Source organism: Pelophylax lessonae (assembly GCF_965119305.1).
Source record: "Pelophylax lessonae genome assembly, chromosome: 3".
Lineage (NCBI taxonomy): Eukaryota > Metazoa > Chordata > Amphibia > Anura > Ranidae > Pelophylax > Pelophylax lessonae.
In genome coordinates this window covers 440,735,116-440,807,204 of record NC_138770.1, presented here as the reverse complement: position 1 = coordinate 440,807,204, position 72,089 = coordinate 440,735,116, and the positions used below count along the sequence as shown (strand labels likewise).

The 72,089-nt window shown below is 41.9% G+C and overlaps 1 protein-coding gene across 1 annotated transcript; it reads right to left on the bottom strand.

The window, feature by feature from the left end:
• Positions 1–28,642: 28,642 nt before the first annotated feature.
• On the bottom strand, positions 28,643–42,742 carry SMIM28 (small integral membrane protein 28). The gene is made up of 2 exons (XM_082249726.1): positions 42,421–42,742; positions 28,643–29,663 (listed from the first exon to the last, which is right to left on the bottom strand). Exons 1-2 carry the CDS (start codon positions 42,529–42,531, stop codon positions 29,274–29,276), a joined length of 501 nt encoding a protein of 166 aa, XP_082105852.1. The 5' UTR covers positions 42,532–42,742; the 3' UTR covers positions 28,643–29,273.
• Positions 42,743–72,089: the final 29,347 nt, after the last annotated feature.

Here is a 72,089-nt window from a genome sequence, read left to right as displayed (position 1 = left end):
ACCAAGCAATATTTGAGGAGGGTGCACTACCCGACTCAATGGGTGAGGCACTCATTGTGCTGCTCCCCAAACCTGGGAAGGATCCGCTTCAGCCAGAGTACTACAGACCTATATCCCTTCTACAAACGGACGTAAAGATATTGGCCAAAATTCTTGCGTTACGCCTAAACAAAGTAATCCTTACACTTACACTCTGATCAGACGGGTTTCATGCCCACGAAAAACACGGCTTATAATACTAGAAGACTATTTATGAACCTGCAAGCCTCTCATGATCAGATTGGGTCCCGAGTAGTGGTTGCGCTTGATGCGGCGAAGGCCTTTGACTCTGTTGAGTGGAATTACTTGTGGCAATGCCTCCGCACCTTTGGCTTTGGCCCGCGTTTCATCAAGTGGCTGACTATCCTATATGATGTCCCTCGGGCACGAGTTCTGGCAAATGGCTGGACCTCGGATGTGTTCCCTCTTTTTCGAGGGACCCGTCAGGGAAGCCCTATTTCCCATCTCTTGTATGCCCTTGCGGTGGAGCCTTAAAATCCAGGTGGGAACCGTTACTGGGGGAAATTGTGGATGAAGATTGGGAAGATGTTTTGCTATGTGCTAAGTATGTTTCCCCCAAAATGTCAGATCGTTTCACCCAACTTTGCATCTTACATCGTGCATATCTCACTCCCGAGCGCATAGCCAAGTTTTGCCCTTCCCGTGCTCCCCAATGCCCTAAATGTTTGCTCTCGATTGGCACATTTGAACACCTGTTGTGGCATTGCCCACGCGTGTGGGGATTCTGGGCTCAGGTTGTTCAGTTTCTGCACGACCAGTTGGGTGCTCCCGTGTCACTCGACCCTAAACTGTGCTTATTGGGGCTCTTCCCTGATGTTGAATTGGATAAACACATGGTCAAATTCTTGCACGAAACTCTTTTTAGTGCCCGCAAACTCTAGAGAGTGGATCCAATCGTCCTCACCTTCTCTTGTGGCCTGGATCAATGAGATAAATGCTACTCTCCCTTATAAAAAAGTTGATCTATATTAATAGGGGGTGCCTTGGCAAACACAATAAGGTTTCGGACAGATGGTTGAATTCATTCTCCACCTGCATGTCCTAATACTTTGGATTGGAGTGTGCGACATCCCCTGGGGTCTCAGCTACATCAAAGACCTTATGACTTTTTCACATTTTGCATTTATTTTTGGTTGTGTATTTCCTTCTGGGTGATCGTGATGCAGATGTTTGGTTATGCTTCATTCATTTTGTAATTTAGCTTACTCAGATTTTTGTATTTCCAATGAACTTGATCATGACGTTGTTCTATGCTGTTATTTTTTTTTATGTTCTATACTATATGTGATTTCTATGTACACAATAAAGTTGTTTTGATTTAAAAATAAATAATAATAAACTCACATTTTTTACCTGCAAAGAGATGCGCTTTTTTATTATTTTTCTACAAATGTGAACTTATCCTTTAAGAACATTTTCAGCAGATTTTAGAGAATACCTGTTGATTTTGCAGAAATGTCATGTCCTCGTCACTTCTTCAAATGTAAGTTGTATGTTTCTTCTGTAAACTATTACTCTCCCCACCTCACATTTAATAAATGAACAGGACAGACATGTCTGAAGTTCAGCCTATGTGACAACCATGGCTTATACTATAAATACAGTGGAGGAGAGAGCATAGCCACCCAGGGACAGAAAGTTTGTTATTCAGTGGATGACCAAGTGAAAATAAAGGGAATAAGAAAAGTAATGTATCTAATATCTATACTGTATTTATATTAGGGATCGACCGATTATCGGCAAGGCCGATATATTGAGGGGCGATATTGACTTTTGCTGATATATCTGTATCGGCCCCGGAACTGGCCGATATTGCCAATATTCCAAATATTGCTCATGTAAGGGTAAAATGATGTCAAATAGCATAATTACATTTACAAATGTTATTGAATATACCACTCACATATGTACAAATTAAAGATATAAGCAATGAAGTGATGTCATGACCTCACTTCTGGGTACTGGTGCCAGAATTTAAAAAATGACAGCATTCAAAACAGCCAAACTTGGCGTTTTGAATGCTTTTAAGTGTAGAGGAGGGGTTTGGGGTCCCTCCACAAGAGTACCTGTCAAGTAAAAAAAAAAAAAAATGTTTTTTTCAAATGTATGAAAATATCGGCCAATATCAGCCGAAAACCGATATGCAATGGCCAGAATATCGGTATCGGCAATGGAAAACCGATATCGGTCGATCACTAATATATATATATATTTATTTTTTATTTTTTTTGGGGGGGGGGGGGGGGTAGAGCTATTTAAAGCAGAACTCAATGTTCCTTAGGATTGCTGCCCTTTATTTACTATTTACAATATCACTTATGTCGCTCATGCTTTCGACATATAGTACTTCCAGCGCTGCAACTATGAGAGCTGTTGCCCTTATACACGAAAGCTGTGCTGTCATTTATCCACCCCTTGTCCATTTACAGATGCCTTGTATTCTGTGAACCATTCACAAAATACAGCATTTTTATTTATGTGAGGTGAGAGTAAGTCCAACCGTTGGACTGCTATGGTATATCCACAGATGTGTAGTTGTAATTGCAGGTTGTACCAGAATTTACTATTTGACAATGGCTGGCAGAACAAGCTAGGTGAAAGGTTAATTTTTGGATGATAATACAACAAAAAGCCGAAGATTGCTGCTCCCAAGCAACACCCATAAAATAGTAAAATGGAGATCTTAGCGATGGCTTTTACAGCAATGCTATATATTGCAAGAATGGAATAAGTAAAATATGTTTTAACAGCCATTTGATTTTACCAGCAGGTTAATGGAGGTACAGTGGTTAAAAGAAGGTTTATTTGTGACTGATATAACCCTCCATTCAGAACTGCACATAGAAGTGTCTTCACTCATTGGCTCCCAAATTGCAATTGAGTGAAGGGATGGCTTCTTATTTATTCCCTGCATCTATCATGTGACCGGTGATGCCATTCCCTGAGCTCCACGGAATCAGCTGGAAAGAATTCCAAGCTGAGAGTAAATGAGAGAAGATACACTGCCTGGCCAAAAAAAAGTCACCACCAAAAAAAAAAAGGTCACATACTCTAATATTTTGTTGGCTTTGATTACGGCACACATTCCCTGTGGCATTGTTTCGATAAGCTTCTGCAATATCACAAGATTTATTTCCATTCAGTGTTGCATTCATTTTTCACCAAGATCTCCAGCACATCCCAAAGATTCTCAATGGGGTTAAGTTCTGGACTCTGTGGTGGCCAATCGATGTGTGAAAATGATGTCTCATTTACCCTGAACCACACTTTCACAATTTGAGATCGATGAATCCTGACATTGTCATCTTGGACTATGCCCTTGCCATCAGGGAAGAAAAATCCATTGATGGAATGACCTGGTCATTCAGTATATTCAGGTAGTCAGCTGACCTCATTCTTTGGGCAAATGCAGTAACTATCCAATAGGATAGTTACTGCATGCTTAGTTTAATTAGTTGCTTAGTTAATTACAGGTGGCAACTTTTTTTTTTGGCCAGGCAGTGAACTTCTGCACTGTTCCACCAACTGCTTACCCTTTATGATGCTCAATGAGGGGAGGTGGAAAAAGGCCTTGTCGGGACCCCTGGGATGAGAGGCGTTGGGTAGAAGGTCTCCTATTCTTTCAATCACATTGGGCCACCTTTGACCTGGACACTGTCCCACCATTGGTCCAAATGACTCATTTGCCAGTTCACAGAGACTTGTATATTGGCTTGCCTGCCTCCCCTACTTCTTACTGGTCAAAAACCTAGTGTCTGACTGCATTGGGCTGTTGATATAAGGGTGGGGAATCTCTTTTTTTTTGGTCTCTGCACCCAAATCACCTGCAGATTCTCAATTAAATTAAGGTTGCTATCCATATACTATATCAATTGTTCACAAAAAAATAAAAACAGCACTGTCCATAAACTGGGACAGAAAGAATGCAAAATGTTCTTCTATGGTAGTTTTTAAAAATTGTAAAAAGGTAGAACAGTCAAATCTAGTGGCACTGGGTGCCTCTGAACCTTTAACACCAGGGAAATACTTCTACCCCCCCCCTCCTTTGCCAGTGGGCAATTATTTGGATTATTTCCCACAAGGATCATCCCTCAGGACCCACATCATACCAGCAGGGATACTATACTGCCAGCCATCCCAGCTAAAAGGCCAGAATGATGGCAGAGCATCCCTACTGGACACTGATAAGAACAGATACTACATTTTTTCTTAGCCAAAAGGCCGAGAAGAGAACAGCTCACATTAGTGTGATGGTCACTGGCAAAAACTCTGGGAAGATAAAAATGGTTGTTAGTGGGAAATTATCTGTGAGGCAGAAATTGCTTATAGCTCAGAGAACCCCTAGCAACCTCTGGAAGGACCCTAGAGTCCCACGAAAACCTGATTGAGAAAGGCTCTACTAGAGAATATGAACCATTGCAATATCTGAAATGCAATGCTGGCTGTAACTTTGAATTTTTGGTGTGGTATCGTTATTTATTAAAAGCCTTTTTCAGATTTTGCATGTGGTATAAAGTGCAATCTCTGCTTAATGCTTGTTCTGAATGTTTTGTTCCTTTGCAAAGCTGCAAAACTGCATGATAACCCATAGTATGGTTTGAAAGTGTATGCCTATTTTTGCTCTTCTCAGTGAAAGCAGATGTGGATTGTACGCTTTCTTCTTTATCCTGCAGATTCATCTCTCCCTTAAGACGGATCATCTCCTCTCCAAACATTTGTTCAGTTTGCTCTTGCTTAAATAAGGAATCATTAAAAAGTGGTTGCTGAAATAAAGATCTGAGCATACTGCACATATGTCAGTATAGGAAGATACAGAGGCTATTTCTTAATGTAGTTTGTTCTTTGCTGCCTTTGTACAATAATCTATCTGCTTCACCAAAGGAGTGTACTGTAGAGTCATACCAACCAATGCTTTATTGTACAAAATAGCCTACTCTGAAATTTGGTTCTCTGTGTATTTATTATTTCTGGGCATTGAAAGCCAAACTTGATTTTTTTATTTTTTTTATTATTGAAACATTTTATGTTATAAAAAGCAAGTTTTGTTTCAAAAAGCAAGTTTATTGTGTAGAAAAACAAGCAAAGATAATCATACAGAAAGAAACGGTAGCAAGATACAGCGCTAGACACAGATTAAAAAAACACCAGTAACGTGAAACAATCAAAAAATAAAAATAACAGCACAACAACATGACCATGCATGACATATCATAAAAGTTATTTTTTAATGAAATGCATATTGACCTGTTTTCAATAAGTCAAAATCTGAGGTAAGTGGCCTGTTTGGAAGGTTGGAAGGTGGAAGAGGCACTTTTTGTGGTGGTGATCCCTTAGATTTTTCACTTGTGCATGTTTGGTGATGGACTTATACTGAGGTGGAAGAAGAGGTGGACTTTGTTATATATTTTTTTATTTTCAAATTTTGGGCATAGGAATCGATTACACACTAAATGATGGACTTTGCACTTTATGTATAGTGATGATAAATACTGAAATAATGTTCATTATTTTATTAGTTAAATGAATTTATTATATATGCATATGGTTTAGTTTTTTGATGTTACAAATTTATATTTGTTTGATTGCACAGGGTTTACTTTTTCATTATTTCACTATGCTTCACTTATAAATGGACACAGGAGGGATCAGTACTGATCACTCACTGTGTTTATTCAGAAAAGGAAGGGTACAGTAAATTACATATTTACCAGTCCCTTCCCCTACTCTCCTGAAACATCCCCTACAGCAGCTGATGGAAGAGGAGGGAAGCCGGGGGGACCAGGGGAGCACACAGGAGTGGCCAGGCACCAGCAAGAAGGGGAACCTGGACAGGAAGGGTGGCGGGGGGAGCATTTACTAGAACTGATCCCCCCCCCCCCCATTGTTCTTCTGAAGTAGCTGAATGCTGGCAGTAGGGAGAGGAGGAGAAGCTGGCACTGGTAAAGTGCTCACATGATCAGGAGACTGTCCCACCGGCTCACGATCATAAACCAGAGCTGTCTGTGAAAGCTCAGTCACTGTGTTGGGAGTGAGCAATGGTGTGTGCTCTTAGCAGAAACCTCAGCTGCCATGGATGCATATGTGCGCCATATGGGTGTTAAGCCAAACTGTCATGTACCTTGTCGAAGGCCAGGGTGCTAAGAGGGCTTCCCTTGCAGCTGAGTGCAGAGCAGCCCTGAAGGTGGTTACAGGGAACATTAGGCCTAAAGAAGCAGGGGTTACCAGCTGTGATAGGCTGAGGTACAGAAGTGATATACATCGGAATATGGCTAGACAAGCAGGATATGCTGCAGGGCAGGAGTCCCTCAGATGAGTCAAGTGATGCTTGACAGTGGGAAGAGCCGAGAGCCAGGTCAGAAGTCAAGCCAGTAGTCATGCACATTATATTAGCCAGGAACAGTGGCAGGAAGCAGAATCAGGAACAAGTGATACACTAGAAGTCAGGTAGAAGCAGAATCAGGAGGGTATACCGAGGTCATACATTGCTAAGCAAGCAGAAGCGTAGTCGATAGAACAAGCCAAGGATCAGGAGCCAGGACTGGAGACAAGACAAGGGCTAGCCAGGTTGGTAACATGGAATCCAAAAACAGAAGAGCAGAACACAGGAACACATGGGAAGCTGAAGATCATCCAGCGACTAGTGGATCAGGCTACTGCCTTTTAAATAGGGCACTACGTGATTGCACATTAACACGTTTGAACATTAATGCCGTGGCTGCGTGCGCATACACATTTGCATTGGCGAATGCCTAAATGCCCACTACCTGCGATTCTGTTGGGTGTTAGCAGATGTGCCAGTCCTTCTGCGAACTGTTCTCTGACACTCACCTTCCCTGCTACTACTCATAAGTGTTACATAGTTGGCAAGAGGTTAAGAAATCGTATCTACAAGTAAAGTGAGATTTGGTGAAATACCAGCATTTCCAACTAGGAAAAAAAACAGCAAACACACAAAACACAAATGAAAGGAAGGGCAAATACAAACCCAAATTTCAGAGGGATAGAACTGTGCAAGGAAAAGGAAAACACTGCTGCTTTCAGTGTGAGTGCCACTATACAGATATTACAGAAGGCTGACTACATGACAGATTCAGGTACTAATTCTAGTTGCATGTGAAAATAAATGTAATGATTTTAAAAGATTTCTACGAGTTTTACATTGTGGCTTTTTATAGCTCCTTGGAGTTCAGCTTTAACAATTTACCAATGTATGTCCAGGAATTACCCAAATTTACCCCTAAACCTGCCTCTTCCTCTCTTGGCCATGACTCACCCTTTTTTTTTTTTCATTGCTTCTATCTTATACCTGTAGTGAGAAACAACTTTTATTTCTCCCTGTGATGTCATCATCAGGTATATAACATTTTTACAGGGGAAGCTGCTGGGAGATCAGTTTTTTTATTGATGTAGGCTCATGAAGTTCTATAGGTCAGCAGGCAGGGTTGAAAGCCCATCACTGGATTTTTTTTATTTTGCCATGACATAACTCGTACAATTTAAAACAATTATTTGATGATTATGATTTTGATTTCAGAGACTGGATGGGATTTGGATGGTGTTGTTAGGGGCCAGGGCTGGGACAAGGGGTAGGCAGGAGGGGGTGGCTGCCCTGGGCCCCATACTACCATGTGAGGTGAGGGGACGCCACAAAGAAATTGGGGGAAGGGAATATTTCTTGGGGGGGCTGGCAGCAGAGCGTAAAAAATTTTCTAGAAGGGGACACTTAGGGTGGTTGTGCTAGGAGTGGTGTTTTAGGGGTATTTGTGTTCGAAGGGGGGATGGGGGAAGAGAATTTGTGTTAGGAGGGGGGATTTGGGGGGTTTGTGCCTGAGGAAGTAATAGAGCCCTGCATAGCAGCAAAAACCCAGTCGGAGTTCCTATCCTCTCTGACAATATCTAACTGTAGAAAGAGGTGTTTTTTGATACAATATTATCGATTGAACAGTGTAAACATCTTATCAGATACAGTCACTGTAAGGCAGTGCCACTGTTTTCAAAGAGCTGCAGGTGCAAAGGCTGCTGAATACAATAGCCAGCAGTGGAGATTCCTCCATCCACACAGTTTAGTGTAGATGGGGGAAGCGATTGATTTTTTTTTAAGCTATGTAGCAGAATGAAGACTGAGAATATGGTTTGGATTGCTTCAAATGGGATAGTAATATTTGTCAACAATATATCTCAAGGATCCATGTTCAAAGCCTAGATGCCTATTGCCAATAATAGTGCTTCACACAGTGAGACTTATATCAGATGCTAATATCATCAGATCAACCATCTGTCTTCCACACATTGTTGAATATGCTGATCTACTCACCTGTTATCTACTGTGGGTTCTGTGTTTACACTTATACTAATGTGTAATGTACTTCAGGAGCTTGGCTCAGTTTGATTGAATCACTGTTATCTATTAGTTGCTGGTAGGAAAGTGTTGCAGAGTGCGATCACTGGGTGCAGCGGAGTCCATTCAGATCAGACATTGTGGAGTAAACAGGAACTGGCTTCTTTATTGGAACATAACACAGAGAGCAAAATATATCACCTTCTCATCAAGACACAGACAGGAAGAGATAACCAACAAGTTCAGTACAGTGTACAGGAAACACACATCATAGAAAATGCACAGCATATCACTTAGCATTAGCGACATCTACTGTCCTATTTGTGAACTGCAGTTTATCTGTAATAAGCTATAAGCTGTTGTATCTCCAACAGAAAGTAGACTACTGTTTGTGTTGGTTGTGTTGTGTTGGTTGATTCTGTGAAACATTTAATTGTCCCTAGTCCCCTCTCAGGTCCCCTGGAAAATGATTTAACAATCCCCTTGCATGAGGAATTGTATAAAAGCCACCTGTGGCTGAATAAAAAGTTTTTTCTTGACTCCCTGGAGTGTGTGTCGTCCAGTTACTGGGGGGGATTTTGCCTTGGATATGTTAGTACTTCCTCAGCTTTAAGGATTATATAGCGGAGATACCTAAGCGAAGTGTATGACTAGGGTAAATCTAGATACTGAGATACTGATACTTGATATGATACTGAGAGATGTAAGTGTTTGTTGAAAGGTATCTTATTAGCATAAATTTGATTTCAGGATGTTGCACATGTTTCCATATTAAAGAGATTTATGCACGTTGGTCCCAAGCTATCCTCTCTGCACCAGAAATGGACTGTGGATATCCCTGGACGATGATGACTGGATGGAGATTTGGGATTTTCCCTTCTCTCATTTATTTTCAGCCAGAGACAAAATTATTAAATTTAAAATTTTACATACAGCCTATTACAACCCGCACAGACACCACAAGATGATTGCCTCACTTTCCCCAACATGTTGGCGCTGCCCGCACCAAGCGGGTGACTTTTTTCACATCTTTTGGACCTGTCTGGTTATAGTACAATATTGACTAGATATACTGGAAGTGATTTGTCGTATGACACGACCACCCTAATGTCTGCTTGGCTTAGTGGAACCCTTGGCTGGTTCCACTAAGCCAAGCAGACAAATCATTGTAATCCTATGTAGGGCACTGAATCAGCACCTGAGACTCTAATGTACATTATCCGCTACCATTGCGGCTGTGGCAATATCCTCCAGCCAGCAAGATCAAATTTACTGGAATTTACAGGGACACCCCGTAACAGGAGACTAACAAGAGTCCTCTTGGCCTCTTTAGTCTCCTGTTAGGGGGTGTCGCTGTAAACTCCAGTAAATTTGGTCTTGCTGGCTGGAGGATACCGCCACAGCCGCAATGGTAGCGGATGAAGTACATTAGAGTCTCAGGTGCTGATTCAGTGCCCTACATAGGATTACAATGATTTGTTACTCATGCTTTACTCCTCTACATGCTGTCCGAGCTTTATTATCCCTGTATTGCCCTCATATTCCTCGCTGGGGTTTTGTTTTTTGCTAATGTGTGTTTTTGTTGTTTTATTTTGGGCCCCTTTTCTGAGGCCCTGCTCCTGCATGGGCAAATTTGCACTATGTTTTGTGTACCTCTTAAAAATTCAATAAAAAGAATAAAAAAAAAAAAAGAGATTTAGGCTGTATTCACTCTTCTACATGGCAGTAATGTGCTGGTTTACTGCAAATTGCCACAACTAGTGTTTATACATGTGTACAGTATACCATATGTGCATTGCAGTGTGTTGTCATTCATTTTCAATGGCACTCCAAAGCAAATGTACGATGAAGAAAAATACACCTGTGATATTGCACACCACAACATACAAGTATAAACACCCACAAATCAGGATGCCTCTGATTCAGCACAGCCTCTGCAACAGGGGCAGTAGACTTGCAGTAGATTTGCAAAGTCCTGAGACAGATCTATCACTAAAGATCAGACATATTTTTACTATAAACAGACACATAAATAAGACGTGGTCAGGGTCAGGTTTCATTATGCTGCTTTCATTAAAAAATGATTCCACCTTTGGCAAAACATTATCAAATACACCCATGTTTATTAATTTATTAAACCAAAATTGTGCATGTATTATTTTTTTCCAAAGCGTTGCAAATTGCCATTAGTGGATTGTGGGTGCAAAACAAAACCTCCTGCGGACAATTTCTTCAGCCCCAGGTCCATACATAGGTTCAGGCCTTAGATATAGATAAAGTGTAGTAGCAGTGCATCCCTTTCTTGTGTAATGTAATAGCGCAGAAGAGAATTGGGGAATGTATTGGCTTTGTTTAGGTTGAATCCCAGTTCAGACACATTGAAGTGTTTGTAAACCTCAGTCATGAAATCTAGACACAGCACATACAGCATCTCTGTAGTGTTTACTTGTCTCTCTGCAAAGCAGACACATGTGATAAAATTTGTGTCAGGGGGGAGAGCTCAGCAGGCATCTTGTCTATTATCAACACAGTTCTGCTGTGTGTGAAGGGGTGTGTGTGCCTTTCCTTCAATCATCTCTCACACAGGGGGGTTGATTTACTAAAGGCAAATCCACTTTGCACTGCAAGTGCACTTGGAAGTGCAGTTGCTGTAGATCTGAGGGGAAGATCTGAAATGAGGGGAGGCTCTGCTGATTTCTATTATCCAATCGTGCAAGCAAAAATGCTGTTTTTTATTTTCCTTGCATGTCCCCCTCAGATCTACAGCGACTGTATTTCCAAGTGCATATGCAGTGCAAAGTGGATTTGCCTTTAGTAAATAAACCCCTGTGTCTCAGACCTCTAACTGCAGCTCTCCGCCCCCTCCTCTGTGATAATGAAAAATGCAGAAGGATTTAATCTAAAATCAGCACTTTGAAGCGATGTAAAAAAGAGAAGACTGCAGATAAACAAGTAAAATGTATGTAGGAGGATTGTGTAATGATTCTAAGGCCAGCTACTTTAATTCACTCATGTCTTGTCTATAAGGACACTTTCACACAGAGCAGGGTATGCTCCGATCAGCAGGGGATCTGTGAGCATGTTCCCTGCTGAATCAGAGCTGAATGGGAGGGGATGTCAGTTTTTTTACATCCGTGCCTGTTCGGCTTGTGTCCCGTGAACCAGGGCTAGTTCTTTGGTTGGCTGGATATAAATGGACTCCGGTGTCTTGATGTGTTGATACCTCAATTCCTCACATTAAGGACCTGGATCTGGATTGACTCGGAGGTAGGCAGGTGTAAACACTCACAAGTCCGTTTACATGAGCCTGCCCATAAAACTTCATGAAGCTTCCGATCAGGTCCACCTGAAAAACACACTTGATTGGAAAGCCCGTGTAAAAAGGCCCTAATATTTCCATCTAACAAATAGAAAATGGGGGTGCATCATGTGCAAACAGTATATGGAGACCACATGAAGTGACATAAGACCATTGGTACATTTTCATTATTTTCTGTAGGATATAACTTAAAAAATATCCTTGTTTGCCAAGATTATAATCAGGAAGCACTTACAACACAAGAGCTGTCTCAGCTGTAACATGGTCTTTATGCTTTCACTAACATTTCTCAGGTTTCCCTTTATGGCCCATTGCTTCACCAGCTCCAGTGCTTAGATTGGCAAATTGTAAATCTGCCAGCAATGTATTAGGCGGCAGCACAGTGTATTTTTTGTATACACAGCTCAGTGGAAATCAGATACCATAGCCAGAGTGTAATATGAGATCATAGACATGTTTAATAATTAAGTTCTGCTTTAGAGAAACAAATATTTTCATCAATCCAGCATTTTATACTGTCTTCCACCGTACTCATTTTTCACAGTTTTTATATTTCTTTGTATGGCTATAAAATGCTGTCTTCTAGAATCAATGTGAATACTGTACATATGTTTTTTTTTTTTTTTTTATCCAAATAGATTTATGGGTGATCTTAAAATTGTTCTTTATACAAATTTGTAAATTAAATAGTAAATGAATGAGTAACCAACCAAAAATGTTAGCTTTGGACAGGGAGGGTTATAAAATCTGTCAGGTTTTTAATAAGGTAACCATTAGTCCCCAATTCTTGGTAATACTTCTCATTTTAAGACACCTGTCCCCGGAAAGCAAGGTGTAGCCAGGGCCATGCCAGCTGCCTTGGACTTTCTGACCCACTCATCAGTGCCAAAAAGTGTCTTTAATGCAGAAGTGCAGTGTTCATCTTGTTGAAGACCAGGGGTGGACTGGAAGCTGCCTTGGGTTTGGCTGCTGCTGTGGTCCAACCATAGCTATTGCTGTCGGTGTCCCTACCAGCGAGATTTGCCTTTTAGTGAAATAACAGAAAGTGATTTAAAATTTCCCAAAGACTATAATTTATGAAGTTAAGTTTTTTCAAATTCCAAATACCAAATATCAAGAAGAAGAAGACAAAATAAAGTTTTAATGAAACCGCTTCCAATTTCTCCTGACCACTTTACAAGAAGGCAGATTAATTCCCTGAACCAATTACTACAACGATGAAATATAGCAAATATAGCTGGAAACCCCAATATAATGTATAGTAAGTAACAAAGGCTTTTAACTGACATTTAATTACCCCCTTCTTTAAAGCGTAAAAAACATTCCCCTCTGGGTGATCTCTGTACATTACAAGGATTTTAACAAATGTTGTTGCTTATTCCTACCTTTTGTTATTCTGAAGACATCCCTGTTTGTTTCTCTGTGCCGAGTGGGTCAAATGGGAGTGGTTTCATAATTATCAGCTGTGGCAGCTGCAGGGCTCTAATGAGGAAAGCTGCTGGGACTGCATTCCTTTAGACATGTTTCTATTGGGAGTATCTCACAAAAATTACATTTTTGCTGCAGGGGATGCCAGAAATCTGACTTGTATCTTAGGCAGACTTCTGGGAAAATTGGTGAGCCAATCACACAAGCAGGAAATGATGTTTCTGGGGGTGTGGTCAGTATTCATTCTGTGTACAGAACAGCTCCAGGTAGCCATATTGCATTGCATTTTCAGAAAAATACAATAGCTGCAGATTGAAAAGGAAAGGTAATTTTTAATAATAATCAATTACAATATGATTTATGTCACAATTGTATACGCTATATTGTTTTTTCTTTATTTGATATTTTTAGGAGGGGAGTTACCCTTTAGGAGAGAATTTAACCACTTTACTACCAGTCACGTAACCTCTACGTCATCAGACTTTGCGGGGTTATACCGGGATGATGCCTCTAGCTAGAGGCATCATCCCGGTACCGTTGTTTGAAGCCGACGGTCGGCTTTCCGTCGGTAACGATCGATGCGGCTCGGGAGCCGCTCGATCGTTACCCGGGGGGGCGGGAGGGGACGTCCCCCCCCTCCCGCCGCCTTCCGCGGCTTTGCTCGGGGCTACCGTCCCACCGGGAGCCCCGAGCACCCAGCCGGCACGTCCGCCGGCTGGATGGAGTCCCGATGAATGCCGGAAACGTCATCGATCGGGTCTCCGATGACGTAACCCGGAGGCGGCGTCCATGACGTCACGTCCGGGTTACTGTGCTGCAAAAGGCGGCAGATTTGAAAAACGGCTGTATGCAAAAATGCCGTTTTCGGCGTTTTGCATACAGGGAAGTGTAGTGGAGGGGTCTAGGGTCTTTTAGACCCTCGATCCCTCCATAAAGAGTACCTGTCACGACATATTGCTGTCACCAGGGATGTTTACATTGCTTGTGACAGCAATAAAAGTGATCAGATTTTTTTTTTTTTAAAAACCTGTAATAAAGTTTAAAAAAAAAGAAAAAATAAATAGGAAAAAAAAAAAAAAAAAAATTTAGCCGTCCCCGTCACCGTTAGCTCGCGCACAAAAAAAAACGTATACGCAAGTCGAGCCGCAAATGAAATCGCTGTTCAAACCACACATGTGAGGTATCGCCGCGATCGCCAGAGCGTGGGCAATAATTAAAAAAAAAGAGCTACACTCTAACTCTAAACTGGTAACCGTTAAATAAATTTAAAGCGTCGCAGATTGAGATCTCTATTGACCGTAGTTTGTCGCCATCCCACGGGGGGGCGCAATTTTAAACCGTAACATGTTTGGTATCTATTTACTCGGCGTGACATCATCTTTTACAATATACAAAAAAAATGGGCTAACTTTACTGTTTAGTATTTTTTAAATGCAGTGAAATGTGATTTTTCAAATTTTTTCCAAAAAAATGGTGTTTTAAAGACCGCTGCGCAAATACCGCGTGACAAAAAATTTTGCAATGACCGACATTTTATTCTCCAGAGTCTTTGCTAAAAAAATATATATAATGTTTGGGGGTTCTAAGTAGTTTTCTAGGAAAAAATACTGGTTTTAACTTGTGAACAAAAAGTGTCCGAAATAGGGCTGGGGCTAAAGTGGTTAAGCAACCCGGCAAAAGTAGCAAGAGAGTCCTTCTCTATGCTGGTGACAAAAAAAGTCTACGTGAATTTTCACTTGTCCCAGGCAGAAACATTTTGATACAGATAACCACTGGTGGCTTACAGTCACAGTGACTGGTTCACAGACAACTCAACATGCTGACAGTCTGAGCCTCTAATGATAGCTAAAGTGACACTTGACAGATACCTTCAAATGTCCACAATATTATATCAGTATAATAACACTAGTCACCAAGAGGTGAAAACCAAAAGAGGATGTACACCAAAGTAACATTTGATCAAAAGAAACAAAGGGGAAAATAAACAGATCCTACTATTTATAGACTAAGTGATGCAACACAGGGGCCCTAAAAATGTGAGAACACATTGGGTGCATTGCATGCGATAGTAGCCCCATTTGAAGCTAGACTCAAAAGTCAGGGGAGGTAGAAAGGTGCAGGAGATTCCAGCATCCAAACAGGTGTTAATAATGGAGGATAGTTCAAACCTCAACTCACAGGGGCATCTAGATGGCAGCAGGCATAGTAGTAACCCTGAAGCAGGCAGGAGGGCCACAAAATGCATATGAAGAGGCATTGCATTCTAATACATCTTGTAATGCCAGCACTACCTTCAGATATTATGCCCACAGTCTTCTCAATGTTATACAGTGCTCTTTCTCGTCCCATAGATTTTTCCTTGAAGTGCCAAAGTGTAAACATATATGTTGACAAAGATGGGGAAACCACATCCTGAATTGTACTTTAGGTCAATACCAAGAAAATCCAAGAAATTGAATGTTAGGCACCAGGACATAATGCAAAGAATAGTTATAATAAAATTGTATTTGAACTATTTCATGTGTTATGTCCTGGCACCTTAAAAATACATTTCTTTGGTATTGTCCTATATTTAATTTGAAATGGTCTTACCACTTATATTTGGTAAGTTGTGCTGAGAAGATGAAGAAACCTTTAACTTTACTACTGCATTTTATCTTTCCATTTCTGTTCACATCTATGAGATGTGGAAAAGGCATGTGCATAGAGAGCCTTTATATGTGTGTTTTACATACATTGCTTTTTACCATATGTTGTGGTATATAAATACTGTATATAAACTGATGCAGCACTATTAAAAAAAAATGTATTTATAGTTCTCGAAAACAGACCACCAGAGAAAGCCATATATAATTGTTGCCAACATCCCTTATTCAAGAAGAAACAAGGTTAGTAACCTCCAACTTGTTTCTAATTATAATTCTCCAACACTTGTATAGAAATACAATACGAGAACATAAATCAATTGCAAAATAATCAACAAGCTTAAAAAGTAAGAATTAGAATTGGACTAGACGGCTAATTTCCTATATAATCTTGCAGGCTAGAATTGCTATAGGGAGGTGACTGTGGTGCACATGGATTATGTCAAACATAAATTGAATTGGATTATGATTAACACAACAAATTCACATGTACTCTCGAGAACAACAACAAAAAATTTGACAAGACCTGGGACCCCCTGGAAATAATATATTTCTCCCGACTGATGAGACCTAGGAGGCACCCTCCTTACCTACCCTGACGATCTTACTTTCTCACTTCTTCTCTTTTCTCTCTCTCTCCCTCTCTTTCTATCTCTCTTATCACTTCTCACTCTAAGTTTCAATTGGTACAATATTAAAGAATTTTGGTGACTCAAGATAAGGGTGCCTTTTAAAGGATCAATCTACAATTCATTTTGTTTGTTGGTCGTGTTTGAGAACCAGTTTTTTCATTCCCTGCCATGCAGTAATCCCTACTCTCTGAAAGTAATCAGGCGAGCAGGATGGTAGTCCGCTCAGCCTTCTACTTTATCTCTTGGATCCGAACGGCCGGGAATTGCTAATATCTGTAATGAGCCTAATTATTGTACTGAGAGGGGAGGTTTATTAAATTTTCTTGTACTTCTTTTTAGAAGAACATTTGGTGTCGTAAGCTGATTATTTGGAGAACTCAATAAACAGATTGAAAGATAAAAAGTATGAATTAGAATATAGTGTGCATTAATAAGCATCCAAATGATCAGCTTTCTCATCCCATGTGAGCTGAAATGTGCAATCAAACAGAAAATCCAAAGTTCAAGGAGTGCAAAACAGTGACAATATGATTTATGTTCTTGTATTGTATTTTTACTCAAGTGCTGGGGAATTATCATTTGAATAGTTTATATATTTATTATATATACTAGTTTACAGTAAACCCCCGCTCCATCGCGGTTCAGATTTTGCGGTCCCGGTATATTGCGTTTTTTTTTGTAATGTTATTTTACTATATAAATCATTAAAAATGAAATATTTTTGTGTTTTCCATAGCTCTTGCTATGTCTCTCAGTATCTTTTATGTGTTTAAATGAGTTTCTATTGTTTTAACCACTTAAGCCCCGGAGGATTTTCCTGCTAAACGACCAGGGGGTATTTTGCGATTCGGCACTGCGTGACTTTAACGGACAATTGCGCGGTCGTGCGACGCTGTACCTAAACAAATTTGACGTCCTTTTTTTCCCACAAACAGAGCTTTCTTTTGGTGGTATTTGATCACCCGTGCGATTTTTACTTTTTGCGCTATAAACAAAAAAAGAGCGTACATTTTGCAAAAATAACAATATTTTTCACATTTTTTTATATGAAATTCCCCAAAAAAAAATGTAAAAATCAAAATTTTTTAACATTTTCGGCCAATTTGATTAATGCTACCTATGTTTGGTAAAAAAAATTGCAAAAAGCGTATTTTGATTGGTTTGCGCAAAAGTTATCGCGTTTACTAACAAAGGGAAAGATTTTTGTCATTTTTGTTGTGTTTTTTTTAACGTGTAATGGCGGCGATCTGCAATTTTTTTTGCGGTACTGCGACATTGCGGCGGACAGATCGGACCCTTGACTGACATTTTTGACACTTTTGGGGTTACCAGTGACATTTCTACAGTAATCAGTGCTATACATATGCACTGTTACTGTAAAAATACACTGGTAGTGAAGGGGTTAACTTTATTTGGGAGGGAGGGGCTGTGTGTATCCCTAGGGGCGTGCTTTCTACTGTGATTGGCTGTGGCTTGAGCTGTAAGGACACTGATCAACGGATCTACATACTAGATCCGTGTGATCAGTGTCTTTACAGCGAGGAGAATGACAGGTGGCTTGTTTACACAAGCTGCCTGACATTCTCCCTCTCCCCCGCCGATCGCCGAGTGACCGGCAGACATCGGGTCCGCTGGTCACACGCGCGGGGGGGTCCGTGACCGCGCGGGAGCGGGAGCGCGCCTCCGCGGGCGCGCGCTCGCTCCCCAGAGCCTCACAGGCGAGCGACGTAGACCTACGTCACTCTGCCTGTGAGGGTCTGACTGCCGCAGTAAATATACTGTGAGCAGTCGGCAAGCGGTTAAAAGTGTGTTTAAAGACTTTAATGCTTTTACACGTACAGTGACAGTAAAATAAACATGCCTACAATGCATTTTAATAGGGTTTTTCTATTTAGCGGATTTTCACTTTTCGCGGCTGGGTCCGGAACGTAACCCCCGCAATGGAGGGGGGTTTACTGTATATATTTATGCAAATTTGTTGTGGGTGTGAAACACTTATTTAGTGCCAGAAGGCTGTTCACGTTTATCACATACACATATTATTTGTTACAGGGTTACACACTGTTTTTTTTTTTTATTTTTTTTTTGCATAATGTCTTGTGATGTGCTAAAACACACATGTATAAGCAAGGTGCATTGGGGTACCAATAAAAACTAATGACACCAAAGGACACTCACAATAAAAACATGCGGGCTGTGTGAATGTGTGTTATTTTGTGCCCAGTCCTGTGGTGCACAGATGTTAACCAGGACAACCATGAGTTCACCAAGACAGGAAGGGAGCAAATTCTCTTCAATGGTGGCACAGACAGAAATAAAACATTTTTTAAAGTAGAGGAAGAATTAGAAGATTCACAGAAATTTCTCCACTTGGCTTTTGTACATAACAACAATCCTGTGTACCAGCAATTTGCTGCAGACGGAAATGTATTTTTGTCATTGCCTAAAAAAAAAAAAATACAGCATGATGTATGTTTTATTTTTTTGATTTTTAGCTTGTAAATATCAGCGTGTCAAAGCAAAGCTCATGGATTTCAATTGAAAAATGTAAAGGATTTAATTATGCTATCCCATCTAAGAATAATACAGGTGCATCTCATAAAATTAGAATATCATCAAAAAGTTTATTTATTTCAGTAGTTCAATTAAAAAATGAAACTCATATATTTTATATAGATGCGTTACACACAGAGTGATATATTTCAAGCATTTCTTTCTTTTACATTTGATGATTATGGCTTACAGCTAGTGAAAATCCAAAATTCACTATCTCAGAAAATTAGTATATTACATAAAACCAATAAAAAATAGTATTTTTAATACAAATGATTTAATACAGCTGAACAGTGATGATTTGGGGAGCCATGCCATCTGCTAGTGTTGGTCCACTGTGTTTTATCAAGTCCAACGTCAGCTCAGCCCCCTACCAGGAAATTTTAGAGCACTTCATGCTTCCCTCTGCTCACCAGCTTTATAGAGTAGCTGATTTCATTTTCCAGCAGGACTTGGCACCTGCCCACAGTGCCGCCATCAGAAATGTCGGGGCCTCTTACACAGTTTTAGACCTGGCCCCATCCCTGGACCTGACCATCAGCATTCTCCAGGGCCCGCCTACTGGCAGTCCCACCGAGTCCAATTCCATGCCCTCCTCTTCCAGTCTCATCTCCCTGATCCCATGTCCTTATCCTCCTCCTCCAGTCCCATCCCCCCATCCCATGTCCTTATCCTCCTCCTCCAGTCCTGTCTTCTCCATCCTTTGTTATCCTTCTCCTTCCCATCTCCTCTATTCCATGTCCTTATTCTACTCCAGTCCCGTCTCCTCCATCCCATGTCCTCCTCTTCTGGTCCTATCTAATCCATTCTATGTCCTCCTCCTCCTCCAGTCCCATTTCCTCTATCTCATGTCCTCCTCCTCCTACAGTTCCATCTCCTCCATCCCATGTCCTCCTCCTCATCCAGTCCCATCTCCTCCATCCCATGTCCTCCTCCTCCCCCAGTCCCATCTCCTCCATCCTATGTCCTCCTTCTCCAGTCCCATTTCCTCTGTTCCATCTCCTTATCCTCCTCCAGTCCCATCTCCTCCATCCCATGTCCTTATCCTCCTCCAGTCCCATCTCCTCCTCCATCCCATGTCCTCTATCCCACGTCCTCTTCCTCCAGGCCCATCCCCCCATCTCATATCCTCCTCTTCCTAATTCAGCACATACACAGTGAACAGACACAATCCGCAGTGTATGAACACAGCGTCATATCCCAGGATCACACTATAGATGTTCAGAAACTCTTAATTTTAAAGTGAAATTAAACCCTCATTTTTGTTTTAGTTTTTGATGGAGTAGTGAAGGGTTCGATCCCCCTCCTCCCCCTTCTTGTGACAATTCTATTTTTTTCCTTGTGTGGTCACCAGGACAAAGAGCTCCTTGTCCCAGTGACACCTTATGGAAAATCCAAATCTTTGAGTTGTCCCCAGAGCATGAAAGGGAGGAAACCTCCCAATTGAGACAACTGTCTCCAAGGGCATTTCCCTCTCACTACCTGTTGTGTCTATAGGACCTCAAAATGGGAAATAGATAGTAAAAAAAAAAAGAATGGGGTTTTAACTCCATTAGCCAAAATGGAAAAAAAGTGCTTGCTTTATATATATATATATACTTTTTATATATAACTAGAACATCTAATAGGGTTATATCATTGCATGAAATTTCCCCTCACTTCCTGTCTTAGTGTCATCAGAACAGGAAGTAGAGGAATCTCACTGTGGGGAAATAGCTTAAATTGTTGCCTTATAATGGCAATATTATATATTATATTTAATATATATATCTGCAAGGAAACAATTGCTGGCTATATCCCCTGGTGACACCAGGACAGGAAGTGAGGGGAAATCTCCTGCAATGAGGAAACCCTGTTAGATGTTCTAGTTATGCATAAAACTAAAGAATATACAAAGCAAGCACTTTTTTTTTACCATTTTGGCTAAATTATGGGTTAAAGCCCCATTTGTTTTTTTTCCCCATATGTGTCCCACGGCTTGCAGGAAAAACATTTGCTCGATTCCCCCATCAACACAGACAGTGTTGATGGGGGAATCCCTCCTGCAGAGCCATTGTGATTATTGCTAGTGGCTACAAGAGCTGCTAGCGATAATCGTACGTAAAATCTGGTTTTATTTTGTGCTCAAGTTGATCGATCAATCAACTTGGGTACCTTCAGTCTGCCCATACACAGTTTAAATCTGCATTTCAAATAAATCAATCCCATTTACATCTGCCACGCCATAGAGGAGAATGCAGGGTCTGATCGGGACTGCCTGAAAAACGGACGGGCAGACCCGATCAGACCGCTCGTTTGAAAGGTACCTGAAGAGCAATCTGCATGGATTGCTTTTCAGAGCATTGGTTAGTTTAGTGTACCTGAATTAATAACAGTAACTGTGATGCTACCCATATTGCTGTCCTTTTAATATGGTGAGATAAGCTGACACCTATGCTACACATGTGTAAAGTTACTTTCACCCTGCTTAAAGGACAGCAATAGGGTTGAAAACAAAGTGACTGTTGTTACCAGGGGGGCGGGTCACAGGCCATGAACTGTACATGTCTTTTAGCAGCTTACCTCAATCTCTGCAGCAGCTTCTTTGCAAAGGAATTCTATCCCACCAACACAGGAAGCACGAGGCTCTGCAGTGATGGACAGTGCACCCTGTGTACCCACTGGTTAAGGAGGCAGTAGGGGGCGGAGCAGCCCGCCTCCTGCTGCCTCCACAGCCAATGAGCAGCTGAAAGGCTCTTAAGTTCCTCCCTTATAACATCTCCCGAGTCCCAGCCCTGCAAGCTAGCTTACTGTGCTTACTATGCGCTTAGGGTACCTCTCCTGCCTTATGTCTCCCCTGGCTCCTCTCTCCTGCACACTTTCCCCTCCAGACGCTCGGGCCCCCAACATGTCCCCCCCGATGGCAGCCTTGCCTGCCCACACTGCTAAAAGTACCAATACCTGGTTAAATGATCACGGTATCACTGTACTTCATTGGCAGCAACCATTCCTCACCTAAACCCCATAGAGAATCCGTTGGATATTGTCAAGAGGAAGATGAGAGACACCAGACCTAACAATGCAGATGAGCTAAAGCCGCCATCAAAGCAACCTGTGTTTCCATAACCCTTCAGCAATGCCATAGGCTGATCCCCTCCATGCCACGCCTCTTTGATGCAGTAATTCATGCAAAAGGAGCCCCGCGGCCAATTATTGAGTGCTTACTATTCTGTAAATGGATATACTTTTCAGTAAGCCAACATTTCTGTATTAAAAATATTTTTTTTTTATTGGTCTTATATAATATTCAGATTTTCTAAAAAATAGCTTTTTGAATTGAATTACTGAAATAAATACATTTTTTGATGATATTCTAATTTTATGAGATGCACCTGTATGTGCAGTGTCTTGCAAAAGTATTCACCCCCTTGACTTTTTACCTATTTTGTTACATTGCAGCCTTAAGTTCAATGTGTTGTAACCGGTTGCCGATCATGCGCCGTGTATTTACTGCGGCAGTGTGGCTCTCCCAGGCAAACCGAAGTAGGGCTATGTTGGTCGCTCTCCTGCAGCTAGGTGGCGAGCGCGGGCCAACAGTGGCGCGCTCCCACTCGTCAGTGGGGAAGCCGATGCACGAGTCAGGCGGCTCCGATTGCCGCCTGACACCTGCGATCGTTCCCCGCTGAGAGAGAAGGACGGGCAGCTTTTGTAAACACAGCTGACCGTTCTTCTCTCTGGAATGATCACAGAGTGCCTGTGATCCTTATATATAGGATCACAGGTCTCTATGGTCATCCCACAAGCCACACCCCCCCCCCCCCACAGTTAGAAACACGCCCCTAGGTACACATTTAACCCCTTGATCACCCACACTGTTAACCCCTTCCCTGCCAGTGTCATTATTACAGTAACAGTGCATATTTTTAGCACTGATTACTGTAGTAATGTCACTGGTCCCCCCAAAAGTGTAAAAAATGACAGTTAGGGGTCTGATCTGTCCGCTGCAATGTCGCAGTCCCGAAAAAAAAATCGCAGATCGCCGCCATTACTAGTAAAAACATAAAAAACAATAAAAATGACATAAATCTTTCCCGTAGTTAGTAGAATAACTTTTGCGCAAACCAATCAAAATACGCTTATTGCGATTTTTTTTACCAAAAATATGTAGCAGAAAACAAACAGGCATAAAATGTTAAAAAATTTTGATTTTCACATATTTTTGGGGAATGTTATATAGCAGAATGTGAGAAATGTTGTTTTTTTCAGAATTGTTGTTCTTTTTTTTGTTTATAGCGCAAAAAAAAAAAATTGCACAGGTTATCAAATACCACCAAAAGAAAGCTCTATTTGTGGGAAAAAAGGACATCAATTTTATTCAGGTAGAGTGTCGCACGACCGCACAATTGTCCGTTACAGTAATGCAGTGCCGAATCCCAAAAAATGGCCTGGTCATTAAGGGGGAAAATCTTCCGGTTCAGAAGTGGTTAATCTGAATTTTATGTGATGGTTTAGAACACAATAGTCTTAGGTTGGTGAAGTGAAATGAGAAAATATATACATAAAACAATTTTTTAGAAATAGAAAACAGAAAATTGGCATGTGCGTATGTATTCATCCCCTTTGTTATGAAGCCCATAAAAAGCTCTGGTGCAACCAATTACCTTCAGAAGTCACATAATTAGTGAAATTATGTTCACCTGTGTGCAATCGAAGTGTCACATGATCTGTCATTTCATATGCACACCTTTTTTGAAAGGCCCCAGAGGCTACAACACCTAAGCAAGAGGCACCACTAACCAAACACTGCCGCAAAGACCAAGGAACTCTCCAAACAAGTAAGGGACAATGTTGTTGAGAAGTACAAGTCAGGGTGAGGTTAAAAAAAATCCTTTTGAGATACAGAGGAACTGCTACTTTTATTTACCTGAGTGAGATTCAATGTGCTTAAGATTTTTCTGCCATGGTGTGATTGCACTTTGTGATTTTTGTTATTCGCTAAATATACCCAATGTTTCTTGTTGGTTCCGCTGTTACTGCCTTTCTAAATAAAATATTTGAAAAAAAAAAATATCCAAATCTTTGATGATCCCCAGGAGCACCATCAAATCTATCATAACCAAATGGAAAGAACATAGTACAACAGCAAACCTGCCAAGAGACGGCCGCCCACCAAAACTCACTGACCGGGCAAGGAGGGCATTAATCAGAGAGGCAGCACAGAGACCTAAGGTAACCCTGGAGGAGCTGCAGAGTTCCACAGCAGAGACTGGAGTATCTGTACATAGGACGACAATAAGCCCTATGCTCCATAGAGTTTGGCTTTATGGCAGAGTGCCCAGTAGAAAGCCATTACTTTCAGCAAAAAACAAAACGGCACGTTTTGAGTTTGCGAAAAGGCATGTGGGAGACTCCCAAAATGTATGGAGGAAGGTGCTCTGGTCTGATGAGACTAAAATTGAACTTTTCGGCCATCAAAGAAAATGCTATGTCTGGCGCAAACCCAACACATCACATCACCCAAAGAACACCATCCCCACAGTGAAACATGGTGGTGGCAGCATAATGCTGTGGGGATATTTTTCAGCAGCTGGGACTGGGAAACTGGTCAGAGTTGAGGGACCGATGGATAGTGCTAAATACAGGGATATTCTTGAGCAAAATCTGTATCACTTTGTGCGTGATTTGAGGCTAGGACAGAGGTTCACCTTCCAGCAGGACAATGACCCCAAACACACTGCTAAAGCAACACTTGAGTGGTTTAAGTGGAAACATGTAAATAAGTTGGAATGGCCTAGTCAAAGCCCAGACCTCAATCCAATAGAAAATCTGTGGTCAGACTTAAAGATTGCTGTTCACAAGCGCAAACCATCCAACTTGAAGGAGCTGGAGCAGTTTTGCAAGGAGGAATGGGCATAAATCCCAGTGGTAAGATGCGGCAAGCTCATAGAGACTTATCCACAGCGACTTGGAGCTGTGATTGCCACAAAAGTTGGCTCTACAAAGTATTGACTTTAGGGGGGTGAATAGTTATAGTTTTGCACTTTGACTTTTTCTGTTATTTTGTCCTATTTGTTGCTTGCTTCAATAAAAAAAAAAAAAACATCTTCAAAGTTGTGGACATGTTCTGTAAATTAAATGATGCAAATCCTCAAACAATCCATGTTAATTCCAGGTTGTGAGGCAACAAAACATGAAAAATGAATACTTTTGCAAGGCACTGTATTTAAAAAAATGTATTTTGCATTTCCTTAAATAACTGTGGCCTAACAAATACAGATCAGCAAACTTTTGTGATTTAGGACAGGGGTACCAGGGGTACCATATGTTTTCTGCATCTACCAATTTCCATTTGCATACACACCATTAACATTAATATATTAAAAAGAAAAAATGTAAATACCGCGTTAACTGAAAAAGAGCTGCTAGCACAAACAACCGACAATAAAAGTTGTGAAAAGTACAAAATAAAACATAAGTGCAGCGCTAGAAATATTTAGTGAACATTGATTAATCACATTACATGTGCATACGGGATAAGCATAATATCCTATCCATAGTGAAAAGAGTTCCATAAATCAGTATAGTGATGTATCAAATTCATATGGACATCACAAAATAAAGTAAAAAAATAAAGTGAAAAAAGTCCCATTAACATTAATATATTGTTTTTCTCTTTATTATGTATGGGAGAAAGTACTAATGTGCATTTTCGACACCCAACTCTCAAAGCACTTACCAGCTACTCTGACCCCATGATGGGGGTCTGACTGCACTTTATCCCAGTAGCCCCATGGGATGGCTGGATATCAGGAGCCAAGATTCCAGGATGGGTTACCATACAATCAGGATGTTAAACATTGGGCTCAGCTACTCTGACCCCAATATGGGGGTCTGTCTGAACTTAATTGAGACTCCAGTTTTGGGTCCTGAGTTTAAACCCCACTAACCACCTTATTTGCATGAAGTATGTACTTTCTTCCCATGTTTGCATGGGTTTCAACTACCTGCAGTGCTGGAAGGCTAGTTGGAACCTCATCAGAATTGCCTTAGAGTGTGACTGAGCATGGTCAAAAGATTAGATTATAAACTTCTTTAACAGAAACAGGTGTGAATACATCTCGTACATATTGTCATGTTGTATGCACTTTGTCGCACAGTTTTTGTCTTACCAACTGGTAGATTCCAGCCTTCTTTCTTGATGTCAAATATTGAAGTATGCTGTACTTTGATAATAGATCCCAAACTACTATGGTCTCTCAACAAAGCCATCCATCTGCCCCCATCTTTGATAACATGGCATGTTTTAATGACTTCTTGCTGTGTAGACAGGGGTATACCACTGGCGATATCTGGGGCAACAGCTGTAGTCAGAAACAGTGAATTTTTACAACTATTTGTGTGAATTAAGTAATGGATGTTCTTATATGCCTAGCATGATCAATTTAAATTAGAAAAGCAGGGTGAACTGGCAGGATCACCAGGAATTTAACACAAAGAAAGCAATTAAAAGAAAACAGGACACTTTTTAACATAAGTACATTGTATAGCAGATACATATCAGGAATATGAAATGTTGGAGTAATATACACTTTAATTGGTTCATTTGTTTATATTAATGAAAAAAGTGTTGCGTTATCAATATAAAGTGCATACATTCAATCAAGTAAGAAATTCATATATATCAAAAACTAAAAATGTGTTAAAAAAACATTTATAAATAATCCAGTCCATCAGAAAAAAAGAAGAGAAGTGCTCTTGTGCAAAAAGTTCATTTATACTTGTGTATCAACAAAAATCCATATTTCAGTGTGAATAGCAAAATCTTCACACCCAACTCTCAAAGCACTTCCCAGCTATTCTGACCCCAAGATGGGGGTCCGACTGCACTTTATCCCAGTAGCTCCATGGGATGGATGGATATCAGGAGCCAAGATTCCAGGATGCGTTACCATATAATCAGGATGTTCAACAGTGGGCTCAGCTACTCTCACCCCAATATGGGGGGTCTGGCTGAACTTTATCCCAGTATCCCCGTGGGATAGATAAATATCAGGAGCTGAGGTTCCAGCATGGGTTACCATACAATCAGGATGTTCAACAGTGGGCTCAGCTACTCTGACCCCAATATGGGGGGTCTGGCTGAACTTTATCCCAGTATCCCCATGGGATGGATAAATATCAGGAGCTAAGGTTCCAGGATGGGTTACCATACAATCAGGATGTTCAACAGTGGGCTCAGCTACTCTGACCCCAATATGGGGGGTCTGGCTGAACTTTATCCCAGTATCCCCGTGGGATAGATAAATATCAGGAGCTGAGGTTCCAGCATGGGTTACCATACAATCAGGATGTTCAACAGTGGGCTCAGCTACTCTGACCCCAATATGGGGGGTCTGGCTGAACTTTATCCCAGTATCCCCATGGGATAGATAAATATCAGGAGCTAAGGTTCCAGGGTGGGTTACCATACAACCAGGAAGTTCAAAAGTGAGTTCAGCAAAAGGGGGAGACAAAGGAGGAACTCGTAGTGTAGTACCGTAATTAAAAATCCAGGCTTTTTAATGCAGGTTAAATTTACTTACAAGAAGGCAGGAGTAAAATCACATATAAAACAATCAATCACATGCAGACACCACAGAGGGTGCGATAAAGTCACTGCTGTAGCTCCTCCCTACTAGTTTCGTTCAAAAGAACATAGTCAAAGGAAAAAATAACTTTTTGCACAAGAGCACTTCTATTTTTCTTATGGACTTTACTGGATTATTTATGAATGTTTTCTAAAACATTCTTATTTACAGTTTTTAATGCATATGAATTTCTTGATTGAGTTTTTGCGCTTTATATTGATAGCGCAACACGTTTTTCATTATTATTAATATGTATAATGTTTATGTGGACATTTTGTGAGTGCAGCTGTCACTGACATTCTTTTTTACTATTTGGTGACACTTTTTACGCAACTTATTTTTTGGTTTGGTTAATCTGTTGCCTTACTGCCAAGGCACATGTATCGATGCACCACAATGGACTATATAGGTGGAAAATAGGCCTGTTAAACTTTATCTTGGCATGTTATTTATCATAGGTGCATTATAGTTTACAATATCACTACTGTGGTAAAAAAAAAAAAAAAAAACATGACGCATTGTAGTGTAGATGTGGTATTTGTCTGGGCATAGAGCTGTGAATGGAGGTCACAGAAAATAAGGATCATGGAAGTCCTATTTGGCAAGTTTCCACTGAAAGAAGTAGGAGGGGAGAACCGTTTTTTAACTGATGCCATTTTTTGAAGGCTCTACATAACTTCTTGCTAAACCAAAAGGACCCTTTGTATATTTCAAAATGTTCATAATCTTTGAGATAATCAATATTATGCTTTGATATCACCAGTAATAAGATTACACTTTTCAGATCAAGCTCTATAAACATGCAAACACAGGACTATGTATTCTGTGGTTACTCATAATATCTTTATTATGTCCATCTGTCAGAATTACATAGTAAAAAATAGCTTTTTGAGCATTATTTAGTGCTTTTTTAAAAGTGAAGATACATAATTCAGGAAATAAACATACCAATGTCATACCTGTATTATATTAGATACTTGTAGTTTCCTAAAATATCCAAACTAATAAAAAATGAAGTTCATTTTACTTTTTTCATTTAAGTAATATGTATTTGGTTTAAGCTGAGCGTCCTGCAAAGTTGAATAATTACAGTTGCAGTAAGAGGAAAGTTGATGTAGAAGGCTGGCCATGCAGCAATTGTAGTGGTCAGTGGTTGAAGTATGATGACCCCTAAGATTCTCAGTGATAAACAGTTACAGTATGTACTTGAGAAGTATTCAAGTCCCATATTAGTAGCAAAAATACTGACACAGCCCTCCATGTAGCTACTGGGAGGCTCTAGGGCAAGCAAAGTCAAAAAGTGCCTGAAGTTTAGAGCTTAGTGGTTATGTAATCTGCCATTGTCGCTATTTATTTTTTTAAATGCCATATGATATCATTTAAAAATTACTAAATCTTATATTACACATATCTTTGCTGTGTTATTACATAAATGTAAAGGAAGCCCTCAGATAATTAGAACCTGAATATTTTCAGCAGGCCAAGGTAGATATTGCAGTCAGCTAAACTGCCACCTTGCGTTGGTGTGCTTATATCTATGTATAAAAAAAAAGAAGCACTTTCCCATTTTGTGCAACCTTGGTATATATTATAAAAAGCCCTTAGATTGCAAGCTGCTACATAAAGTTCTTGGACTTCCAGGTCCAGCTGAAGTCCTCTTGTAAAGTCTACTTTACATTCCAAAGTCTAAAATTATTTACTTGACCTGCGTGGTCTTTCCTCATATGGAGGCACTGGGTCCTGATAGATACTGATACAGGAGTCACTTGATGTCTTCAGGATTGCTTCTTCATATGGAGGAGGCAAACATATGGTAAGAAAAGAGGCATCCGGTACCAGTGTACAGTAATGAAAAGGTTCCGAGGTCCAAGGTAAGGTGGAAAAGAAGTCAATTTCTCTGTCTGGAAGGTTCTCCTGGAGACTTATGGCAAAGATTTGACCTTGTGGGATCTTACGCCGGCACCTCCGATAAAGGAACAGCACACAGAACCCTATCACCAGTAATGCAGTCGTTGGCAGTATGATGCACAAGAACGGCTGTAAGTCTTCTTTGGTGGAATTGATTTCATTGGGGTGCTTGCTCTGCATAAAGAAAGGAGGAGAAGCCTATTTCACCAATGTCTATTATATAAGCCAATTCAAACTGTGACGCACACTTAAATGTATTATGCCTGCACTGCACTTGTTAACAATGTGCAAGTCAGCTACATGGATGTAAACAGGTCATACAGTATATGAATAAAATCATTGATCAGGCCTAAGCTCTTAAAAATAAGTCTTTGTAGGCTTTATATAAATATCTTCAATCCAAAAGAGTTACTTGTGGATTTGACTACTGCTGCCCATTAAGGGACAATGGAATGTAAAAGATAAATTAATTTTCTGCAGAGCTGCCTATAAATTTGCATGCTTGGTTAGCCATAGACATTTTCTGTCAGGCAATCCCATTAAAGGACAGTGCAGGCAGACCATTATAAAGCTAGTCATAGGCATTAAATGGTGGTTACACTTGCTCTAGCTTTAAAACCAATAAAAGGCTCTTTTAAAATACTGGCAAAATGCCACAGCAATATGCAGCAGTCTAACCAATACAAATATACAATGCACACACACTGCTTAGCATCAGCTTCACAAATCTGAAACATTCTTCATTTCTTTACTTCAGGGGTATTCAAACTTTCAAAGAAAAGGGCCAGTTTACTGCCCTTCAAACTTTAAGGGGGCTGGATTGTGGCCAGTGGGAGTAGAAAATGCCCCAGCATATTAGTGGGTGATCAGTGGAAGTAAACAAATTACATCATTGGTATCAGTGGGAGGAATAGTGCCCTATGATTGGTGTCAGTTGTAGGAATAGTGCAACATCATTGGTGTCAGTGGGAGAATAGTGCCCCATCATTGGTGTCAGTGGGAGAATAGTGCCCCATCATTGGTGTTAGTGGGGGGAATTAGTTGCCCATCTCTGGTGTCAGTAGGAGGAATAGTACCCTATTGTTGGTGTCAGAGGGAGGAATAGTGCCCTGTTTTTGATGCCAGTAAAAAAAATAGTGCCTGATATCAGTGGAAAGAAGAGTGCCCTGAGGGCCGAATAAAGGAAAGCAAAGGGTCACATCCGGCCCACAGACTTCAGTTTGGAGACACTTGCTTTACATCATCAAGGGACCGTTGCATCAAAAATGAAACTTTAGTCTAGTAGTGCAATGAAGGTGCACAGGGTGTTTAGCATGTTGGTTTGTCATATAGACATTGCTTTATTAAACCAGTTTGCCCCTAGTTCCTTTTTAATATTCAGTTGTTTTTAAACCCTGCTTGTGATGCAGGACAGGTATTCCTAACCATACCCACTACAATTTATTTATTGTCACTCAATTTAGAAAGCCCAAAATGTCAGTAATCAAAGCCAGTGATCAGATTCAAATTTTCCTTTAATTTTGAGGTGCCCATAGACATTAGATGACAGCTTACCAATATGGCCATTATCTGCCAAAATGGCAGACAAGCTGATGTCTATGGGCCGGAGAACATTTGCCTAAAGTTGTGCTCTTGGAGGATAAAACACATTAGAAAACCTTGTCCAGGCACAAATCTGTGATAAGCTATTACCATTCCTGTTCAAGGGAAAACAGGCCTATAGGCATTGTAAAATGGTAGCACAAGTATAAACAGTGCCTTGAAAAAGTATTCATACCCCTTGACATTTTCCACATTTTGTCATGCTACAACCAAAAACATAAATGTATTTTATTAGGATTTTATGTGATAGACCAACACAAAGCGGGACATCATTTTCGGATGATGGATTGAACAGTGCTCTGTGAGATCTTCAAAGCTTGGGATATTTTTTTATAACCTAACCCTGCTTTTAACTTCTCCACAACTTTATCTCTGACCTGTCTGGTGTGTTCCTTGGCCTTCATGATGCTGTTTGTTCACTAAGGTTCTCTAAATTACACAACGGGTTGACTCTATTTACTAATTAGGTTACTTCTGAAGGCAATTGGTTCAACTAGATTTTAGTTAGGGGTATCATAGTAAAGGGGGCTGAATACAAATGCACGCCACACTTTTCAGATATTTATTTGTAAAACATTTTGAAAACCATTTATCATTTTCCTTTCACTTCACAATTTTGTACCACTTTGTGTTGGTCTATCACATAAAATCCCAATAAAGTACATTTAAGTTTTTGGTTGTAACATGACAAAATGGAAAATTTCAAGGGGTACGAATACTTTTTCAAGGCACTGTATGCCTACTCATTCATTAATGTCCATGACCAGCTCTGGTGGTGAATCTGCTATATCAAGTAGAGAGAGAGGAAGTTGCGCAATAGACGAAATATAAACAAACCACACACCTCACATGTGAAAAGCTTCTTAGCAATGGATTACTTATAACTCTATTTTTGGTCAAATCAGTGGACTTTCTGACAGTGGTTTCTAGATAGTTTTAGTGGTTAATTGATTAATCGTATATGTTGCCTGTAGCTGCCCTTAACATAATACTCTACAATAGAGTGGCACCCACAAATAAGACATTAAATCCTCACTTCTCCCACTGCTCAGGACGCTTTTCTCTGCAGTAGTGAAGATTAACTGCTGGTTGAAGATCCTGCAAATCCAACATATCAGAGGTGTTTGAAGTTTTTGGTCTTTCACTGCACTCACTGGTTCAATCCACCAGCCCTTACCTAACTGCTGTGTTCTTTAGTTACATAGGGGTCGGAGGGAAGAACCACAGTATGCAGCAGGGGGCAAGAAAATTGACACTGCCAGAGTGCTGCAAAATCTTTAGCCTACAGTTTCAGCATCGGGAGCAAAAGGAGTGCTGGATAATCACTGTTTACATTGTGGGGGGTCACTTTACTTTAGAGTATTATTTTAGCAGCAGAGTTACTTTAAATACTGACAGATATGAGTTACACAAGTTCTGACACCGATTAAACCCAGCTAAAATAAAAAGCCATTCCTTATCCTATACCATCTAAGAGTATCTGCACATAGGAGCTGTTGAACAATTCTTAAAGTTTCCTCTCTCATGTCACAGCTCTCAAGCAATCTTTAGATAGCAGCTGTGAAGATCCTGAGCAAAAAAATGAGTTCACCTTCACAAGTTTCATCTAAAATTACACAATACAGTATATTAGGTTTAGAAAGGAGAAGTAGGGCCAGAACTCACTTGGCCCTAATTCTCCTGTGGGTCACAGGAATGCTCTTAGTTCTGCACTCCTGTGAACCAAATTGAGCCCAACGCTCCATTGACCGCTCATCGGAGGGTTACTGACTGTCACTGGCTCTCTGCTCACTAAAGTGATAAAGTGAGAACTGAGTGATTAGTGCTCTTTGATTGCTCAGGTCTTGGTCTTATAGGAGGCAGGGGATAGATGCAGCATCACGCTGATACTGCATCCACCTTGGTGAGTATGTATGTTTGTTATTTTGAAATCTCATACTTCTCTTTTAAAGTGTATCTATACCCAAAAATTTTATAGTGTTGACTAGAGTAGGGATAGGGATCAAACTCATGTCAGGTTTTACTGCCATCTGGGACTCCTTTGAAAAGATTTCTTGACTTCCTGTTTGGTAAAAAGGTTGTGCCCAGGTCACTGACAGTTTTGGGACTCATACTAAACATCAGGGGCTGGGAGGATTGGCTCTTAATCATATGATTGTTGTGTTAAGCCTAGTACACATGGGCCGAATGTCATGCGACATCGGTCGGTTCAATAAAACCTGCCGACATTCGGTCTGTGTGTATGGCAGCCGGTCCAACAGAAAACCAGCAGCCGACGGGCTCCTGATCAGCGCTCTCAGCCAATGGCTGAGAACGCTGACCAGAGTGTTCTGGCAGGGGGCTGTCCCCCTGTCAGAACACAATAGCTCAGAAGGGAAGATCACTGCACTAACATCAAATTTTTAGTACAGTGGCTCCTACCTAAGCTGTGTTTTTTAGTAGGCTTCAGGCCAGGGGTCTCCAAACTATGGTCCTCCAATTGTTCAGGAACTACAATTTCCATCATGCCTAGTCATGTCTGTGAATGTCAGAGTTTTAGAATGCCTCATGGGACGTATAGTTCTGCGACAGCTGGAGGGCCGTAGTTTGGAGATCCCTGCTTAAGGCCCCTTTCACACATTCGGATTGTTCAGATCCACCTGTCAGTTTTTCAGGCGGATCTGAATGGATGCCCCATGCATCTCTATGGGGCAATGGATGTCAGTGGAGACATCAGTAGGCTATCTCAGTGATCAGTAATTATACATCCCGCCAGGGGCAGCCGGTCTATAGGGGGTGCAGGGGCTCCACCCCCCCCCCAATCTGTGGCCAAAAGAAAAAAAATACAATTTTCAGCCTACTAGGGGCACCGGACCTAGTGGTGGCTATGGGGGGGGTGTTTGCACCCCACGTGCATGCAGCCGAGGCGCCGATTGGCTGCCTTCTGGGGGTCATCGGAGCGCAGAGCAATGTGCCCCGACACTCCCCACTTTAGTGATGTCCTGGCTGTGATTGGTCCAGACTCCAGCCTGGACTAATCACACAGGAGGACATCTCGGGGCTGGGTGACGTGACGCGTGGGGGCGGTGCAATGCGTCAGTCACTCACCGTCCCGTCATCACGATCACCGTCAGACCAGAGGAGAGCCGGCGGCGGCGCGTGAGGAAGAAAAGGAACTCGTCGTTCGTATCGAGTAGTGTTCTTCTCGTCTGCGTCTCAGAAGACTCCGGGCCCACTCAGCAGCAGCAGCACACGGTCACCGCCTGTGAGAGGTAAATTAAGTGATGCCTCGGGGGGGGGGGGGGGGGGGGCGGCCCACACACTGCTAAGGGGGCACTCACACATGCAGGTCTCTGCATTGATGGGGGGGGGGCACGGCAGCTCACTGCATTGATGGGGCATGGGGGCACGGCAAGCTGGTCACTGATGATGGGGGCACGGCAAGCTGGTCAGTGGTCACTGCATTGATGGGGGGGGGTACGGCAGACAAGCTGGTCACTGCATTGATGGGGGATGGGGGCACGGCAAGCTGGTCACTGATGATGGGGGCATGGCAAGCTGGTCAGTGGTCACTGCATTGATGGGTTGGCACGGCAGACAAGCTGGTCACTGATGATGGGGGCACGGCAAGCTGGTCACTGCATTGATGATGGGGGCACGGCAGGCTGGTCACTGCATTGATGATGGGGGCACGGCAAGCTGGTCACTGCATTGATGATGGGGGCACGGCAAGCTGGTCACTGCATTCATGATGGGGGCACGTCAAGCTGGTCACTGCATTGATGACGGGGGCACGGCACGCTGGTCACTGCATTGATGATGGGGGCACGGCAAGCTGGTCACTGCATTGATGATGGGGGCACGGCACGCTGGTCACTGCATTGATGATGGGGGCACGGCAAGCTGGTCAATGCATTGATGATGGGGGCACGTCAAGCTGGTCACTGCATTGATGATGGGGGCACGGCTAGCTGGTCATGTCTAAGGCCTACATACACAGGGTATCTGTGGCCTATAAATATTAACAGCCTGTGTACAGTATATATCTGTGTTGGAGTTACTTCATGTGCAGACCTTTACTAATTTATGAGAGTTCAGTGTGCAGGCTCTAAATTATTTTACTTTTTAAATGGCATTGCTTTTCATAGGACAATTATTCCTCTTCAGAATATTAACTTTCTGTTTTAATAGTTTTACTGAATTTTATACCATCTTATACCAGGCCACTGTGTGCCATTTACTATTAATAAATATATAGTGCCAGGCCAGCAACCTGCTTAGCAGTGAGTGTACACAATATAAGACAGTGCAGGCCAGGCCAATTAAATTGTACATCAGGTAAAGTGCTATGCTAACTTAGCATAGCACTTTACCTGTTTACAATGTAATTGGCCTGGCCTGCACTGTTTTATATTGTGTACACTGCTAAGCAGGCTGCTGGCCTGGCTGACACTATATATATTATTAATAGTAAATGGCACACAGTGGCCTGGTATAAGATGGTTCCCAAGTTGTGGTTCCCAAAGTGCTATGCTAAGTGGGATTTGTGCTAGGGGGTCTGTACTGTGGGATTAGTGCTAGGGGGTCTGTACTGAGGGATTAGTGCTAGGGGGTCTGTACTGTGGGATTGGTGTTAGGGGGTCTGTACTGTGGGATTAGGGCTAGGGGGTCTGTACTGAGGGATTAGTGCTAGGGGGTCTGTACTGAGGGATTAGTGCTAGGGGGTCTGTATTGTGGGATTAATGCTAGGGGGTCTGTACTGTGGGATTTGTGCTAGGGGGCCTGTACTGTGGGGTTTGTGCTAGGAGGTCTGTACTGTGGGATTAGTGCTAGGGGGCCTGTACTGTGGGGTTTGTGCTAGGGGGCCTGCAATGTTGGATTAGTGCTAGGGGGTCTGTACTGTGGGATTAGTGCTAGGGGGTCTGTACTGAGGGATTACTGCTAGGGGGTCTGTACTGAGGGATTAGTGCTAGGGGGTCTGTACTGTGGGATTACTGCTAGGGGGTCTGTACCGTGGGATTAGTGCTAGGGGGTCTGTACTGAGGGATTAGTGCTAGGGGGTCTGTACTGAGGGATTAGTGCTAGGGGGTCTATACTGTGGGATTAGTGCTAGGGGGTCTGTACTGTGGGGTTTGTGCTAGGGGGCCTGTACTGAGAGATTAGTGCTAGGGGGCCTGCACTGTTGGATTAGTGCTAGGGTGTCTGTACTGTGGGGTTTGTGCTAGGGGGCCTGTACTGTGGGGTTTGTGCTAGGGGGTCTGTACTGTGGGAGTAGTGCTAGGGGGTCTGTACTGTGGGGTTTGTGCTGGGGGGCCTGTACTGTGGGGTTTGTGCTGGGGGGCCTGTACTGTGGGGTTTGTGCTGGGGGGCCTGTACTGTGGGGTTTGTGCTAGGGGGCCTGTACTGTGGGGTTTGTGCTAGGGGGCCTGTACTGTGGGGTTTGTGCTAGGGGGCCTGTACTGTGGGGTTTGTGCTAGGGGGCCTGTACTGTGGGGTTTGTGCTAGGGGGCCTGTACTGTGGGGTATGTGCTAGGGGGCCTGTACTGTGGGGTTTGTGCTAGGGGGCCTGTACTGTAGGGTTTGTGCTAGGGGACCTGTACTGTGGGGTTTGTGCTAGGGGGCCTGTACTGTGGGGTTTGTGCTAGGGGGCCTGTACTGTGGGGTTTATGCTAGGGGGCCTGTACTGTGGGGTTTGTGCTAGGGGGCCTGTACTGTAGGGTTTGTGCTAGGGGGCCTGTACTGTGGGGTTTGTGCTAGGGGACCTGTACTGTGGGGTTTGTGCTAGGGGGCCTGTACTGTGGGGTTTGTGCTAGGGGGCCTGTACTTTGGGGTATGTGCTAGGGGGCTTGTGCTGGGGGGGTCTGTATTGTGGGGTTTGTGCCACTCTCAGTCAGTGTATCCCATAATAGGGTGTCTCTCACAGTATATCCCATAATAGGGCCCCTGCTCCCTATTATGGGATATACTAGTACTGATGGACCTTTTAATATGTGATATATTGGGAGAATTTGTTCAGGGGTCAAAATGGAAGGGCGGGGTCTTGCGCCCCACCATCTTAAAACTTCACCAGCCGCCATTGCATCCCGCCCAGTGTTCTTTCTCCTTTTGAATGGAGAAAAAGACACATTGAAACTTATACACTTTACTACAGAAGAGAAGAAAGTAAAAAAGTATGTAAAAAAATAATTGAGTAATAAAGTATATATAAAATAGTTGGTGCAGAGTTTGACTTAGGTCGGTGTCAGGATTAGGGTCAAGGTTAGGGTAAAAAATCAGGATTGTTATAATTTAGATAAGATTTTCCTTCACTTCCTGTCTGATAAAAAAGGTTGTTTTCAGACACAAATTGAGACAAAATATCTCTCACAGAGCCCTAGATATTAGTAAAATTTCCTTTCCCCATTCTAGCCAAGAATAAAAAAAAGTTTCAGGTATAGACAAAGCTGCTGTTAGAAACCACAGGGCCCCGTACAGCCTACCCCCCCCCCCCCCCCCCAGAATTTATTAAGACAATATTTTCACTAACAATAAATTAAAATCATTATTAGCAGATACAAACATAACAGAGAACCTGTGTTAATTAGCTCTTTCATAATAGTTTTTTACATTTTAAAAAACAAAATGTATAATTTTTTTTAATGTTAAATATTTTTACAATTATTTTATTTTGCAATTTTTTAAATTATTTATTACAATGTTTAATTATTATTTTTTTTTACAATTTGTTATTTTTTACAGGACACTGAAAAGGGAGGCACGTGGCGAGAGGGGAGGGGGGATCAGAAGCAGGCAGAACAGAGGGGGGATCGGTGTCGGAGAAGCAATTACAGGAGCCATGCCCTGTGTCTGTGTCACTCCCTGCAGCAGCTGAAAGCTGGCAGGAGGGGGAGAAACTGGCTTTCAGCTGCTGCAGAGAGCCGCACAGGGCTTCCTTCTGTAATTGCCCCTCTGCCCAGCTGCACCAATTCTCCCTACTGTTGGGGCCCCCTTGTGTGCCAGTGCCCCCTACAGAAGGACTGGTGGTCCCACCCAATCAGCGGCCCTGGGTATAGATACACTTTAAAGTAGACCCTAACTGGACAACATGTATGTTTTAACCACTTATCATAAACAATTACCATGTTGGTTATTTCATAAAAAAACTTTCCAATTCTTATTTTCATCTCAGTGCTGTGGATCTCCTTCAAGTGGTTTTAAAGTCTCCTTTTTTTTTTTTCTTAAATAACATACATGTTATACTTACCTCCTCTGTGCAGTTGGTTTTGCATAGTGCAACCTGGATCCTTCTCTCCTCTGGTTCGCTGCTCCTAGCCTTTCCCTCCTATTGAGTGCCCCCACAGCAAGCAGCTTGCTGTGGGGGCAACCAACCAAGCTGCAGCTCCATGTGTCCATTCAGACGGGGAGCTGCCATTCGGCCCCACCCCCTCTCTCTCCTGATTGGCTCACTGACTTTGATTGACAGCCATGAAAGCCAATGGCGGCGGATGTTTTAACCAATCAGAAAAGAGAGTCCCGGGCGGCTGAGGGACTCGTGGACATTGCTGGACAGAGAGGGGACACAGGTAAGTATTAGGGGGTGCAGGGACAGCTGCTACACACAGAAGGCTTTTTATCTTAATGCATAGAATACATTAGGATAAAAATCTTTCTGCCTTTACAATTCCTTTCAGCCTCTTTTAGCTACCTTCTTGTTTTCCTGTACTCACTCCAGCATTGTTTGCACATCATTGCTCTTGACCAGCTTCCTGTAGTGACAACAATTGACCATGCCTCTGCAATATGTGTAGATGCAGCCGATTGCTGACTTCATCAGGGGCACATGCGATAGGGTGACAAAGCAGGGGAATAACTGGGAGACCGTTGTCATCCTATAACAGGAAATGCCTGACCAAAGTAATGTCATTTTAGGTAAGGTTTTATGTGTACTAGGGATCAGGCCTGCAGGCAATTAATGCAGACAGTTTATCTATATTCTGGCGCTTTTCCACTGCATAGAACCGTACCGGCTCGGCACGCTTTTGTGCTTTTCCACTGCGGTACCGCATGGTATAGGGTCGGAACGGTTTGGTACGGTACGGTATAGGTTTGCTTTTCCACTGCATGGAACCAAACGGTACGGTACGGTATGGCTCTGAAAAAACAGTACCTACTCGATTGTGGTTCCAACAGGTACCAAACTGGTACCATATCCCACAATCCTTTGCATGCAGTCACTACTAGCCACTGATTGGTCAGAGAATCACACCCACCCCGTTGTTATCCCACCCACTTAACTTTAGTACTACTTTACTGGAAAAGCAAACCTATACCGTACCGTACCGAACCGTTCCGACACTATACCATGCGGTACCGCAGTGGAAAAGCAAACCGGGCCAAGCAGGGCCGAGTAGAGCCTAGCCGGTACTTGCAGTGGAAAAGTGCCATTAGTGCCTAAAAAGTAAAAGTCATTTTTCAGATAGCTTACAGTAATACTGTAGTAGAAGATACCCTTTTTTAATGTACCAATAAGCTCTTATATGTTTGTATTCTAGGTATATTTAAATAGTTATTTCTATGTTCAAAATAATTAATGCTGAAGAACAACTATCACATGATGTAAACTATTTTAACAAAGTTCTGGCAAAATTTTAATTAGGTTGAAAAATGAAAAGCCATATTTGGGCTAGTCTGTATGGCCTATGGGATGAGCACCTATCATGCACTCTCTAAAGACTCCCTTCTAGATAAAGTAGGGGTGTGCCATATGTCTGTTCAGCATGGATTGCTTCATGGCTTTCACCGTAATATACACATTTTATAAGGTTGACCAAAGCATACTATAAATTATTATAAGATGATAATATTTTCTCACTTTGTTTATTATTTGATACTATATTACTATTTATGTGTTCATTTTGTAGTCTCACCAGATTGTAATGCTCTGCAAAATATTTTTGCAGTTTAAAAATAAGAGAGAGGATTATACATTTGAAATATATATATATTTTTTTATCTTAAAACATTTTCACATCGGATATAACTTCTAAAAGGGGAAGATAATACAACAGATGGGTTTAACCCCTTCATAATCATAGTCCACAAAGAGTCTTGTTGTGTTTAATAATTTATTGATGATTCTTTTTCTTGTTTCCTCATAGCTATTTTTTTCCACTGTCGTTTTTTCAATTTCAGCATTCTATCTCTCTTCAGCTATCACATTGTTCTGCTTTAGATTTTCACCCTTACAGGCAAACACACAGTATTGATTGTTATTCCTGTCATTCTTCCCGAGACACTGAGTGAAGATAAAATATGGCCAGTTATCCTGTTTGTTATATCTGCTGCTTTTTTTGTTTTTCTAAAAAAAACTACTTTAATGACATCCACAATTTCCAGGTATTTTAGACAATATATGCCATTAGTTAGATATTATTTTGATAAGAAAGTTGCTTGTACATACATTAGTACATTTATATTCTACAGTATTGTACAGTTTTTTGTATGTACTGTTTCAAGATCTCTATCTGACCATATTGCTCAAGGCCATGACTATGAAAAACAGTACTATTGCACTTCCTTTCTCCTTTAAACAACAAAGCTAGTTTATAAATTTGAGTTCATAATAATTTTGACAATATATATATATATATATATATATATATATATATATATATATATATATATATATATATATATATATATATATATATATACATATACATATACATATACATATACATATATGTGTGTGTATGTATGTATGTATATGTATGTGTGTGTATGTGTATATATATATATATATATATATATAAACATTTTTCTGATGTATACTTCACAAATATGTATTATTATTGTACATACCAATAGTGCCTTTATATATAATTTTTATATTTTAAGGGTCATATATGTCTATATAGGAAAGAAACGAGTGACAATGTTTTCAAACGATAATGTTAAACTTTGGAACTTTTATATCAACTAAATAATTATTTTTAACATGTTATGCTATATTTTGAGAGTATTTTGCAATCGATCAGGTAAAAAGTGATTAGAGTTATTTAATTTGTATTTTTTTATTTTAATATTATTAATATATATATTTTCTTTTTTTTCACAGAATGTATCTTCTAAATGTCTCCTGCTTACAGTTCTAACTAGCATTTTCACAAACATAGTTTTTTAACATTAATTTGTTCTTTGCTGCACTTATTAATTGTGGATGAGCAAGTTACTGTTGAGTTGTTTCAGAGCCTCTAAGTTGCTTTATCATTCACTCCTTAGCTACCTAACTTCAACTACAGCCTAGCTCCAGTCTGTAACTGAAGTCCTATCAATTCGTTTTTTAAGCTGCACATTGAAACCTAAGAAATCTTCAGAACTCTAAAAATGAAAGAGACCCCTTGCTTTTCTAACTTTTTTTTTCAATCAAATAATTCACCCAAACCACTCAACGTTATTAACAAAATCCTATGCAACCATACTATTGGATATAGTAAAGTATTATAAAATCAGACGTTAATGACTGTCTGCAATGCCTAATCCTATATATCCACTATCCAGCTTGTCTCAGAGAATAAACTAACATATCCTTCAATAACCCGTGTTACATGTACATTTGCCATTTTAACTCTTCTTTGTATCTGAACTGCTAATCTTTTTTGTCAAATGTTTTTTTTTTCTAGTATTTACTTTTATTTTTAGGCATGTTTAAAATTTTTCTTTATTCACAAACAGCAACTTTTTACATGACCGCTAAAATATAATTTTGATATTAAACAGGATGCAACTTAAAATACAAATATAAATTCTCTAAATTTGCAGCATCAATGTATACTATTTAAAATAACTAAAAAAATAAAATATGAAACTATTAACTTTTTTTGCTTATGATGGTAACAGTGGAAAATACTTTATATTTAATTATGCATTTTAATTGATAACATTCTTATAATTTTCTGTGATTTTAGTTTTAAATGTACATTTTCTGAAACAAACGTATACTTTCATTTGGTATCAAAAAACATCTTAGCAACTATGTAGCAAATGTATTTATTTGAAATTTTTTTTTTTACAATAGATCTTAAAAAAAAATGTTTTAAATCATAAACAATAAGTAGTTACTGTGTCACAACTAATAAACAATATATACAGTAAATAATGCACAGTATATAGTTAGTCATATGTTTAACTTGTAGTTTATAGATTAAGCAGTTAAATCTCTTTAAAATTATTTTATTATTAAATATTTAAATCTGCACAGAGGAATTTCTTTACAATCATTTTATTACTTTATGTTTAAAACTGCACATAGGAATATTTATTTACAATCATACTATTATTTACTATTTGTTCCAAATATGTATTTACCTACCTGCAGCTTGGTTTCTTCAATTGGTAGTCCAGGTTCGCTTGTCATCCACTCATAGCTGCCCCTGCCTGCATGTCCAAATTTACTCCAGCTGCTGTCCAAGAGCCACCGCATTCTCTCAACTGATGTTTCTGTTGCCTAAATTCCAATTCACAAGGTGCCGACTTTCCCACAATCCCTCTCTGCGCCTGCCTTGACACAGCTGGAGGCCTCAGAGCTAATGATCATTGGTATAAGTTCTCTTGTGTTATTAACAGCGGTGAAAAAAAAAAAACCACGGTTAGGCTACACTATCAGCCCAACTCAATCTCTCTGGATTTGTTACGGTGGCCTACATTACCAGAGAGCTGGCATCAGGTATCAGAGAAGGGCAGAGCTGTGATTGGACGGTTTTCTGCATTAGGATTATTAAAGGGGAATTTGCCAGCGCATGGTCTGATTCTGAAGAGATAACCTTCTAAATTTAGATTATGTAGTATAAGAAACCCTTTAAAACCACCCAACGCAATACAAAACAATAAAAGTCTGTTTTTTTTTTCTCACTATTTCTAGCATGTGAACCGCAGATGTAAACAGTGAAGTGTTGTTCAGAGAAGAGCAATAAAGGTCAGAGGCAGCAAGGACATGGGCTAAGTGACATGCTGAATTATTTAGAACCATTAGCATTTAGATGTTAATGATAAATCTGTGGAAAGCTTTTAGCCTATAAAAGGTTCTCGCTATTTGGAATATATGATTACGCGCAGACTGCAAAAACCAGAGTCACAAACTACTGGTGCAAACAATATTCCCTAAGGATCAGCTTTAACTCCTTCTACCTCTGGTTCATGTCCCTATTGGACAATATCTAATATCTGTGGATTTTTACTTACCTAATATTGTTTGATTTGCATACCTTTGCATCCTTTACACAGGACTGGATTTGTATTTTCTGCCATTCTGGGCTAACTGTAAGTATTGTCTGTGCATACCCCTTCGACCACTCTCACTTTCTCTCTTGCTGTGTATATATATATTTTTTTTTATTAATTATTTATTACAGGTACTTATATAGCACCATCAATTTACGCAGCACATTACATATACTGAACAAAATTATAAATGCAACACTTGTTTTTGCTCCCATTTTTCAGGAGCTGAACTCAAAGATCTAAGAAAACCGGAATTCACCCGTGAAGAGAACACCTCTCCAAAGTAGCAGACCCCATTTAATGTAAGCATTTGCCTACTCAAGTGGGCTACGACGACGAACTGCAGTCAGGTCGAGACCCCGATGAGGACGACGAGCATGCAGATGAGCTTCCCTGAGACGGTTTCTGACAGTTTGTGCAGAAATTCTTTGGTTATGCAAACCAATTGTTGCAGCAGCTGTCTGGGTGGCTGGTCTCAGACGATCTTGGAGGTGAAGATGCTGGATGTGGAGGTCCTGGGCTGGTGTGGTTACACGTGGTCTGAGGTTGTGAGGCCGGTTTGATGTACTGCCAAATTCTCTGAAATGCCTTAGGAGACGGCTTATGGTAGAGAAATGAACATTCAGAGCAACAGCTCTGGTGGACATTCCTGCAGTCAGCATGCCATTTGCATGCTCCCTCAAAACTTGCAACATCTGTGGCATTGTGCTGTGTGATAAAACTACACATTTTAGAGTGGCCTTTTATTGTGGCCAGCCCAAGGTACACCTGTGCAATAATCATGCTGTCTAATCAGCATCTTGATATGCCACACCTGTCAGGTAGATGGATTATCTCGGCAAAGGAGAAGTGCTCACTAACACAGATTTAGACAAATTTGTGTACAATATCTGAGAGAAATAGGCCTTTTGTGTACATAGAAAAAGTCTTAGATCTTTGAGTTCAGCTCATGAAAAATAGGGGCAAAAACAAAAGTGTTACGTTTATAATTTTGTTCAGTGTATATACTATACACATATACAGATATTTTTAGTACCAAGTGTGGCCACTGCACTCAAAGAAATATATACAAGTCCAAAACAGGTGTAAAAGAACTCAAGGGTCCTGCAGCGGAGATGAATAAAAATGAACAGTGTTTAATCGTTGATGTTGACATTTTGATGAAGCTCAGTCCATCTTTCTTAAGAAGTCTGATGGTGAGCATGTGGATCATCTTCCACATAGAGTGGACCTCATGCATGCTCCCATTACCTCCTTCATATCATGTACCTGATGACCAGGCCATCGATCTCTGTAATGTGGGTTCAGATCTGTTTTCTATTGGATGCTGCCTGCTAGGGAGGGAGCCAGACATCGACCCCCTCGCTACCGGAGAACCTTTCACCTTAACAGGTACCATGCCTCATGCATGCTCTCATTACCTCCTTCATATCCTGTACCTCATGACCAGGCCATCAATATCTGTAATGTGGGTTCAGATCTTGTTTCTATTGGATGCTGCCTGCTAGGGAGGGAGCCAGACATCGACCCCCTCGCTACCGGAGAACCTTTCACCTTAACAGGTATCATGCCTTACTAGTAGTTACTCCAAGAAACTACTCACCTTCTCCTTGTCTGTCCAAGGTAACCCTCTTTTGTAACAATGTTTCTTCATACAGACCCTGGTTCTTTAGATACGCCAGAACTAACATGCACCCCTGTGAATAACTTCAGACTGGGGCTTAAAACAATTAATGAAAATTTTACTGAACAGGTTGCAGTATACAGTTCAATATAAACAACATCCTTCTCCTAACCCTAACTATCATGATGTGGCTGGCTAGGCATACCTCTGTGAGACCATTATGGCATTATCCATAACTTGGATGTCTCTGAAAGTCAGCGGACTGCAAAACGCAGTGTTCCCAATACACAAGCATAGTAGAACCAACTAGTTCAGTAAGGAAGCCCCTGGACCTTACTGAACTAATTGGTTCTACAGCACAGATGGGCCGGATAGGACCCAAATCCTGGGAACTGAGCTTACAGAATTTAACCCTTTCCCCCAGCCTAGGTCAACCGCTAGCTTATGAGAACCAAACACGGTTAAACCTGCCTACAAGCAGGTACAAGTGCCTCCATTATTTTGGAGGTCAGCAGGTGGAAGTGCCCGTGGACTACAGATGGAAAATCCCCCATTACATTGGTGGTTAATGGGGAGAAATATCTCAATAATGTTGGAGGTCGATAGAAAAAGGAACTCCTCTTTATGTTAGTGGACAGTGGAAGGAAGACATAGCAAAAGCATTAGAGTCAGTAATGGGACCATTTTTTTTTTAACTGTGTTAGCATAAGAAAATGGTACTAAATGAAATATTTAGTTAAAATATATTTATTTCAAATCCTGTTCTCTTGAAATTTCACATGGCCGTATATTATTGAGGACAACTATTAGGTTAATTTTTACAATTATATTACTAGTTTCATTGTTTAAAGCGGTTGTAAAGGTTCAATATTTTTTTTCCTTAATGCACTCTCTGCATTAAGGAAAAAAAAGTCCTAGTAATTGTATCACCCCCTTACTCCATGTATACCTGCCTGTCAGCACTGGACCGAGTCCTATCTAAATCCAGCACTGTGCCCATCTGCAGCCTCTCTCTTCTCTCTCTGCTCACAGAGGCAGAAGTGGAAACTATTGGCTCCTGCTGCTGTCAATCAAATCCGGTGAGCAAAGAGGTGGGCTGAGTTGCTGTGTCAATAGATGCACACAGTCAGACTGGAAATTGAGCTGCCAGTAGTAGAGCCAGTCATGCCTCTTCCAATAACAAGCAAATCTAATCAGTAAAAGTGGTAGATACATGGTTGGGGAAAAACCATATTACACTGGCAAGGGGTAATTAAAATAATGAGATCTATTCAGATGACTTAAAGTAGACCTAAACCCTCCTTTACAGCCAAGGAAGCTGTCATCTTATCCTCCGTTTGATTAGCATTTGCCATGATCCTGCACGTGTTAAAAGTTATAATACCAGCCATTTGATGGATTGGCAGTTCAGTGAAGGCTGAACTCCGGGCAGAATATTTATTAGTTGGCAATATTGGTGCTGTCATACCTAGGTACAATGTGCCACTTGTTTCTCTCCCCACTGTGTAATATCTGATAAATCCAGGGTGCATTATTTGAATCTAGAAACTCAACCATGTAGCTAATTTTTGTTCAAGTATCGTACAGTGCTCCTTGAAACAACCACACCTTCTTCTTTTTCTAGAGCAGCCTGTATCATGATTCTTTGTATTCTGAACAATTCTTCTGACAGTTGTGGCTGCAATTTTTCTTAGCCTCCCTGACCTTGGCTTGGTATCAAGACATTTCTGAATTTTCCACTGCTTAACCTCCCTGGCGGTATGATTATGTCAGGAATTATTTACCAAAAGCGGTACAATTTTTTGCATGGAAATTTGGCTTATGTATTAAAGGCCTACAATTCTTAGTAAATACTTACTTAAAACTTACCAAAACAAGACTCTAGTAGACATCCCAGATGTGATAAATTTGAAACACAAACACATGAATTATAATCTAATCAATAATATAATTTTATTCAATAATGCAATGAAAAATAATGAAATTTGTCAAACAAAGAAATACACATCCTGAGTGTGAAACAGTTTGGAGCATGGAACTAGACAAAGTCCGATGTTGCAATCAGGACAATAGTACCTTGTTTCCTTTCAGACTTTTCTTCCATTGCCATCCTTCTTAGAACAGCAAACGACGCACATCCTGGTAGGCGCTAACTTTCTTGCGGTTGGCGGTACAAAGTCTACAAAATGACGGCCTGTCAGGCATTCTGGATTGCCAACGTCAACAGCGCGTCGTCCGGGTCTGTTAAGCAGATACTGATGGCGTCGGGTGGTTGACGAAAATCTGCTCAGCCACCTTCCAGATAAAGTCCGAATGAACAAGAGGTATGGTAGTGACATCCCAGATGTGATAAATTTGAAACACAAACACATGAATTATAATCTAATCAATAATATAATTTTATTCAATAATGCAATGAAAAATAATGAAATTTGTCAAACAAAGAAATACACATCCTGAGTGTGAAACAGTTTGGAGCATGGAACTAGACAAAGTCCGATGTTGCAATCAGGACAATAGTACCTTGTTTCCTTTCAGACTTTTCTTCCATTGCCATCCTTCTTAGAACAGCAAACGACGCACATCCTGGTAGGCGCTAACTTTCTTGCGGTTGGCGGTACAAAGTCTACAAAATGACGGCCTGTCAGGCATTCTGGATTGCCAACGTCAACAGCGCGTCGTCCGGGTCTGTTAAGCAGATACTGATGGCGTCGGGTGGTTGACGAAAATCTGCTCAGCCACCTTCCAGATAAAGTCCGAATGAACAAGAGGTATGGTAGTGTTTGCTTTATAAAGGATATAGGCGTTCCAAAGGCACTGTTCAAGGAGATGCCTGAAAATCTTTTTGAAGTACTTTTTTTGTTGCTTCCGCATCGCCGGGTAAAATGTCATTGCCTGATCGGCTCGGTTCGACACCTCCCATTGTGTGATTATAGTCGATCACGATCACGACGACGCTTCAGCACATCTGTTCCGTGTTTTGTGCGGACCATGGCAGTGGAGGTGCTGTGCACGGTGCTCATGAGACACACGTCCTTTTTGTCTCGCCACCGCATTGCCATCATTTTACCCTTGTGAAAGGCAACCATCTCTCCTTTTTTTAGCTTTTTCCTGCTAAACATTGATGGCATGTCACGCCGGTTTGGCCTAACAGTACCATACCCATCAGTTTTGTTTAGGAGCAAAACTTCATAAAGTTCCGGAGAGGTGTAAAAATTGTCCGTTGTCACACAATATCCCTGGTTCAGCAGTGGGTCCAGGAGTGAAAGAACAGAGGATGTGGCCATCCCATAGCCACTGTACCTGGGATTGAACTTGGTACCTTTCCCGGTGTAAATGATAGCATTCCATATATATCCTGTGGATGATTCACAGAGCATATAAAATTTGATCCCGAACCGCGCTCTTTTGGATGCAATAAATTGTATCCAGCTCAGGCATCCCTTGTAGGCCATCAGACTTTCATCCACACTGACATCCCTGTCTGGCACATAGGTCCGCTGGAAGTTGGTGACAATCATTTGGCACACCTCCCAGATTTTTTTGAGTTTGCGCGCAGGATGCGTGGCCTCATCAAACTCTTCGTTGTTGGAGAAGTGTAAATTTTTCATGATCAGTGAAAAACGATATTCGGACATCACTGTGCCAAAAAATGGAGTGGCCAGCATCTTATTGGTGGTCCAATACCATTTCTAGAGTGGTTTCCCCACCACCCCCTGAAGGATGATGAGTCCCAGAAACTGCCAGATGTCCTCTTTACTGACCGGTTCCCATTTTCTGGATCGGGAAAATCTGGCACGCAGCGTAGCGGATTGCTGCTCATAGTAGCGGTTGGTTTCAGTGACGATTTTTAGAATTACCTTCTCAGTTAGAAATGATTTGGTGTTTGGTTAATATATGTGCATGCCCTTTTGTGATACATTTTTGTTAGCGGTATCACACTATATACATATTTTCTTTTTTTGGCTGCCTTCAACATCTTTGTTCGGATGAGGGACCCCTCCTCCTTCTTCTTCTGAAGATCATACATCTATGAAACAAAGTCTGGCGACGCCTTCTTTAGAGACATCTTACATCACTTTCTATTGGTCTAATTGCCATTGTCTAATTACCGTAAGGTAGTGTAAGTCCACTTGTTCTGGTAAGCGCAGTGGCGGCTGGTGTGCAAAAAGAAAAATGTAATAGGTATTGCTTTGCGGCACAAAACGCGGTAAAAAATTGTGTGACTTTGAGGTCATGGTACAGGCATGGCACAGGTGATGGTACAGGCATGGCACAGGCATGGCACAGATGATGGTATAGGCATGGCACATGTGATGGTATAGGCATGGCACAGGTGATGGTACAGGCATGGCACAGGTGATGGTACAGGCATGTCACAGGTTATGGTAAGGGCATGGCACAGGTCATGGCACAGGCATGTCACAGGTGATGGTATAGGCATGTCACAGGTCATGGTAAGGGCATGTCACAGGTCATGGTACAGGCATGGCACAGGTCATGGTAAGGGCATTTCACAGGTCATGGTAAGGGCATGGCACAGGTCATGGTAAGGGCATGGCACAGGTCATGGCACAGGCATGTCACAGGTGATGGCATAGGCATGTCACAGGTCATGGTAAGGGCATGTCACAGGTCATGGTACAGGCATGGCACAGGTCATGGTAAGGGCATGGCACAGGTCATGCGGCACAGGTCATGGTAAGGGCATGGCACAGGTCATGGTAAGGGGGTGTCACAGGTCATGGTAAGGGCATGTCACAGGTCATGGTAAGGGCATGGCACAGGTATGTCACAGGTCATGGTAAAGGCATGGCACAGGTCATGGTAAGGGCATTACATAGGTCATGGCAAGGGCATGGCACAGGTCATGGCAAGGGCATGGCACAGGTCATGGCACAGGCATGTCACAGGTGATGGTATAGGCATGTCACAGGTCATGGTAAGGGCATGGCACAGGTCATGGTAAGGGCATGGCACAGGTCATGGCACAGGCCTGTCACAGGTGATGGTATAGGCATGTCACAGGTCATGGTAAGGGCATGTCACAGGTCATGACACAGGTCATGGTACAGGTCATGGTACAGGCATGGCACAGGTCATGGTAAGGGCATGGCACAGGTCATGGTAAGGGCATGGCACAGGTGAGGGTATAGGCATGTCACAGGTCATGGTAAGGGCATGGCACAGGTCATGGCACAGGCATGGCATAGGTGATGGTATAGGTATGTCACAGGTCATAGTAAGGGCATGTCACAGGTCATGGTAAGGGCATGTCACAGGTCATGGTAAGGGCATGGCACAGGTCATGGTAAGGGCATGGCACATGGTAAGGGCATGAGCAGGATACATCCAAACAGTGAGGCAGTACCTGTTGTAGGAGCCAGGGGGGTGGATGGAAACGTCTCTCCAGTCTCTCAGATGGCTTGGGGCAGCCGCACAAGAGGAGTAGCAGAGAGGGGGATCCGCCGCCTGAAGGTGGTGGGGGAAAGGCACAACCCCCGTAGACCGCACCGGCCGCAGGTCCGCAGCAAGCCGGCGTCTCCTCGCTTCAGCTGTCTGGAGCGGCGCCGGCGGATGACGTAACTGACGCACGCACCGGCACCGCCCCCAAGGACGTCAGGATGTCCTGAATGATGATTGGTCCAGGCTGGAGTCTGGACCAATCACAGCCAGGACATCACAAAGTGGGGAGTGTCGGGGCGCATTGCTCTGCGCCCCGGTGACCCCCCAGAAGGCCACCAATCGGAGCCTCTGCCCGCCGCAATTGGGGTAGAAAACGCCACCCCCCCATAGCCACCACTAAGTCCGGCGCCCCTAGTGGGCTAAAAATTGAAATGTTTTTCTTTTTTTTTTTGGGGGGGGGGGGCGGTGCCCCGCGCCCCCTATAGACAGGCCGCCACTGGGTAAGCGTGTGCATATATATATATACCACTACAAATGAGGGCAAGATTTGAATATCTTCCATAATTTTCCACACACATGTTTGGTCTTTACCCTTCCTACAGATTTCCTGGTATATCAAGTCTTTAAGATTTTATGCCATCACAGATCTACTCTGTCTGATTAATACAGATTTCTTCCACTCCATGGACAGATTTGATTAGACATTTCCACATATGAACTCTATCCTCATAAGGGACTCACTCTATTTACAATTCATCTTTTGATTTTGTTTAGAGACATTGTGTTTATCTACATTTATTTTTTATACATCCACTATATGAACAGTCATAGTTCACTCTTTCATTATTAGCACTGCACATTTACACTATTATCACCATAGCACAGACAGCAGTTAATGTACTAAAACTGCAGAATCTGGTGCAGTTGTGCATGATAGCCAATCAGCTTCTAAGTTCAGCTTCTACATTTAGGCTTTGACAATAAAACCTGGAAGCTGATTAGTTGCTATGCAGAGCTGCACCAGATTTTATGCTCTCCTGTTTTAGTAAGTCAACCCCACAATGTGGCTCAGGCCCCACCCCCGGCTCTCCACTCACAGGATTTGATTGACAAGAACAGGAGCCAATGTCTCATGCTGCCTCTCTGTCCTGTGAATGCAGGGAGAGAGCTGTTACAGATGGGCACATCAGTGAGCATCAGAGTCAGTTAGTGCCCCTCCCAGCTAGGGTCAGCTAGTGCCAGTTTGTCTGCCACACTATCACAGTAACGATACAAGTCGCTGATACCTGCTATCACTAGTATAGTGTCTTAAAGGATCACTATTTTATTTAAGATCAGAACTATACTAGTGTCCCCAAAATCGCAAGGTTAGCAGGATCAGCTCCAATTACTGCTAGCACTTCTGTTACCCCCCCCCCCCCCCCCAACAAGTGCAGTGCCAGTATATTTTTTCTGATCACTGCCACCTCTGATACATTGTACACAAAATTGCAGTGTTAATATGATCAGGCCTTATCTATCCTTGCACTAGCGGTTAATTTTATTTCTAGCATGCAAGCAGTTCCAAATTGCTAGCCAGGAGCTCTTTTTCTCATAGTCACCGTTAGGTACCTGTAAATGTAGTGCCCTATAGGAGACCTACAGGATTTTGAGCATGACAGATGAGAGCGAAGGGTAGTCTTCACTGTCAGAATCTGGTTAAGAATATGAACCTGTAAAAAGTAAGGACACCCTGACAGCTAGCTTAGACAATGTAGAACAGGTCCCTGTAAAACCAGGTGTACCCGATTGCAGGTTGTTGAGGTACTAGAAATGCATTATGTTCACTAGCAGCAAAGTGCCAGTACTAGCGATGCACTACCTTTCAGTGATCTGGCAAGAACCATCAGTACAAGCTGCGGAGGTGGCTCTCACTAGTAGCGGAATGCAAACACAGCCACCAACAATTTGAGCACAGACCTGTAGAGCCCATAGTAGCCTTCCAGTAGCCTGCTTGCAAAATGTAATTGGCTGCCCCCAGATTCAGCAGCACCCATTATGCCCCCATTCACAGCCGAGGTTCAGATGAAAACAGTGAACTTAACAATGCCCCATGATTTTTTTTAGCTGTTTTCACTGAAGAACTCTAGGATTCGATTTTGGACCAAACTAATGTTTATGCAAAACAAAAAATAATGAATCTCGGTCATATTGGTCCACAGACCCAATTCATCATATGCCTGTGTTCTCTGCTGCAATAGCCAGGCAGAAATGCAGTATGAGAATACAATGCGTTTTATGCATTTCAATGACAAAACTCTGTTTCGTCCTTAGGGTGACCCTGACTATGATCAGCTCCACAAAATTTGGCCCCCTCATAAATTACCTTTCCCAAGAATGTACATGCCCAAACAAAACATCTGCATATACAAGCCCCTAGTGCACTTTACTGGCAGGCTTGCAATTAAGCAATATCTCTCCAGCAAGTTTGGCAGATATGGGGTCACAGGCTATACATATGATTTTAGAATTTATGAGGGAAAAGACAGTCAGCTGGAGCCCCCCAAATGTCCAGATTACACGGGAAGCAGTGGCAAGATAGTATGGGACTAAGGTACTTGGTGTCACCCTTGTTCTGAAAGGGGTACCATTTGTACATGGACAACTTTTATGCAAGCGTGCCACTTTTAAAACATTTGTTCATTTAAGAAATTGGCTGCTGTGGCACCATGCCACCCAGTCTCAGGTGCTTCCCTCAACGGCTCCTTAAAACCCCCCACCTAAAAGCCTGCTTGCGGAATAAAGAACTACTCACAGGGAAGTGGAAGGACAAATGGGATGTTTTCATCCTGTCTTCCTGCAAGAATCCTCCATGTGTTGTAAAAGGTCCCTCCAACACCCGAGCCTCAGGCCCGAAGAGACTAGGGGGCACCCCAGACTAGGGGGCACCATGAAGGGCTAGCCACAACCTCCTTAGCATTCCATCTCTATCTTCCACCTGACTGCCCCTGCTGGCAGGACCCATAAGCATTTATGAGTTGGCTTGCCCCCTGCCAGCCCATTTTGCAGGGGATTGGCTGGGGCCCTCATCAATACTCCAAGCAGATCCTCCTAGGTTCTACCCTCTACTTTTGGAAGCTTCCCTTTTGGAAGCAGGGGGAGCCACCAGAGATGCTGTTTGTCGTCCAGCCTCCCTAAGTCATTCAGCCCTGACCCAGATTCAACCCAGGACCAACTATGCACATCTAGCACACTAGAGGGTGGTACACTAGAAAAAAAAAAAAAAAAAAAACAGTGGTAATCAAACATTACCAAACAAAGCTCTATTTGTCTGAAAAAAAAAAAAAATTACATTTAAATGGAATTTGCATACAGTGTTGCATGACCCCACAATTGCCAGTTAACCACTTTAGCCCTGGAAGATTTGGCTTCTCAAAGACAAGGCCCTATTTTGCGATTCGGCACTGCGTGACTTTAACAGACAATTGCACGTTTGTGCGACGCTGTACCCAAATGAAATTGAGGTCCTTTTTTTCCCCCACAAATAGAGCTTTCTTTTGGTAGTATTTGATCAGCTGTGCGATTTTTATTTTTTGCGCTATAAACAAAAAAAGAGCGAAAATTTTGAAAAAATAACAATATTTTTCACATTTTTTTTATATGTAATTCTCAAATTTTTATTGTTTTTTAACTAGTAATGGCCGCGATCTGCAATTTTTTTTTGCAGGACTGCGACATTGCGGCGGACAGATCGGACCCCTGACTGACATTTTTGACACTTTTGGGAGTACCAGTGACATTACTACAGTAATCAGTGCTATAAATATGCACCGTTACTGTAAAAATGACACTGGCAGGGAAGGGGTTAACTTTACTGGTGATCAAGGGGTTAAGTGTGTCCCTAGGGGTGTGATTCTAACTGTCAATGGGCGTGGCTTGTGATGTAGTCACAGAGACATGCGATCCTACATAGCAGGATCGCATAGCCTCTGTGATTACTTTAGTGAGAATGACAGACGGCTGTGTTTACATCAGCCGTCTGTCCTTCTCTCACTGCAGTGGGAGATCGCGAGTGGCCGGCGGCCATCGGAGCCGCCGGTCACAGGTACTGACTCCCTAGCCGACGATCGCCCCCTAGCTCCTCCCAGGCAAGCGCCGTACATGTACGGCACTTTGCCTGGGAGCGCCAGACTGCCGCCTACAACTGCGGCGGGTGGTCGACAAGCAGTTAAAGTAGCACAGTGCTGAATACAAAAAATGGTCTGATCATGAAGGGGGTAAAACCTTCAGGAGGTCAAGTAGTTAAGGGGGGGCAATACAAATACTGGAACAGAGAATGCATCAAGGTAAAAAATGTCTTGCCTTTACAATCACTTTTAAAGAAAAGTTCACCTTTTGAACCATGTGACATGTTACACCCATATTCAGAGTTCCCCGTTGTGACAGAGAGCGGGGTTCTCCCCCTTCTCTTTGTCACAATATGCAAAGAACGCAGCCGTGTGGGGCTATGCCCGTCCGGCTGCGTCATTCATTCACAAAGTTCTGTAAATGGAAAACTACAAGGTCGGCAGCTTTTGCTGCTGTTGTCTTGTAGTTCTCAATTAACTAGCACGGCGCTGTTGAGTGTGTTAGTGTGTAACTGTTATGCCCCATACACACATGCAGATTATCTGCAGACTTTTGTCTGCAGACTTACCTTTTCTATGTAGTGCAAGGGCCTGCCGGATTGCATACAAATTGAAAGTGTTTAGGTTTGACCTCATATTATATGGTTTTGGTAAGTCTGCAGACAAAAGTCTGCAGATAATCTGCACGTGTGTATGGGGCATTAGTCTGTATAATTTACAGGCAGACAGGTTACACACAGAGTCTGCAAGAGCCCTGCTTTGCACCAACGATCTGCTGATCATGGGTGCAATGCTTTTTAGGCTCCAAATAAAAAAAAAAACAATAAATGCCCATTTTTTTTACCTGCAAAAAGATGTGTATTTATATATATATATATATATTTTTTTTTTAATGCGAACTTATTCTTTAAGGTTTTCAGGACAAGTGGGGACATCTAGTGGTAGAATGTGAAAAGTACCCAGAAATCCCACTAGAAGAAAACAGTGTGAGTCTAACACCTCTTTACAAGTTATAGTAGGGATATAGTGATAGGGATATAGTGATATAATCACAAATACATAATTAAATGTATTTTTTAAATTAATCTAAGTACCACAAGTGTAGGGAGCATTCTTCTTACTGACCATCCCACTAATGAATCATGAGTTGTAGATCTAGTAACTTTTGGCAGGGGTTCCCTGAGACCGGAAAGTTATTTTTAGGGTTCCTCTGTGTTGAAACTTGAAAAGGTTGAGAAAGGCTGGTCTAGTCACAGGGTGGGAATGGGGAGGAGACCTGACTTGTAAGCAAAGGAAACTGTAGCACACAAAGATCAGGTTCCCTTCTCTGCCAAGAAAGACTGTGCAGTTTGGCAGGGCTGAATTCAGTTTTAAAGTACTGTAGAACTTTAGGCCAATTTTTTTTTTCATTTTGGATAGAGCAAGGGAGGGTTAAAACCTGTGTCAAATTTTTTTTCCACCATCTGTGTTCCATCGCAGAGATTTTTCTTCACTTCCTGTCCCATAACCAAACAGGAAGTGAGAGGAAATCACTGCAAATAAAGGAAATTCCTCGGGTACCCCCATGTCACCAGAACTATTGTGCCCATTGGAAGATTTGCCCTCTATTACTTTACTGGGGACAACCCAACATTTGGGATTTTTTTTTTAAATTTCACTTTCTGTGATAATGGTAAACAAGACAAATAGAGAGGGTGAATCTCCCTAACGGTAGCACAGACAGAAAAAAAACTGCCAAGTGTTCTAATCCCTCTCCACTCTATCCAAAACCCCCCAAAAATATTTGCTTTAGTTATACTTTAATCATCATATTGCATTGACAGTGGGCTTGATAAAGAGCAATGACGTGTAACATGGTTGCTTGTGTGAAATATTTCATGCAAAATAGTATCAAAACCAAGAAGATTGCAAGACACGTGAGACATTATATTACACATTGGACACACCTCTGCCCTACTGCCCTGAAAAAGGATGCACTTTACAGAAGACAGTGCTTTTCCCCTGTATAATGACATACCAACCATGGAATATGTCATTTTATGCTACAATAGATATAAGAAAAGATTGGCAACTGCAAGACTGATCTTCAATATTGTTTGTTATGGCTGAATAAATTCTCTGCAAAGCAGTAGACTTATGCATGTTTAAACAAAGTCATTTCTATTGAATATATGCTTGAGGTAGCTGCATTTATAAATCAGTAATCCAAAAATATATACATCATCTCAAATGTTTTCATATTTAAATACATGCAGCATTTAGACGCATGGATGCAAAAAATCCTTTTGGTCCTTGAAAGTATCATGCAGACCTTAGGGACTCTGATTATAAATATAGTAAGGCCACAGCTGGGATGCTTCTGAAATGTCATTACCTCTGTCTTTAGTTTCCAGTGAGAGCATTTTGATTATACAGAAAGAAAGATAAAGGTTTTGTTTATCCTGATTATTGAATATCTGTTCCAGGCTTAAAGCAGAACTCCAGTCGAAAATAACAAAATAGAGATTATGAATAATAAAAAGATAAAATAACAAAACCAGCAGCTTTTGCAAAATGTGCCTTCAATTTAGAGATTTCCCTTACAGTATTTTTGCCGAGAGATAAATTAAAACCAAATGAAACCGCGCTAAAGATCCAGCCATAACATACACAAACATATAGCAGCCGCTCACAGCTATATAGGCTATAATATATCAATGTTTACATGAAAGAGAGAGAGAGACGTGTGCGCTCAACATACAAACGAAAAACTGACATGACTGTTGTAGACAAAAAACAGCAGTATCATAGTAAAATGCGTGCCAATGTTTTTATGGGTAAAAAATGTGTGTAAAGTATGGCGCCAACCATACCAAATAAAAAAATAAAATAAAAAAGTCAGGAGCTAGAATACTTCCTCAGCTTCTCAAAACATATCCAACATAAACCACATGGATATATTATGTGCTATACATTAATCCAAAAAAAGTCAATTGATAAGCAGTTAAGGAATATTAAAAGTCTATAAGAAAACGTGAATAGACTTCTTAATAAATCTCCAACCACCGTGTCTTTTGATTATAAAAGGCTTAGAACTCCTTCAATTAGTGCTCCACCACAGTGTGTACAAAATTCACACTCACCCACCATTTAAAAAAAGGACTATTCACATTTTCTTATGGACTTTTAATATTTATTATCTGCATATCAATTGACTTTTTTGGATTGATGTACAGCACATATTATATCCATGTGTTTTGTGTTCAATTTGTTTTGAGAGGCTGAGGTTGTGTGTTGACTTTTGAGGTTGAGGTTGTATGCCTGACTTTTTTATTCACTTTTTGTATTGTTTTTGCAAGAAAAACTCAGTGAGTTTGACGGTTAGTATAAGGTTATGGAAACAGCCACTCCTCCAGCCCCAGGTATATCCAGTGGACCACACATATAGTCCCCGTTCACACTAAGGCGACCTGTGAGGCGATCAGGTCGCTGTAGGTCGCCTCCCATAGGGAAGCTGCGGACCCGTTCTAATAGGAGCGACACAAGTCGCTCCGACTTAGAAAAAGGGTCCGGAGCTTCTTTGGGGCGACCAGGAGGCAACCGCCATAGACTTCAATGTTATGAAGTCCGTGGCGGCCGCTCCGTGGTCGCGGCGCGCTGCTCGCACCGCAACCTCCGAGGTCGCGGTGCGAAGTAGCATCGCTTGTATGTGAACGGGGCCATAGGGGAAAGAGAAAAAAGAGCAACAGGCTTCAATAGTGTCAGTAAACATTTTATTACATTGGTTAAAAACACAAAATCAATGTGTAGTAATCAGTGCCAAACAAACTACATTTCCCAGAATTCTGTTAGGGGCTGCATGCATGTGTGGTGACGTCATGACCTCTGGATCCACCCTATGTATTTCATAACATATGACATCATCTGGGGCATGGAGGAGGCGGGAGTCACCATGTACTTATACACTCCACCATCTTGTGGTAAAAACTGAGTGTCTGGCATCCCTTTTATGCCCCTGATGATGGCATATGTGATAAAATGTGTAGGGTGAAGTGGAAGTCATGACGTCACCTTGCATGCGTGCGGCCACTGACAAAATTCTGGAAATTGTAGTTGTTTGGCACTAATTATAAGTGTTTTTTAACCAATGTAATAAACATGTTACTGAGGATTTCATAACATATGTAGGCAGCGCATGGGAACATGATGAAATAATCCAGGATGCAGTTAAGATAAACGATGAATAGAAGCTTAGTTTATTGTTTAAAAAGGACCACAATGTCCATACCACCCAGGGTCCATAGTCAGGCAGGGGCACTGTCTGAGATGGAGGCCAGATGGGCAGTTGCCAATCGCCGCTGTGTACAGGGGATGGAGAGAAACCTCGCCGGAGCCAGCCAGCGCGAGGATAAGCCGTCACTGCTACACTCAGAGCCCTACTGCGGTATCCGGAAGAGAACCGCTCGCCTTGTAGGAACCAGGGTGGAACGCAAGCGTCCTCCTTTGCCGTGACTACGCGTTGGGGCGCATACGCTTTATCAAGGACTTGAAATAAATAAAGATATAAATATATAAAATATATAGAAAATGTCCAGATACAGAATCCTATACCCACAGTTGATACAGGAGGAAGGCAAAAAACCTCTATAAAGTATGGTCCAATTTGCTCCAGTCGGGGAACAATAAATTCCTTCCTGATCCCCAAAAAAGCAATAGGATATTCCCTTGATTATTATTCTCTGGTGTTATTACCTATAAATATTCATATCCAGTTATATTTTGTGCGTTTAGGAGTGTATTCAGCTCATCATCTCCATGATTAAGCCCTTTCTGGGGGGAAGAGCATTGGAGTAGGAGGTGGGCAGGCGAGACTATATGTTGTGAATCCTTTACTTATAAAAGCTGGTTTTACAATGGTGATGGCATCAGCATGCAGCCCTTTCACTTATAAACAGTGCATTGATCATTAGTATGTAACGTACAACATAGTATACAGTATATAATGCAGGGATCAGGGTATGTAGCACAAAATGTGTAAGGGGCTGGAGTATGTAACACAGAGAGTTCAAGGATCCTTCTCTGCCATATATACTGTACATTGATATTGCATATTGATATTATGTAGTCTTCTATTTCACCAGTAGATGGAGCTCTGTTCTCTAGGTAGGGAGTTTTAATCAGACAAAGGTAGCTGCTTCAATTGTTTGGATCTACTATAATTAATCCATGGCGCTTTGGGAATCCTTTATCATTTTTATTTGTCAACTGACTGGCAGTGGTCCAAACAAGGGCCAAAGCTATTGGACATTAATAGCCTAATAAATAGATCCCTGCACTTTTTCTTTTTTTACTAAACATGGATTGATATTAAAATCTATGCAATATTTCAAAAGTATCTGTGCTTGGATCGAGAGTTGAGTTAATTATATATCCTATTAAAAAAATAAAAAGATTGCCAGAAGTGTTAACTTGTTTGCCAATCTGATGTCTCTGTGCTTCCTAAGAAGCTATTGACATCCAATATAAATTTCGGTAACTTTAGGCAAAGTCTAAGCTTTTCTGTTGTTATTTACCAGTATAGGGACCGTATCAGTAATGTAAGTGAATGATACAAATTAAGGTACAAAACACATATAGAATCTCTTGGGCTAGGTTCACACACACCAACCAAAGCCATGGAAAGCATTCCACAGTTGCTGCATGTGAACAGCCTCCTCCTGCTGCTGTTTAACTTGCCGACCGCCGGCGGCGGTCAGCCCCTCCTGGGCAAAGTGACGTATATACGTCACTCGCCCGCTCCTGACCCCGCTCGTTTACTGTGTTCCCCGCGCGAGTGACCGGCGGCTCGGATGTCCGCCGGCCACCCGCGATCGTCTGCTGCAGAGGGAAAAAGGCAGGCGGCTGATGTAAACAAAGCCGCCTGTCATTCTCCCTGGTGTAACTGCAGAGATCATACGATCCTGCTATGTAGGATCGTATGTCTCTGTGGTTACATGAAAAGCCACACCCCTTTACAGTTAGAAGCACGCCCCTAGGGACACATTTAACCCCGGCCTCTCCAATAAAGGTAACCCCTTACCTGCCAGTGTCATTTTTACAGTAACAGTGCATATGTATAGCACTGATTACTGTAGTAATGTCACTGGTACCCCCAAAAGTGTCAAAAATGTCAGTCAAGGGTCCGATCTGTCTGCCGCAATGCCGCAAAAATCGCCGCCATTACTCGTTAAAAAAAAAAAAACAACCAAAATACACTTATTGCGATTTTTTTTTTTACCAAACATATGTAGCAGAAATCAAATTGGCCTAAAATGTTAAAAAATTTAGATTTTTACATTTTTTGGGAGAATTTCATATAAAACAATTTGAAAAATATTGTTATTTTTTCAAAATTGTCACTCTTTTTATGTTCATAGCGCAAAAAGTAAAAATCGCACAGGTGATCAAATACCACCAAAAGAAAGCTCTGTTTGTGGGGAAAAAAGGACGTCAATTTCATTTGGGTACAGCGTCGCACGACCGCGCAATTATCCATTAAAGTCACGCAGTGCCGAATCGCAAAATAGGCCCTGGTCTTTGAGCAGCCAAATCCTCCGGGGCTTAAGTGGTTAAGTGGGTGGCCAGGAAGGTGATAAAACTGCTTCTCAGCTGTCTGTTTTTAAACCCCCCCTCCCCCCAGCTGCCTTTGTGAAAGAGACCCTAGGAATTTATGTTGAGAAAGAGAAGAATTAGCATGTTTTCTTTAGCCTATAAAACATACAAAGCAAATAATTCTAGGGCTATGCCTATATATTATCTTCTGAAGCTTTTTAATATTTAACTTCCATTGTATTCATTATAGATACATGGCATGACCACTGTTTATTGTTTGTAATGCCACAAGAAACTTATAATGATCTTAGTGCGAATAAGACTCGCTCAGTCTCTTTTGCTTCAGCCACAGCAACCAACTGTCTAATGAGGCATGTAAGTGCCCTTACTACATTATGGTAAGTAAATGGTGGTAAACCGCTATGTGGACCAGAGTACAAAAAACATTTTGTCAACATAAACATAAAAAGCTGCACATTTAACAATTAGATCTCAGGCCTAGACAGAGATAAATAATATTTGTGGAATAAACAATTATCTAGAAGTGCCTAATGTATGAATAATGACCACGAAGAAAGGGTGAACGCAAGGAGAGCACCTTATTTATTAGAACAGAGGCTAGTAGGAGAAAGGGTAGATGTTCTTACATATACTATTTCCCATTTCACAGAGGAAATGGATAGTAAGTTACCATCTTTTATTTAAGAGAAGCTGTAACCACATTGCTGCTTAATGCTTGCTGTTCTTGACTTGGCTTTCTTCCATTCTGCTTTAAATGATGCTTATAAAGGGCGGAATGGCAATCTATCTTTGGGCACAGTCCAACTGGCAGTATTGTGAAAAAATGGGAGGGAGGTTGGAGAAATAGGACAACCTTGAAAAAATGCCTAGACGGATGGATTTTTAGTTTTGTGTCCCAGTTCATTGTGCCATGCACCCCTAGATGTCCCAAACTGGACTTTATACCTGAAGGTGTTTAGGGGAAGAATAAATTCACTATGTAATGACCACAGTGACTCATCAGCTCCATCAAGCAGGATAAGAATAGGATGACACAATTATCATTTCTCAAAATCCCACTGGTAAAATAGTTGTGTTACCAACATTGGCAAAAATGTGCATAATATATGCAGCTCCTATAATAAGTGATTGTATTTTTAATTATTTAAACAATTTAGGTTCAACATATTTAATTAAAATCCCTTAAGGTTGGGCATTGCCCAAGTAAAATGCCATGCCATGTGTAATGACAACAGAATTTATCACTCTAACAAAGTTCTGTCCGGTCACCATAGTGCCTTAACTACCACCAGTGGAGACCATGTGCAATACCTGATCGTCCCTCCAGGAGCATTTCACTCATCAATGGGTTAGCTTTTTTCCTTTGCTTTCTTAAAACTTGGTGTCTTTCAAGCAAATTACGAAATTTATGATGAGGTTAGATTTAGTGACTGTAAAATGTTTTTTGCACTGCTTGAGTTTACAACCACTTTCCACTGGGTCATGGCATGGTGAGAGGGCAGAATCCTATATGATCTTGGTTTGGAGACTTGAGGCTTAGTGACAGGGATGTACCTACAAGGGCCCCCCTGTACACCTTGATATCAGGAGTGGTGGGGGCGGCTGCATATAGAGGAACCAACCTCTTCATTTTTCTCCTGCAGCCTCTGAATGCCTGCTTCTCCGCCTCTCCCTCCCCGCAGCTCTGCCAGTTTCTTCCCTCCCCTCTCCTTCACCCTCCGCCTGTTGTGGGTGATGTGTCAGGATGGAGAGCAGGTAATGACACATTTACCAGCCCCTTTCTTGTCTGACTGAATAGAGTCAGTGACTCTGTCCATTCATAACTGAAACATAGTAAACTGTATTTACTATACTTCGGCTGCATTCATTCTGTGCAGATGAGACTGCAGAGATGGAGATTGAGGGAGGTGTCCTAAAGCTTCTCTGTCTTAAAGGTGGAACACCTGAGGTTTGTTTAAACCCCTGATATTATACCAAAGCCCCCCAACGGGGCTCCTAAACATTTGTAAAAAAAAAAAAATAATAATAATATTGTAAAAATAAAAACTGGTAAATAATAATGTAAATGATGCTTATAAAGGGCGGAATGGCAATCTATCTTTGGGCACAGTCCAACTGGCAGTATTGTGAAAAAATGGGAGGGAGGTTGGAGAAATAGGACAACCTTGAAAAAATGCCCAGACGGATGGATTTTTAGTTTTGTGTCCCAGTTCATTGTGCCATGCACCCCTAGATGTCCCAAACTGGACTTTATACCTGAAGGTGTTTAGGGGAAGAATAAATTCAGTATGTAATGACCACAGTGACTCATCAGCTCCATCAAGCAGGATAAGAATAGGATGACACAATTATCATTTCTCAAAATCACACTGGTAAAAATAGTGGTGTTACCAACATTGGCAAACATGTGCATAGTATATGCAGCTCCTATAATAAGTGATTGTATTTTTAATTATTTAAACAATTTAGGTTCAACATATTTAATTAAAATCCCTTGAGGTTGGGCATTGCCCAAGTAAAATGCCATGCCATGTGTAATGACAACAGAATTTATCACTCTAACAAAGTTCTGTCCGGTCACCATAGTGCCTTAACTACCACCAGTGGAGACCATGTGCAATACCTGATCGTCCCTCCAGGAGCATTTCACTCATCAATGGGTTAGCTTTTTTCCTTTGCTTTCTTAAAACTTGGTGTCTTTCAAGCAAATTACGAAATTTATGATGAGGTTAGATTTAGTGACTGTAAAATGTTTTTTGCACTGCTTGAGTTTACAACCACTTTCCACTGGGTCATGGCATGGTGAGAGGGCAGAATCCTATATGATCTTGGTTTGGAGACTTGAGGCTTAGTGACAGGGATGTACCTACAAGGGCCCCCCTGTACACCTTGATATCAGGAGTGGTGGGGGCAGCTGCATATAGAGGAACCAACCTCTTCATTTTCCTCCTGCAGCCTCTGAATGCCTGCTTCTCCGCCTCTCCCTCCCCGCAGCTCTGCCAGTTTCTTCCCTCCCCTCTCCTTCACCCTCCGCCTGTTGTGGGTGATGTGTCAGGATGGAGAGCAGGTAATGACACATTTACCAGCCCCTTTCTTGTCTGACTGAATAGAGTCAGTGACTCTGTCCATTCATAACTGAAACATAGTAAACTGTATTTACTATACTCCGGCTGCATTCATTCTGTGCAGATGAGACTGCAGAGATGGAGATTGAGGGAGGTGTCCTAAAGCTTCTCTGTCTTAAAGGTGGAACACCTGAGGTTTGTTTAAACCCCTGATATTATACCAAAGCCCCCCAACGGGGCTCCTAAACATTTGTAAAAAAAAAAAAATTAATAATAATATTGTAAAAATAAAAACTGGTAAATAATAATGAACAAACAAATAACAAAAATAAAAAACCTACTGACACCAGTGGTGGAATCATCAGGGTTACAAAGGTCACACCTTCGACCAGGCCCTGGCGTTCTGCCACTGAGCTTGGAGGAAAGGGCTCCGGTCATGGGTCAGGGGGTCCCTTCATAGTTTATTGTACTGGGCCCTGAAGTTTCTAGTTATGCCACTGCTTAGTGAACAAAGGTTTAGGGAGATTGAGCTTTCCACTTGCTGATCTTCAACTTTTTTATCAAAATGTAAAAGATTTGAATTTGTCCAGTTAATAAATATATATAGACTTAAAAATTTGAAAATTAGATGTAAAAAAATATATTCTTATACCTTCCACATCGGTGTATATCTCTGTGGAGTAATAGGTTTAATTATGTGTCCCAATTGCACATAAACTGATCAGTCATGACTCTATGACCACTAACAGGTAAAGTGAATATCATTATCTCATTACAATGGCATCTGAAAGTGTGTGCGATATATTAGGGAGCAAGAAGAGTAGAGCCAAAACAAGGGAAAAAGCCTTGGTGAAAACCCAGAGGGCCTTGGACAGGTTAAGGAAAAGGCAACAAACTGGCAATGCTGATTGCACAACCTAAAATGCAGACAGCGCTGATGACTGAGCTAAAAACAAGGGAATGTGCAGCTAGGCATCCCAAATGTGTATAAGGGCCAAAAAATCCCCTGGAGAGTAGGAAGCAATGGCCTACCTAGCATTTTCGCTTAGAGTTTTCAGATCCAGAATGGGCTGAACTACTTTATTAAGTTTAAAGACTGTAATAAGGTTCAGGTAGAAACCTTAGAGGCATTCTTCTGTTGGTATAGTAGCAATGCCTTTTCCTTCTGGGGTAGGAGAGTCCTCTTACCCTCTTGGATATACAGGCATTCAAAAGGTATGTGCTTATTTTTTTTTCTATTGGTTTAGCTAGATGGACTTGTGTCTTTTCTCAACTTGACTAACAATGTAACTATGTACAGTGCCTTGAAATAGTATTCATACCCCTTGAAAGTTTACACATTTTGTCATGTTACAACCAAAAATGTAAATGTATTTTATTGGGATTTTATGAGATAGACCAACACAAAATGGCACATAACTGAGAAGTGGAAGGAAAATGATAAATGTTTTTTCCAAATTTTTTCAAAATAAATATCTGAAAAGTGTGGCGTGCATTTGTATTCAGCCCCCTTAACTCTGATACCCCTAACTAAAATCTAGTGGAACCAATTGCCTTCAGAAGTCACCTAATTAGTAAATAAAGTACACTTGTGTGGCCCTGCATCTTTTATAAGGCAGGGTTTGGTACGATCCCATAAGGCTCTGTTGAAGGGTCCACCGATCCAGAACAAGGGTCCACCGATCCACACAAGTTTCTTGCAAAAAAACACACCTTCTCTAGAGAACCCCGCCCGATTTGGATGCAGCTGGAAGCCAGTCATGTATCTGCTCATTCCATTGAACAGCTACTGTGGCTACTGCCAAAGGACCGCCCCGCGATCCTGTGTCCCACCCTGTCCTTGTCTTTGGGAATATGGGACCGACTGGCGAAACGACATGGTTTCAGATCTCCTCATGCCCCACTGGCGCCCCTACTGGGCAATCCGCGGTTTCCCCTGGGCCTCTGTCCCCTAGCCTTCACTTGGTGGACCAACAAGGGTCTTCTTCTTCTAGCAGACTTATGTGATAGTAGGGGTATTCTCTCCAGAACTGTATTGAAGGACAAATATTCTCTTCCAGAGGGGGAGTTGTACCATTATACTCAAATCTCCCACTATGTTTCCTCCCTAAACAGCTTTAGCGATATAACTACCTCGACTCCAATGGAGTACCTTTGTACCAATATTGATAGACAGAAGGGATTTATCTCCACAATATATACAGTGTTACATGATGATGATGTTAAACTACCATACATGGTTCGATGGGAGGCAGACCTGGGGGAGGAGATGGACAGGGCGGAATGGAATCAGTTGGCGGTACTGAACTCAAAATCCCTAATCAATACCTCTCTGATAGAGGCCAATTATAAGGTTCTTCTGAGATGGTACATGGTCCCTGTCAGGCTGGCAGCGGCGGTCCGAGAGGCCTCTCCTTTGTGCTTCCGGGGCTGCGGTCAGTCTGGCACGGTCATGCATATCTGGTGGACCTGCCCAAAGGTCCGCAGATTCTGGATCCGAGCATACAATTTCATATATTCACTCACTGGTGTTAACCTGCCTAAATCCCCTATCCAAGCGCTTCTGGGTAAGCCAATAACTATGGCCCCAAAACACACTAAACGTTTGGTCGCTCTCATCTTTACGGCAGCCAAGATTACCATAGCTCGCTCATGGCGATCCCCGGTGATATTACTAGAACTGCTCAAAGCTAAATTAACCTGGATCATGGTGAACGAGCGAATGGTGGCTATCCTCCAGGAAAAATTACCCCTATTCGAGAAAACCTGGGACCCTTGGATGAGATATCTGGCGGGACCCCAGTAGCATGGGAGGCTCTCATGGTGAGCTCCTCTGGAAACACCTCTCCACGGCTACTTTGGTTTCTTTGTGGCAGACCTGGACACCACCCTCCCCTTGCCCCCATGTCTTACTCCTTCTCTACTCCCTCTTTTCCTTCCCGGTCTTTCTTATTCTCTCTTTCTATTTTTCTTTCATGTACCTCCGTTGATCCATACTTTCAAAGACGCGGTCCCCTTGGGATCCCGTTGGGTTTGACAGTGCCGCCTGGAGCGGCCTTACTATGCACTGTAGTTCTGTCATCTGGTGCAATACTGCGGCTACATGGTTCCCCTGAGGCCGGGGGTTGGGGATGGGCTGGGGTCTGGACGACCGCCCCCCTCCATTCGGCGCAGTGTGTTCCCCTGCGGGGCGCCGGGAGGGGGCGGATCCGGGCCTGGCCCGGACCGACCGGCCGGGGACATAACAGACAATGTATCACTTGGAAATGTTGTATGTTATTATGAATCCCTTCGGAGACTGTGTCACTTGTTGTGTTTTTAAGTTGTACCCATGTACTCCACAACGGACGTTCTCTACACTGTTTTATTGTGTATTCTTTTCCTTTGCATTTAAAACAATAAAAATTTATTGAAAGTAAAAACACACCTTCAGGAAGGTGCAGTTTTTTGCACTTTCAATAGTGTAGTGATAAACAAGCAACATGTACAAAGGACAGTTTTAGGTGTTCACTGGGCAACTTTAGGTGTTCACCCTCTTACTTGCCTCTACTGGGCTACAATCTGTCACAAAGTTTGGAACTCATCTGGCCCAATCTTGTTTAGATCACTGCTTTCAAATGGCTTTCCTTCACTTGTGTAATCCGGTTTCCATGGGTTATGTGAGATGACCCTTTCCTGGCAGTAATCACATCCGCCCACCAGCATATGGGTAACTAGGAGATCCTAAACCTTCGCTAAGTTGGATATGGTGAAACCTTCCTAAGGTCTTGATTTTTTTTAGTGCCTCAACTAGTGCCTTGAGCTGGCAAGCAGGCCTCCCTCCTAGGAATTACAGAAAAACCAAAAAGAGGGCGCACCAGCCTAGTTTCGATATCCAACACATCATTTATTTAAAGGCTAAAAAGTGGACTCTCACCTAATGGAGGTATGCCTGGGCCACTACACTATTTTAGTTAGGAATTAGGGAAAGGGCGTTGTTCATATTAAACTGTAATGCCACATCTCTTCAGTAACAGTTACAGTAACTGTTTTGAGCCTGGTCTGAAAGTATTCCAAAGGTCCATGTTGGTTTTGGTGTATCAAAAGAACCTAGGAGTGTAATTGCTAAAAATGAACAAGCACGTTTAAGGCACAAGCAATCAGCCATGGTTTCTGGTAGGGTGACAAGTCTTTTGGTAGTGAGGGGTCGGTATTCTGGCTCCCTCCATAGGGTTCGGTATCCAATAGCAACCTGACCCAAACTTGATTTACGGAGATACAGTATCTCACAAAAGTGAGTACTCCCCTTACATTTTTGTAAATATTTTATTATATCTTTTCATGTGACAACACTTAAGAAATGACACTTTGCTACAATGTAAAGTAGAGGGTGTACAGCTTGTATAACAGTGTAAATTTGCTGTCCCCTCAAAATAACTCAACACATAGCCACTAATGTCTAAACCGCTAGCAACAAAAGTGAGTTCACCCTTAGGGGAAAATGTCCAAATTGGGCCCAAACTGTCAATATTTTGTGTGGCCAGCATTATGTTCCAGCACTGCCTTGGCCCTCTTGGGCATGGAGTTCACCAGAGGTTCACAGGTTGCCACTGGAGTCCTCTTCCACTCCTCCATAATGACATCACGGAGCTGGTGGATGTTAGAGACCTTGCGCTCCTCCACCTTATTTTTGCGGATGCCCCACAGATGCTCAATAGTGTTTAGGTCTGGAGACATGCTTGGCCAGTCCATCACCTTTATCCTCAGCTTCTTTAGCAAGGCAGTTGTCATCTTGGAGGTGTGTTTGGGGTCCTTGTCATATTGGAATACTGCCCTGCGGCCCAGTCTCCGAAGGGAGGGGATCATGCTCTGCTTTAGTATATCACAGTACATGTTGGCATTCATGGTCCCCTCAATGAACTATAGCTCCCCAGTGCCGGAAGCACTCATACAGCCCCAGACCATGACACCCCCACCACCATGCTTGACTGTAGGCAAGATACACTTGTCTTTGTACTCCTCACCTGGTTGCCGCCATACACACTTGACACCATCTCGAAATAAGTTAATCTTGGTCTCATTAGACCACAGGACATTCCAAATCCATGTCATTAGTATGCTTGTCTTCAGCAAACTGTTTGCAGGCTTTCTTGTGCATCATTAACCACTTTAAGACCAGAAGATTTTGCTGCTTAATGACCAGGCCCTACTCGGCACTGCAAGACTTTAACGGACAATTGCGCGGTCGTGCGACGCTGTACCCAAACGAAATCAACGTCCTTTTTTTCCCACAAATAGAGCTTTCTTTTTAATCACCTGTGCGGGTTTTTATTTTTTGCGCTATAAACAAAAAATGAGCGATCATTTTGAAAAATAAAACAATATTTTCACATTCTTTTATATGAAATTCTCAAAAAAAATGTAAAAATCAAAATTTTTTAACATTTTAGGCCAATTTGTTTTCTGCTACATATTTTTGGTAAAAAAAATCACAATAAGCGTATTTTGATTGGTTTGCGCAAACATTATTGCGTTTACTAACTAAGGGAAAGATTTATGTCATTTTTATTGTTTTTATTTTTTTACTAGTAATAAACGGCAATCTGCGATTTTTTGCGGGACTGCGACATTCCGATGGGCAGATCGGACCCCTAACTGACATTTTTGACACCTTATGGGTAACCGGTGACATTACTACAGTAATCAGTGCTAAAAATATGCACTGCCACTGTAATAATGACACTGGCAGGGAAGGGGTTAACAGTATTGGTGATCAAGGGGTTAAATGTGACCCTAGGGGCGTGATTCTAACTGGGGGGTGTGGCTTGTGAAGTCATCACAGAGACATGTGATCCTATATAGCAGGATCACATGACATCTGTGATCACTTCAGGGAGAAATACGGATGGCTGTGTTTACATCAGCTGTCCGTCCTTCTCTGTCAGCAGCGGGAGATCACCAGTGTTAGGCGGCCGTCGGAGCCGCCTGGCACCCGCACTGGCTTCCGCGCTGACAAGCGCGCCCTCGCCCCCTAGCCCCTCCCAGGCGAGCGCCGTACATGTATGGGGTTATGCCTGAGAGAGCCGACCTGCCGCTCTACATCTACGGCGGCTGGTCGGCAAGTGGTAAAAAGAGGCTTCCTTCTGGAAAGACAGCCATGCAGACCAATTTGATGTAGTGTGTGGCCTATGGTTTGAGCACTGACAGGCTGAACCCCCACCCCTTCAACCTCTGGAGCAATGCTGGCAGCACTCATACATCTATTTCCCAAAGACAACATCTGCATATAATGCTGAGCACGTGCACTCAACTTCTTGGTCAACCACTGCGAGGCCTGTTCTGAGTGGAATCTGTCCTGTTAAACTGCTGTGTGGTCTTGGCCACCATGCTGCAGCTCAGTTTCAGGGTCTCGGCAATCTTCTTATAGCCCAGGCCATCTTTATGTAGAGCAACAATTCTTTTTTTCAGATCCTCAGAGGTGCCATGTTGAGCATCCAGTGACCAGTATGAGTGAGTGAGAGTGATTACATTAAATTTAACACACCTGCTCCCCATTCACACCTGAGACCTTGTAACACTAATGAGTCACATGACACCGGGGAGGGAAAATGGCAAATTGGGCCCAATTTGGACATTTTCACTTAGGGGTGTACTCACTTTTGTTGCCAGCGGTTTAAACATTAATGGCTGTGTGTTGAGTTATTTTGAGGGGACAGCAAATGTATACTTTTATACAAGCTGTACACTCACTACTTTACATTGTAGAAAAGTGTCATTTCTTCAGTGTTGTCACATGAAAAGATATAATAAAATATTTACAAAAATGTGAAGGGTGTACTCACTTTTGTGAGATACTGTATATGGCCCGGTCATGGTGTATAGGAAGAAAGAAGTTAAATGAGAGCACTCATGAGGTCCGCGCTATGTGCTCGGCTGGACCCTTTTTTCTGTTACTGGGAGTGAGCTAAAAGAAGTATGCTGGACTAGTGGAGTGAGTGCAGGCTCAACACATCCCTCCTAATGCAAACATACAAATGAAAGTGTGTTGTGACATCGGGCAAGTCGCTTTTCAGAGGAACCGTGTATTATTACTGCACGCAGAGAAAGCTTATCTCTAAGTCAGGGAACTGCCTAAATGTTTGATTCTTCACATGACCACAGTCTCCATCTGGTTCCAGGCATTGATGAGCGCGCTCCGTGAGAGAGGTCCCCCACGTGCACGAGCTCCAATTGCTTCGCCCACACACTAATGACCAACTCACTAAAGGCTGCCTAGCTAACAAGGCAGAACTCCTTTCTTAACCACTTAAGCCCCGGAAGATTTTACCCCCTTCCTGACCAGGGCCTATTTTGCGATTCGGCACTGCGTGATTTTAACAGACAATTGCGCGGTCGTGCGACGCTGTACCTAAACGAATTTGACGTCCTTTTTTTCCCACAAACAGGGCTTTCTTTTGGTGGTATTTAATCACCTGTGCGATTTTTTTGATCATGCACTATAAACAAAAAAAGAGCGACAATTTTGCAAAAATAACAATATTTTTCAAATTTTTTATATGAAATTCCCCCCCAAAAAAGTGTAAAAATCTAAATTTTTTAACATTTTAGGCCAATTTGTTTTCTGCTACATATGTTTGGTAAAAAAAAAAATCACAAAAAGCGTATTTTGATTGGTTTGCGCAAAAGTTATTGCGTTTACTAACTAAAGGAAAGATATTTGTCATTTTTGTTGTTTTTTTTAACGAGTAATGGCGGTGATCTGCGATTTTTTTTGCGGGACTGCGACATTGCGGCGGACAGATCAGACCCTTGACTGACATTTTTGACACTTTTGGGGTTACCAGTGACATTACTGCAGTAATCAGTGCTATACATATGCCCTGTTACTGTAAAAATGACACTGGCAGGGAAGGGGTTAACTTTATTGGAGAAGGAGGGGTTAAGTGTGTCCCTAGGGGCATGCTTCTAACTGTGAAGTGCTTCTAACTGT

What these genes read in the sequence shown, in the direction of transcription:
- SMIM28 (XM_082249726.1), bottom strand. Translation starts at nt 42,531, where the DNA reads ATGCGGTGGCTCTTGGACAGCAGCTGGAGTAAATTTGGACATGCAGGC. An exon ending in TTGAAGAAACCAAGCTGCAG is followed by an intron (nt 29,664 to 42,420) that starts GTAGGTAAATAC and finishes TTCTTTATGCAG; the next exon opens with AGCAAGCACCCCAATGAAAT.